The 72,089-nt window shown below is 42.5% G+C and overlaps 1 protein-coding gene across 2 annotated transcripts; it reads right to left on the bottom strand.

The window, feature by feature from the left end:
- Positions 1–31,609: 31,609 nt before the first annotated feature.
- Positions 31,610–64,203, bottom strand: PDGFRA (platelet derived growth factor receptor alpha). Of its 2 annotated transcripts, none has more exons than XM_075859759.1 (23): positions 64,087–64,203; positions 50,979–51,042; positions 49,372–49,689; positions 49,010–49,276; positions 47,111–47,241; positions 45,689–45,857; positions 44,870–45,059; positions 44,244–44,359; positions 44,022–44,148; positions 43,741–43,934; positions 43,240–43,334; positions 42,760–42,892; positions 42,539–42,643; positions 41,679–41,789; positions 41,075–41,228; positions 40,661–40,827; positions 40,345–40,454; positions 40,134–40,256; positions 39,734–39,845; positions 39,395–39,494; positions 39,194–39,299; positions 36,287–36,522; positions 31,610–34,330 (listed from the first exon to the last, which is right to left on the bottom strand). In XM_075859759.1, the coding sequence occupies exons 2-23, from the start codon at positions 51,028–51,030 to the stop codon at positions 34,183–34,185; spliced, it is 3,264 nt and encodes a 1,087-aa protein (XP_075715874.1). In that variant the 5' UTR covers positions 51,031–51,042; positions 64,087–64,203; the 3' UTR covers positions 31,610–34,182. The 2 variants fall into 2 exon arrangements, with proteins under 2 accessions (XP_075715874.1, XP_075715866.1); XM_075859751.1 differs by lacking the exon at positions 64,087–64,203 and adding an exon at positions 63,300–63,588.
- Positions 64,204–72,089: the final 7,886 nt, after the last annotated feature.

The following is a 72,089-nucleotide window of genomic DNA, read 5'->3' as shown; positions in this document are numbered from 1 at the left end:
TTAAAGCGGTGTCTTCTTACAAGAGGAGCACCTGCGTGATCATCACATGACTATAGAAAGTCGTATTACTTCATTTTAAAAAAAAAATATTTTTTTGCTGAAACGAGAATATCCCCTTAAATGCATTAAGGAGGGTTGATAGTAAAATCATATCGTCATTTTCTAACTATGAACATTTTGTTCCGTTAATAATTTTGAGTTCTTTTTTTTCTAAAATCTAAATCTTGAGTCTAAAGAGAGTGCTTCCTATGGTTTAACATTGATGGGATAACCCTTGCATATGTGCAATTGCTTGGTCCAAGCGGTCGGATCCCAACTGTCCACCAATTACACATTGTAAATAAGAATAAAGGCATCAAGTGCAGCTCAGTCCCATGCAAGGTCGCCTTACGGTAGAAAAAAAAATTGTGTGTGCTCTTTGAATGGGGGGTATATTGTCCTGTACGGCGAATTCCACACGTAGCTGCCTTTTTCCACTGCGGATGTTCAAGCAAATCTTTGTCAAATTCACAGCAAAACCTGAATATTAAGGGTAGGAACACACACAGCGTAAACCCCGCAGATTTGTTTGCAACGGATTTCATTGCAGAAAATCCGCAGTGGAGTACAGTAGCAGCAGTGTGGGTGAGATATGAACAAATCTCATCCACACACTACGGAAAAAATCAGCCGAAAATTATACTGTGGAATCAATTTATGCTGCGGAATCACTGCTCTTCCGTTGGGGTTTTTCCCCCATTGAATTCAATGGGGAGGTAAAACTCGTAACAAAGAGCTATGTGTTGTGACTTTTGCGTTGTAAACGCTATGATTCCGCCACAAAAAAATGCAAATGAGAGAAGAAAAAAACATTTTTTTATGAGAAATTAATTTAAAAAAAAATTATACTTAACACCCGCCCGTAGTCCTAGCGATGCGATCCTCTTTCCTGAGCGCAGCCCGGCCTCCTAGGATGACGTTTCATCTTATGTGACTGCTGCAGCTAATCAAAGGCTGCAGCCATCACATGAACTATATCGTCATCCCAGGGGTCCGGGCTGCGCTCGGAACAGAGGGATCTGTCGCCATGACTACGGTCGGGATTTCCGCAGCGGACAGAATTCTCTGCAGCAACCAGGGCGGATATGCTGTGTAGTTTTATACAGCGTATCCGCCTAGTGTGTTCCTACCCTAAAGGGGTATTTCAGTTTCAGCAAATAAATGTTATTCTTTGTGTAATAAAAAGTTATAGAATTTTCCAATATGCTTTCTGTATCAAATCCTCAGAAGTTTTAAGATCTCTGCTTGCTATCATTCAATAGAAACCTATATTGTTTATTTCCAGAAAATGAAACTCTGTTCTGGTCATGTGTTGATCTGCTTGTTAGATTTACAGTCCAGTTATCAGAGCTCTATCCTGTAAAGGGCTATGCACCCGCTATCACATGACCGGAAAAGATTTTTATCCTCTGGAAAATGCCATAATTTTTCATTACACAAAGTATATCTGTAATTCTCAGTTTTTTCTAAACTAATGCGTGGAGCCTAACTGCTATCATGTTTTCTATCCACAGCACACATAGAAGAGGAGAATCCTCTATCTATCTCTGTCCACTTCATATAGAGAAACTGCAGCAGCTTAGAACAGATTATACAGCAGTGTAGCTGGGAATACAGAACTGAGGTGACATATAAATCTTACCAGGAAGCCCCCCTCTCCCTTAACTTCTACGGGCAGTGTGTCTGTGTTTGTCTCTCTCTTCTCCTGCTTGCTCCTCCTGCTACCCTCTCCACTCTTAGTCTTCTTTGTGCAGCGTGTTTGTGTCTCTCTCTTACTTCCCCTCCCCTCTGCATAGACCTTTATGGGCAGAGTCCGTGTATTCCTCGCCCTGCTTCTTCCTGCTTCACCCTCCCCTCTCCATAGACTTATATGGGCAGCGTGTCTGTGTCGGTCTCTCTCTCTCTGCTCATTCCTCCTGTTTCCCCTCTCCCCTTCCCATAGACTTCTATAGGCAGGCAGTGAGGAGACACACCCCGCTTCCTGTAGTCTGTCTCCTTTGCTCTGTAACTAGGGATTGGTTTTGTTTGACAACAGAGGGTGGGCAGCAGATTGCTGAAAAGGAAACACCTAGTGGCAGTAACTTCACACAGAATTTGCATTAATAAAATGTTAACAGTAGGTAAATTACAAAGTTGAGATATCGTATATCAGGTATTCTATTAGATTAGCATGAGTTGATTTAAAAGTTATTGTCCATTAAAGTCATAGAAATTTAAAATATATATACAGGACTGATGTTACTAATGTGTGATCCTTGTGTGATATGCTGGAGCTTATATAAGTATTGGAAAGATTCCCAGCACAACACCCAATGACAGTTTAGTGTACACAGTCTAATTATAGATACATTTATACTCAACTTAATGACGGGAAAGACAAATAATAGGGCATGAGGTGCTGGTAAGCTCCTGCCACAAATATGTCTTAGTAAACTACAGTCATCAATTGAATCATGTGACCCGCTAATTGTCAGCTTTGTGACTATTTTGGTTTTTTCAATGAGCTGGGTTTGTTTAGCGGACCATGTCAAGCAGCAATCTATGGTAGCTACATGCCAGGAATTATTACAGACAGCGATCACGCAGCTCTGTAAACACTTCTGGGTCTCAAGTGACAATAGAAACTATGCTGTACTACTGGAATGAAGCACAATAATGCATAATTGCAGTAGCACAGAGGACACTGGAGTAAATCTGATCACGTCACCACTTTGCCTCAAGGTTTATCTGTATTTAATCATTACAGACTTGGACAATGCAGTCACATTATTAAGATTCTGCACTTGCTTTATGCATATTTTCCATTTTTCATATCCTGCTGATGTGTTGTTTTGATATGCCACCTCTCATTTTCAGAGGAAAAAGTGCCAGACAAGGCGGGTTTGTTTATACAGACTATACACCTTTTAAACTAAGATAACAGATATGGCCTACAGTACTTTAAAGGGGAAATATAATTTCCGCTGCTTGTAATTTTGCTACATTTCCACTAGAAAATGAAAAAACTTGTAAACCCTTCATTGAAAATTAAGGGTCTATGTACACGGTACCGCCATGGTGTCCCTACAGGTTTGTACTATGAACCTGTAGGCATTCCTTGTACCACTGTATGGAGGCACCATATTCTACCCTAGGAGGAATATGACATGACACACAGGCCCAGGGATCATTAGATGACAGAGTTCTGATGCACATACTGTAACGAACTGTGCACCTGCCTGATCATCACATGACCATGGACAGAATTTTATCCTCTGGAAGTAAGCAATGGATGTTTCTACTGAATAACAACAAGCAAAGATCTTGAAAATCGTTAGGAATGAATACATAAAGTATATTGGAAAATTGTGTAACTTTTGATTATACAAAAATAAAATTGTTGAAGCGGACAACTCCTTCAAAGTTTTGGAGTCGTGCCACAGAGAGATGGTAGGTTCTTTCCATTGGTACTGCAGAAATCAAATTGTTACATTAGCAAGACACATTCAGAACATTTGATAGCCAGCCCTAAGAATGAGAACTTGCATTAAGCAAAGGCAAAGATCATGGGTCTAGTTCCCAAGTTATAGCATCTACTCATAATGGGGTTTCCCTTCCAATCACCATTTTTTTTACAATCCTAACAATAATAACAACAACAGTGATTGAAAAAACCTTCATCCACGTCTGATAGATCTGATCAGTTTGAAAACATGCACAAATAATTTTTATGACTATGGTCTATGCTCGAACGGTGCAGGGGGCTGGGTACAGAAACACCTGTGCCTATCTATTTTATCTGGGTTTTTATACTAGATCCCCTTCTCTTGATTTGTGACCTGACCTAGTGACCTATTTTGCCTGAATTTTCTCTGCTGACTGGTTCCATGTTGTCCTCTTGTCTCCCACTCTGTGATCTCCTGTAGCTGCTGAGATGTCCTACCGCTCCTTTAAAAGATCCAGATTTTACAACTTCACCTTCAGACTCATTACTATAGGCAACAATCTGTTTGTGATGGCTGAAATAATTTCTCTGTTCCATTGCTTTAGTGTGTCTAGGGGAGGCAGCCGGAGAATACCATCTCATGCTCCAGTCCTGGCGACAGCAGAGTACCTGCAACCAGGGCCGGCGTCAGCACCCGGCAAACCCGGGCAAGTGCCGGGGCCCACTCCACTTGGGGGGGCCCACTCGGCCACCGGGTGCTGATGCTGCCGTCGTTAAGGCATCACTGTCCATATGGACAGTGATTTAAGAAGGGGAGGAGTCCCAGGCAGAGCACTAGCGGCTCTGCTCCAGGGGCTACGTCTCTGGGAAAGCCCCTGACATCGCTGTCCATATATGGACCGTGAATATGGACAGCGATGCCAGGGCCATAGCAGTGTCCCTGCCTCGCTCCAGCATTCACTGTGCCGTGAGCAGCTCGACACAGGCAGGCGCGATGTAGTGACGTCAGTACATCGCACCTGTCTGCAACGAGTCACTCACAGGATAGTGCAGAGGAGGAGAAGGATCCTCCACACATTGGTAGGCAAGTAATTATGTTGTTGTTTTTCTATGAGGTACATATGGGGGCATTATACTAGGTATGAGAGGGGGGGTCCTATTGTAGCTGCTGAGGGGGAATTATACTGTATGTGGCAGCTATGGGGGGCATTATACTGTATGGGGCAGCTATGGGGGCATTATACTGTATGTGGTAGCTATGGGGGGCATTATACTGTATGTGGCAGCTATGGGGGCATTATACTGTATGGTGTAGCTATGGGGGCATTATACTGTATGTGGCAGCTATGGGGCATTATACTGTATGGGGCAGCTATGGGGGGCATTATACTGTATGGTGCAGCTATGGGGGCATTATACTGTATGGTGCAGCTATGGGGGGCATTATACTGTATGGTGCAGCTATGGGGGGCATTATACTGTATGGGGCAGCTATGGGGGGCATTATACTGTATGGTGCAGCTATGGGGGCATTATACGGTATGTGGCAGTATGGGGGCATTATACTGTATGGGGCAGCTATGGGGGCATTATACTGTATGGGGCAGCTATGGAGGACATTATTCTGTATGGTGCAGCTATGGGGGGCATTATACTGTATGTGGCAGCTATGGGGCATTATACTGTATGGGGCAGCTATGGGGGGCATTATACTGTATGGTGCAGCTATGGGGGGCATTATACTGTATGGTGCAGCTATGGGGGGCATTATACTGTATGGGGCAGCTATGGGGGGCATTATACTGTATGGTGCAGCTATGGGGGCATTATACGGTATGTGGCAGTATGGGGGCATTATACTGTATGGGGCAGCTATGGGGGCATTATACTGTATGGGGCAGCTATGGAGGACATTATTCTGTATGGTGCAGCTATGGGGGGGCATTATACTGTATGGTGCAGCTATGGGGGGCATTATACTGTATGGGGCAGCTATGGGGGGCATTATACTGTATGGTGCAGCTATGGGGGGCATTATACTGTATGGTGCAGCCATGGGGGCATTATACTGTATGGGGCAGCTATGGGGGGCATTATACTGTATGGTGCAGCTATGGGGGCATTATACGGTATGTGGCAGTATGGGGGCATTATACTGTATGGGGCAGCTATGGGGGCATTATACTGTATGGGGCAGCTATGGAGGACATTATTCTGTATGGTGCAGCTATGGGGGGCATTAAACTGTATGGTGCAGCTATGGGGGCATTATACTGTATGGTGCAGCTATGGGGGGCATTATACTGTATGGGACAGCTATGGGGGGCATTATACTGTATGGTGCATCTATGGGGGGCATTATACTGTATGGTGCAGCTATGGGGGGCATTATACAGTGTGGGGGCAGCTATGGGGGTCATTATACTGTGGGGCACTCATGGGGTCTGTCGGGAGAGACAGCTGGGCATAGGCGTGCGCAGGGGTCTGGTGGTGTTGGGTAGGGGGCCTAAGCTGAATTCTTGCACCATGGTCCATGAGCCTTTAGCTACGCCACTCCCAGGCATAGTGCTAGTAGTGCTCTGCCCGGGACTATAAATCTGGAGTTGCCCCTGACAACACTGTCCATATATAGACAGTGACGTCAGGAGCTGTGTGGCACTACCTGGGAGGGGGGCTGTGTGGCACTATCTACCGAGGGCACTAAATCTATTGGGGTACAAACTGGGGACCTAACTTTTATATGGGGGCATAAACAGGGCCTAACGTTTATGTGGGGGCACAAAGTGACGATTTTTGGCATTTTACTGCCACCGTGAGTTTCCCCGCAAAGGGGTGCACTAAGTCTGTGTCGCCCAAGGGCCCACATAAACCCAAACCCATGTCCCTAGGAAAGCAGATAATAGAAGTGAAATGACGCTCCCTTTGAGCTTTTACCTTGGACTCAAATACGACTGAAATTCATAACAGGATTGAAGTAAAAAGTGCAAATTCAGCCTAACCCGCTGGAATATCATTTTTTACTAGCCATCACATTCCTATTTCCTGTCTGTGACAGGCTGATCCAGACAGGCAGTTTGAGAACTGACGTATCTGTGAACCTTTCCCAGGTTCCTCCGGAACAAGCAGTGTCAATTATACAGAACAGTCCCTAAAGCTCTATGAGACCTAATGTCGAACCTAGCGTATACTTTCCACAATCAGCATTTCTTCGCCACATCTACCGTACATGCATAGTTGGGATGTTTGCTTTCCTTTGCAGTAATTAGACGGTTTAATATCCGATATATGTCTGCACTGTGTACATTTTAGAAGTCTATCCTTGATCTTCAACAGACCTTTTACTTCCTTCCTGGACATGCGGCAGATTCATGCAAACAACGAATGACATGGAAATGTTTGTTCTAATAATTTCTTATTTAAAGATGTTCTAAATAGTGTGATAAATCTAGAATAATGCCTCCATTAAAATAAATCAATGACTTCAAAAATACATATTTCCTGACTAAAATGTGTTCCTGGCATAATGCTTGTACCGTAGTTATCAAGGCTGGATTTACACATTCCGTTTTGATGCAGTTTTCTTAGCAGGAGTAGAGACAAAAGGAAGGAAAAGTATAAAGGAAAGAGGTATACTTCTCCTCTCTATTGTACGCATTACTGTCTTTGGCTTAAAAACTGCATCAGAAACTGCACCAAAACTGAATGTGTGAATCCAGCTCAACTTGTCGGTAACAATAATCTTCAGTCTAAGAACATTTTCATTACAGGCAAGTGATAAACTATTGAAATTAATAAAAGTACACCATATGGACAAAAGTATTGGGACACACCTCTCTACGCATGACGAGCAGAATGTTGCCGCATGATGATGAGCATGCTTGCAGTGCCTGTACGATCAGAAGCGAGGCTACAGCTGTAATAAACAGCCACCAATCAGAAACCGCTGATCTTCGCCGTTAACCCCTTGAATGCCACTATCAAAGCTGATTGTGACATTCTAAGGGAAAGAGTGAGAGGAGGACCCCTGTGACGCGATCAAGAAATATACCTTCTATAGACAGTCAGTGCCAACCCAGGATCCATTGAAGGACCCCAGGGCTGTCTGACTATTATTTCCTGTTAGGGCATATTTATGTACCCTAACAACTGCCCGTGTATTAACAGTACACAGGCTAATGTACTGGTATAACGACATATGCCAGTACATTAAAGTTAAAAAACTAAAAATCTAAATGAAAAATTCTATGAGACTAAAAAAAAAGTTAAATCAATGAAAAAAAAAAAAGGAATGTTAAACAAAAAAATCTGTAAAAAAAACAAAACACGCAAGGCGGAAATTTAATGGCTGTTCTACATCACTAGCAGCCTCACATAAAAATCATACCACCTATTATTATGCAGATCATACAGTGACTACATTACTGAATAGATGCAGAAGAAACATTTACATTAAGTGACTCACAGGTGACGTCTTCATCCGGTCCAGACATCTATGATGACTTCTCCTGGCCATGGCCCATTTTTGCAGTTTTCTGCTCAGGTGTCTTCAGCTTCTCACTTTTCAAACATTTCTGTACCTATAAACAGAGATACAATTCTCATGGTGCCACACACAATGCATCTTCATATAATAGCGCCATACACTGCCTCTCTAATATAATAGAACCATACACTGTGTCCCTGATTATAATAGCACCATACACTGTGTCCCTGATTATATTAGCACCATACACTGTATCCCTGATTATAATAGCACCATACACTGTGTCCCTGATTATAATAGCACCATACACTCTGTCCCTGATTATAATACCACCATACACTGTGGTCCTGATTATAATAGCACCATACATGGTGTCCCTGATTATAACAGCACCATACACTGTGTCCCCGATTATAATAGCACCATACACTGTGTCCCTGATTATAATAGCACCATACACTGTGTCCCTGATTATAATAGCACCATACACCGTGTCTCTGATTAAAGTAGCGCAATACACTGTATTCCTGATTATAATAGCACCATAACTGTGTCCCTGATTATAATAGTACCATACACTGTGTCCCTGATTATAATAGCACCATACACTGTGTCCCCGATTATAATAGCACCATACACTGTGTTTCTGATTATAATAAAACCATACACTGTGTCCCTGATTATAATAGCCCCATACACTGTGTCCCTGATTATAATAGCACCATACATTGTGTCCGATTATAATAACACCATACACTGTGTCACTGATTATAATAGCACTGTACACTGTGTCCCTGATTATAATAGCACCATATACTGTGTCCCTGATTATAATAGCAACATACACTGTGTCCCTGATTATAGTAGCACAATACACTGTGTCCCTGATTATAGTAGCACAATACACTATGTCCCTGATTACAATAGCACAATACACTGTGTCCCCAATTATAATAGCACCATACACTGTGTCTCTGATTATAAGAGCACCATAAACTGTGTCCCTGATCATAATAGCACCATAAACTGTGTCACTGATTATAATAGAACCATACACTGTGTCCCTGATTATAATAGTACCATACACTGTGTCCCTGATTATAATAGCACCATACACTGTGTTACTGATTATAATAGCACCATACACTGTGTCCCCGATTATAATACCACCATACACTGTGTCCCTGATTATAATAGCACCATACATTGTGTCCGATTATAATAACACCATACACTGTGTCACTGATTATAATAGCACTGTACACTGTGTCCCTGATTATAATAGCACCATACACTGTGTCCCTGATTGTAATAGCACCATACACTGTGTCCCTGATTATAATAGCAACATACACGGTGTCCCTGATTACAGTAGCACAATATACCGTGTCCCTGATTATAGTAGCACAATACACTGTGTCCCTGATTACAATAGCACAATACACTTTGTCCCCAATTATAATAGCACCATACACTGTGTCTCTAATTATAATAGCACCATAAACTGTGTCCCTGATTATAATAGCACCATACACTGTGTCTCTGATTATAATAGCACCATACACTGTTTCTCTGATTATAATAGCACCATACACTGTGTCCCTGATTATAATAGCAACATACACGGTGTCCCTGATTACAGTAGCACAATATACCGTGTCCCTGATTATAGTAGCACAATACACTGTGTCCCTCATTACAATAGCACAATACACTTTGTCCCCAATTATAATAGCACCATACACTGTGTCTCTGATTATAATAGCACCATACACTGTGTCTCTGATTATAATAGCACCATACACTGTGTCCCTGATTATAATAGCACCATACACTGTGTCCCACACAAACACACACAAACAGTGCCCCCTGTAGATAGTGGCCCACATATAGCCCACCTGTAGATAGTGGCTCACACATAGCCCCCGTGTAGATAGTGCTCCACATATAGCCTTCCCTGTAGATAGTGCTCCACGTCGTATAGACGCAGGTACAATTATATTGCATGAGGGGGTGGTGGCAGCTGGTTTAAGCGGTGCTGCTGCCCCTTTAGTGAGGCAGCCGGCCGCCGCCCAAGGCGAGATGCTCATCTCGCCTCATGGACGGTGTGTTCCAGGTTTCTAAATCTGCAGCGTATCAATTAAAGTTGAAAAATGGTCTGTATTACAACTACAATGCCTGTATCTGGTTGTGCCAACCTAAAATGCAGCATGTATTAAGGATATCTGAAACCGGCTAAAAGTTTAAGATCTCCTGCTGACATAGAACACAATGATGCTGTAGGTCTCGTTCAATAAAACCACAAGGCGTCTCGGTGTTCCTACAGTACTATGGGCAGTTAGACATGAGCTCAATACACCCATCTGAATGAGGCCTAAAAAATCCTCAGTAAACTGAACACAGCAACAGCAGCACAATTCACTCTCCTGTTGTGGACTCCTTGTAACGAGACCATCAGCTGTGAGCACGAAAGTAGAGGCTACGAAAAAAAAGGCTTTTTGCCGCTGAATAACAGGGAGTTAGGCCTCATGCACACGACCGTATTTTTTCACACCCGTAAATACTGGCGTAAATACGGGTCCGGTGTCACACGTATTCCACCCGTTTTGCACCAGTATTTACGAACCCGTGCTCGTAAATATGGGTCCGGTGTCACACGTATTCCACCCGTATTTACGAGCACGTTTTTGGCAGCAAAATAGCACTGCACTAATCGGCAGCCCCTTCTCTCTATCAGTGCAGGATAGAGAGAAGGGACAGCCTTTTCTGTAATAAAAGTTAAAGAAATTCATACTTACCCGGCCGTTGTCTTGGTGACGCGTCCCTCTCTTCACATCCAGCCCGACATCCCTGGATGACGCGGCAGTCCATGTGACCGCTGCAGCCTGTGATTGACCTGTGATTGGCTGCAGCGGTCACATGGCCTGAAACGTCATCCAGGACGTCGGCCCGGATGTCGAGAGGGACGCGTCACCAAGGCAACGGGCGGGAGACCGGACTGGAGGAAGCAGGAAGTTGTCGGTAAGTATGAACGTCTTTTATTTTTATTTTTTACAGGATAGGGGATACATGTCTTGTTTATGGCAGAGCGGGGAGATACCTCCCCGCTCTGCCATAGTTTTCATTGTAGTCCCGGCGGTAGTTACGCCACTGGGCTGTGGCCTGCAGACCGGGTAGTCCCCTGACCTCGCCTCACCTCGCAACGCTCCCGTAATCACGGGTGAACACACGCAGCCACCCATGATTACGGGAGCCCCATAGACTTCTATGGGATGCCCGTGCCGTTATTACGGCATGAAATAGGGCATGTTCTATCTTTTTTAACGGCACGGGTACCTTCCCGTGAGCAAACGGGAAGGTACCCGTGGCTAACAGAAGCCTATGAGCCCGTTATTGCGGGTCGTAATAACGACCCGCAATAACGGGTGTTTTTACGGTCGTGTGCATGAGGCCTAAAGATCATGAAAATGGCATCTGAATACAACGTTTAATAGAAAGTTGCATAACTTTTTTATTATATGATTGAGCTTTATTTGCATAGAATGGACAACTCCTTTAATGACTACATTGCAGTTTTGCAAAACAAAAAGTATTTGCAAAGAAATTAGGGAAACAAAGACATGGATAAAAAATAGAACCGACACTCTGCAAAGAACTAGGAAGATTTGTTTTCTTACTGCACTACGTTCACATGGTTTTCATTGGTGCAAAATGCATGAAAGTCAATGCATGTGAACAGTTTCCGCCTCCAGCATATTTTTAATCCACAAATTTTGGTTAATAAAATACAGTAGAATGCTGCTATCTAGTGGTATATGTAAGAATTGCATGGTGATATAGGAATTCAGTTGGTCCCTATATCACAAAGCATTTTATTTGATAGTCTCAAGGCTGCTTGCATCTTTCTACAATTCTGTACTTTTGTTTACTGGGTGCAATGTGGTCACAGATTTTAAATGTAGCGTATAGTGTGTTAACTAAAGAGCTAATTGATTTTTACAGATGTAGCAGATGTCTAGGTTTTTAAGATTTAGCAGAGCTGGGTTTTGTATCTGGTCCAATTCGTCATGATATTGTGTTATTTCTTGGTCTATATGAGACAGCACCTGATTTGAGCAACATCTGTTATTTGTTGCGTGTTTTACCTCCCAATTGAATTTAATGGGGAAAACCCGCAACACAACAGCAGCGATTAATCAAATACAATTGACATTCTGCTAATTAATAAACCGCACAACAGGTCAATTTCTGAACGTTTTTTCCACTCAGCATTTATGCAGTGGGTGGATGAAATTTGTTCAACTTGTATCCACGTTGCAGCTACTGTGTTTTGCTGCGGATTTTCCACAACGAAAAACGTTGCGGAAAACACACAGTATTTACGCAACGTGTGAACTCAGCCTTCAAGGTTTATTCCCAACTTAGATATTTATGGCAGATCCACAGAATGGATGCGGTTCACAGCTATGGGATCTGCACCTACATCTAGAGCGGTATCATCTCGTCCAGTGAGGCAGCGGCTGGCTGCAGATTACAGGCCGGGATTAGTGGAGAGTATAGGAGTTGCAAGAACAGCGCTGCTTGCCATAAATGTCTAAATTGGGAACAACCCTTTACCTGAGGGGTTTTTTTTGATGCTCAAGTGATACAGTGTTATAAAGTGTCAGAGAGTTAAATAAGAATTTCAGCTCTTCTACATCTCTACATAGTAAAAAGAGCTTAAAGAGAACTTTTCACCTGCCCAGTGAGTGCATCATGTAATAGACAGTGATGCACAAACCCTGTCTCACTTTAAAAAATGTTTCTATCCTTCTCCGTTATTTAGATATCGGTGCCGTTATATTTGGCGACATATAACTGCATATAACGTGCGCGCACGCCCTCTGCAGAATGACAAGACTGCGTGATCTCGCAAAGAGAGATCACACAGCACAAGCCGCTCTCACACTGTCCGTAGCTGATTGGACAGTGTCAGAGCGCTAAGTATCACGCCCCCCTGCCATTTTGAAATAAAGAAACGCCCCATTGACAGTTCAGGGGGTTATTTATCGGGCGCCAAATATAACGGCATCGATATCTAACTAACGGAGGAGGATAGAATTTTTTTTTGAGACAAGGTTTGTGAAGCCTTGCCTATTACATGCTGCCCTCAGTTGCGCATGTATGGGCAGGTGAAAGGTTCTCTTTAAATTAGAATTAAAATTAGATTTTTGTTTTTAGTTTTTATATTGCAATTAAGTTTTCCACATAATGTTGCAAACAAATCTAGAAAAATTATCATTCCAAACTCGACTTAATACTTGACTCTGAAGCAGATGTCAAAGTAACTTAAAAACGTGAAACATTTCTAAGGCCCCCTTATTCACGGTGCTATTTGTCAGTGATGTCTGAAAATATCCCCACTCTACTATGGAGCAAATACGGTGTCGTGGAAATCCATCGCTCAAAATATATTAGACTGAAATTTATACGAGTCCCAACAGACTCTCAAGGCCAGACTCCATTAGTCAGTATCCTAATTAGGATATTTCACCGATATATATCGAGAGAGGAGAGGAAAACACACAGACACGCTGAAATGTTCAAAATGCTCCTCTGAAGGATTTATTACCAAACTCAAACTGTTAAACTAAAATTCAGAAGGGGTGTAGGCTTGAGGTAAACCAATCAGAGACAATGTAACAATATTTGTTACTCAGTAAAAAGGATACAATAAAATACATCCCAGATACATCATTATAATTCTTCACACATCAGGTTTTGCAGGTGTCTAATCTCTCTTGGACAGAATATTCTCGTGGAGATGGGGAGACCTTCCCTCATGCATACTTGCCATCCTCCCATCTCCCTCCCTGTCCAACTTCACATGGGAACCAAGGTCAAAGATAAAACATACGAAATCAACATTACTTGTATTAAAGGAACAATGACTTTTCTATTCACTACAAAAGAACCAAGATGGGAACTCCAGACAAGATGGCTGCTGCACGAAACTAAATCATTTAAACATTATCATCACTTTCACATATTACATATCTTAGTAATTCGGCATCCTGCTTGATAATTCACAATGTAATTTCATACAGAGAATATAAGCAAATAAACCATCCTTCACAACGGGAAGGAGCTCAGGTCTGCCTGCTGATAACATGTTTATCAAAACGTTAACTAGGTGCTTTTGCAAAAACGTGTTCTAGATTCCTAAATATTTTATAGCAAATTACTTTAAACGCTGGAGATGTATGGGAAAAAAAAGGTAAATGTTGCAATAAGAACTCTGTCAGAAATGTTGATAACAGATAACAATAGCGTTATTCTCAAACATTTTTACGTTTATTCACAATTAAAAACATTTCATGAAAAATGTAAACAGGTATTTCTTTATCCAGTACATGGGTTGTCAGGTGTTTTGCTTGAACGTGAACATGTTCCTCTATTTTTTAGTCAATGGCCCTTTAAGTTGAAAGTTCTACACGTGGTGCTGATGTCACATAAGCGTCATGGTGACAATATTGTATTAGAACTTTGCTCGCTCAGTATGTTGTACATTGCTTGACTTTTCTTATAGAGAGCAGCAGTGATATTGGTGAGCGCATCAAGTGTTTTAGAGAATTTTTTGGAAGATGAGGGAGGCAGACTCAGCTCGGTAACATCCAGCTGAGATTCTGACCTCTCAGACTTATCTTCCATCTTGTATGGCATGGAGCAGAACTACAGACTAGTTGACAAGTTTGCTGACAACAGGGACATGGCTGGCTCAGGGAGTGCTGGCCAGGCTGACCAGAAATCCCCAACTGAGAAACCCTGAAAAACATCCGGCATCTGGTGACTGTGGAACAAATGTGGGTTGGAATATCCCTATCACCCCGGAACCAGCTAAATGGCCAAAAAATGCCATAGCAAAAGAGGTTACCAGGGGCATTAGCCAAAGAGATAAGTGTGTGGCGGATGCGGCAAAGACAATGGACAACCTCAGGAACAAGACCTATGAGGAGAATTCCCTCCAGGCAGGGCCAGCCTTAGGGGTGTGCGACCTGTGACTTCGCACAGGGCGCATCACTCCAGCAGGTGGAAGGGGGCGCTGCGCTGGCTCCCTTCCCCTGCTTGTTTCAGAAGTGCCTGGGCCCGGCGACTCAGCATTCGCCTTTCCGCCCGGGCGCTTCTTCACTTAGTGGCCGTCGCTACCGGTGTAACAGCCATAGCGGCTGCTAGCGGCAACACCGGGCATTAAGGCGGTAGCGCCACTAGCAGCCGCTGCGGCTGCTACAGCGGTAGCGACGGCACTATAGCAGAGCAGGGAGGTATCTCACTGCTCTGCTATCTACTAGCGCCACTGTAGCTCCCTGAAGGAGCAAAACCCCCGTGTGGCCAGGGATTTTGCTCCTGGAGAGCTCCTTGATGTCTCTGTCCATATATGGACAGTGACATCAGGGGAAACTCCTGCAGCGGAATCCCCGTCCACAGTGTTGCAGACGCTGTGACCTGGGATTCCACTCCAGGGGAAGCCAATGACGTCGCTGTCCATAAATGGACACAGACGACAGGAGTTTCTCCTGGAGTGGAATCCCCCCCGGTCACAGAGTCGGCATTGCTGTGGATGGGGATTCCGCTTCAGGAGTTTCCCCTGATGTCACTGTCCATATATGGACAGAGAAATCCAGGAGCGGAATCCCCGGCCACACGGGGATTCCGCTCCTTCAGTGTGCTACAGTGGCGTTATCTATAGGAAGGGGGGGTTTGCTATCTACAAGGGGCCTGTGGGCTTTGTGGAGTGGAGTGATAGCCTTCCTTATTCAAAATCCCTTTTACCTTGTATAAATCTCCCACTTTGCCAGCACCAAAGCAACCCCAGACCATCACATTACCTCCACCATGCTTGACAGATGGCGTCAGGCACTCTTCCAGCATCTTTTCAGTTGTTCTGGGTCTCACAAATGTTCTTCTGTGTGATCCAAACACCTCAAACTACCTACAAGGGGGCTGTGGGCTTTGTGGCACTACCTACAAGGGGGCTGTGGGCTGTGTGGCACTACCAACCAGGGGGCTATGGGCTGTGTGGCACTCCCTACAAGGGGGCTGTGTGGCACTCCCTACCAGGGGGCTGTGTGGCGCTCCCTACCAGGGGGCTGTGTAGCGCTCCCTACCAGGGGACTGTGTGGCGCTCCCTACCAGGGGGCTGTGTGGCGCTCCCTACCAGGGGGCTGTGTGGTGCTCTCTACCGGGGGCTGTGTGGCGCCCTCTACAGGGGGTTGTGTGGCACTACCAAGCAGAGGCCTGTGGGAGATGTGGCACTCCCTATCAGGGGGCTGTGTGGCACTACCTACCAGGAGGCTGTGTGGCACTCCCTACCAGGGGGCTGTGTGGCACTCCCTAGCAGGGGGCTGTGTGGCACTCCCTATCAGGGGGCTGTGTGGCACTACCTACCAGGAGGCTGTGTGGCACTCCCTACCAGGGGGCTGTGTGGCACTCCCTACCAGGGGGCTGTGTGGCACTCCCTACTAGGGGACTCTGTGGCGCTCTCTATTGGGGGCTGTGTGGTGCTCTCTACAGAGGGCTGTGTGGCGCTATCTAAAAGGAGGCTGTGTGGCGCTACCTACAAGGGGGCTGTCTAGCGCTACCTACAAGGAGGCTGTGTGGCGCTACCTACAAGGGGACTGTTTGGCGTTACCTACAAGGGGGCTGTGTGGCGTTACCTACAAGGGGGCTCTGTGGCGCTACCTACAAGGGGCTGTGTGGCGATTCATACAAGGGGCTGTGTGGCGCTACCTACAAGGGGCTGTGTGGCACTACCTACAAGGAGCTGTGTGGCACTACCTACATGGGGAATCTGTGAGTGGTGGGCTGATGGTCATTTTACTGCGAGTGGGGGGCTGATGGTCATTTTACTGTGAGTGGCGGGCTAATGGTCAATTTACTGCGAGTGGGGGGCTGATGGTCTTCAAGTGGTTTCCGCCTCTGACCTCTAATTGAAATTAAAAGGAGGCAGAAAATACCTGTGTCGCCCGTTTGGAGCTTTTTTTGCCTGCGTCTTTTGCATTAGCTTCAACGGCTTAAGAAAAAACACAAAAAAAAAGGTCAAACAACTATGTCAATTCCTGAAGGAATTTTGAGGCAGATTTTTTTTTGTCTTTCAAAAACCATGTGTAAACATACCCTACGAGTGTAGTACTTTTTTTTTTTAGCCGTTTTCTGTCTTTCTCGAAACAAATTTTGGTAGGGGTGCCCCGAGGAAATTTTATTTTTCCAGTGCTGCCTCGAGTCCGAAAAGGTTGGGAAACTCTGTACTAGGCTACAGAGCAGCTCAGTTCGTCATGGGAATGGGGCCTAGGTGAGTACAATTTTTGTTTTTGTTTGGGGGTACTGTCTACAAGGGGGAGGTGGGGGGCTGTATGGCACGATCTACAAGGAGGAGGTGGGAGATTATTGCACTGTCTACAGGAAAGCTGTATGGCAAAATCTACAGTGGGGCACTATACTGTGTGGGGGCCACTAAGCGGACATTATACTGTGTAGGGGTACTACAGGTGGCATAATACTGTGGGCACAATTAGAGGACAAAATACTGTGTCCTTGAAGGGGTTGTAATAGATTATATTATTAAATATTATTATTATACTGTATGGGGGCACTAAAGGGGCATTATATTTTTTTTATGGGGCACTTATTTTTAATGATGGGGGTGGGGCGCCAAAAGATCATTTCGCACGGGGCGCCATCTATCCTAAGGCCAGCCCTGGCTCCAGGCATAACCATCAAAACCTTTTTCAAAAATAACGCCTGTGAGTACGGTGCAGTATAAAAATTATAGGATTAGATACACAGCTCAGCAGACAGTATTACACATGATAGGATTAGATACTGTGGCTCAGCAGACAGTATCACACATGATAGGGTTAGATACAGTGGCTTAGCAGACTGTATCACACATGATAGGGTTAGATACAGTGGCTCAGCAGACAGTATCACACATGATAGGATTAGATAAAGGGCCCAGCTTGCTGACATTGCGGCTTCAGCGCTGGACCCAGGAAATGTAAGAATAATAATTGTTTTGCTTTTTTAATTATTTTTGTGTGTTTTTGTTTTTTTACAAGTTTGGTTGTTGGACTGCTTCGGATTCGAGGACTACTTCAATGACGGTGTTTTTTTTAATCTCAATAAAATGATTAATGAGGGTTGTGTGTGGGATTTTTATTTCAATAAAATATTTTTCCTGTGTCTTTGTACTTTTCTAAACTTTATTACTACCACCTTAGTAATGGTCGCTGGCTGATTTACAACGTCCATTACTAAGGCAGGGCTTAGGGTCAGTTCACAAAGAGTTTTTTGACACGGAAACCGCATCGGAAAACATGCCAAAAAACGGCCGAAAATGCCTCCCATTGATTTCAATGGGAGGCGGAGGCGTTTTTTCCCGCGTCTCGTGGGAAAAAGAAGCGACATGCCTTATCTTTGTGTGTTTATGTCTCTGACCTCTCATTGACCTAAACGGGAGGCAGAGAAAGCGTATTTCGCTGTGTTTTTGCCCATTGGCGCTCAATGGCCGTGGGCGAAAAACGCGGCAAATGGCAAAAGAAACTTAGTGTGAACATACCCTTAATGTTACACATAAAGAGGCTAACACTAACCCCCATTATTACCCCTGTACCCACCGCCACTAGGGGTACCGGGAAGAGCCAGGTACGATCCAGTACCCGACCATAAGTAGTGAAGGTTGGGCACTGACGCGGCTGCAGGCTCGTATTATTAGGCTGGGAAAGCAAAAAAACAGCGGCCCTTCCCACCCTGTTAATGCTAGCCTGCTGGTACTGTGTTGTATCTGGCTGGTTATAAATATGGGGGAACCCCACACCGTTCCTTCCAATTATTAATATTAATATTATTTATTTATTTTTTGAAATGATGTGGGGTCCCCCCCATTTTTCATAACCAGCCAGATACAACACAACAGCAGCAGCCTAGCATTACCATACCATACTGTATAAGATTACTGTCTGCTGGGGCCCTGTATCTAAGCCTACCACGTGGTAGGCATAAAAAGGGTTGTCCAGTCCCTAAACATTGATGGCCTATCCTCAGGATAGGCCATCAATAGCTGATGGATTGGGATCCAACTCGCGGGACCCCCAACAATCATCTATTTTGAAGAGGGTGCAGCGCTCGTACGAGTGCTGTTTCCACTTCATTTCCCTTACTTGCTCACACTGTGAATCGCTGACATGTCCTTGTCGGCGATTCAGTGTGAGAAAGTGACCAGAATGAGGGGGAAGTAGAGCTCGTACGAGCGCTGCATCCCCTTCAAAACAGCTGATTGGCGGGGGTCCCGGGAGTCGGACCCTGACCCATCAGCTCCAGCAGACAGTGGTATTAAACTTACCCTCCTCTTCGGCCGCAGCAGAGGTCCTGACTCCATCCAGGGTCAGGATGTTGTGCGCAGCGCATAGCGTTGTGACGTCATGCGCTGCGCACAGCGCTGTGATGTCAGGACCGCCACTGCGCTCCGGAAGAAGGAATGTAAGTACTGTCAGTTACTATAGTAACTGGGGCCCGTGTAGTTAATTACATAGGCCCCAGTTACTATAGTAACTTTTAATTGTTCTGGTGCGGGGGGCGCGGGCCCCCCTGGCTTTGGGGCTCAGTCGCAATTGCGACCGCTGCGACCCCTATAGTTACGCCACTGATTACCACCTATAGGACCATCATTGAGTTATCATGCAATACAAAACCAAAAGGCAACCCACAAACAACTGAAGAAACGGTCACAGCCCAAGATAACCCTTTCTGACACCATGAGCCTACTGGAACATGAGGAGTGGGGAAAAAAGATTCGAGGAATTGACACCATTTTTCTCTGATATCCTTTCATCCTGAAGCTACTCTACTAATAATGCGAGAACTGAGGACTGCACTAGTGAACAAGGTGACCAACCTGAGATCTGCAGTGTCCCTAGCAGCTATCAATTGCCTGGTCATAATGTTCTCAACATTGCGAGCACACATGGACAGCGATCTCCATCAGAGTGTCACGGTGCTGTTACACAAGGCCGGAGTGCCCAACACCTTTATCCGAGCAGCATTGGACAGGGCTCTGTCATCAATGGTGGATAATGTCAGCCCAGGTCACACTCTAACAGTCCCAATAGAGGTAGCTGGAGAAGAAAGCAAAAAACGCATGGTATCATTAGACCACTGCAGCCAGGTCCCATCCGGTACTGGAGGTGGTTACCGCTGTAAAGTGTTTGCAGGAAGAAAATATTGGTGGACCCTAAACGCGTGCTGCTGGTAATAAAGGTAGAAGCAGTTCCAGTGTTTTGAAATACAAAAATAAATAATTTATTGTAAAAAACTACGCATTTCAACACTGAACCAGGGTCTTCATCAGGCCTGATGAGGTGCAACAGGGAGGGGTGTCTAATCCCTCTAGAGAATTGCCGTTTCAAGAAGCCCCCTAGATTCTACAACCTCCCTCCCAAAACAAGCACATTAAACTAATGGTGTGGTTCGCACCTTTCACAAACCCTGGTCCCTACTTTTAAAGGGGGTAGGGGAAGAAAATGCAGTCATGTTACCTTCAGAAGCGTCCAAAAGCCCCTTATCCTAGAGAGTGGTGTACACAGATCAGGTTAACCTCAGTATGATGGGGTTCACGCAAGCATAACTCCATATGTCCATTACACACAATGATGGTAGCCTCATGTTCAGTATACACAGTAATAGCGTTCACTTTACTCACATCCATTTATTCCACCCATAAAAAGGTCTGCAAATTTAGAGCCCTTCACACCTCTAAATCCAGCCTCAGTATATTGGGGTTCACATGTTAATCCACAAACTGGAGAGCTCCCCCAGTCAGAGCCATAAATCCTTACCATTGAGGGTCCCACCAGATGCATCCAGCATGGCAACAAGACCCCTGTACAGTCCTCTACCCATCAAATGGGGAGCCCCATGCACCCCCCTAAGAACCAGCCTTTCACCTTGTTGAACGCAAACAGCTCAATCTCCCTCTGGGGAAAGAGCACATGTGACATACCAGCGTTGCGGTCATGTAAACCTAAAAATCGTCGCCATCGCAAGTGGCCTACCAGTAGCCACAGCCATCATCACCCACACCATCTTTATGCCCCATGTCGATTATTACTAACGTGGGGCATAGAGATGTCATCAGCAGCTGCATTGAAAGGCCACAGGTGCCGACAGGCCTGTTATTAAAGTTTACCTGTTATTAAAGTTTAAAACAACATCCTTTTTAGAACACCCTGTTGCACCCATGCTGCCAAAAAATGTGCCAGGTCGGGGCCCAGGCTTCACTAAATCACTTGCTATATCATAAGTTACCAATTTGACAATACTTGTAGGTGAGAGCACTAATACATGCTGCAATCTAAAACCAGCAAACTATAAACCCATTGTCCTCAAATGTCTCTATGAAGCTTTGTCCATTATGGATCGTAATAATCTGTCAACTAGCAATGAAGTTAACACTGGACACTGATGATGGAGAGCACAGGAGCGCAATGCACAGCGGGACAATGAGTACATGGCCAGTCAGGGCCGGCCTTAGGTTGGATGGCGCCCTGTGGGGGACTCTCTATTGCCGCTCCCTACACAAACCAAAAATTAACCACATATATAGACATGCACATACTAGAACATATATACTGTACATACATAAAGACAGATATTTAGTGTCACGGACACAGGGTATGTGGACCCACTAGGCCGCTCCGCCGTAGCGGGGAGGCAGCTGACAAGGTCACAGTCTATGCGAAAGACAATGGCAGACAGTAACGCTTAGGTACCTGAAATAGTCCGGACGGTGGCTGTGGCTTCAGCATGGATGGAGGCTGGTGCGGCAGGTGGCGCCAGACGTGGCGGGCAGTATCCGATGAAGCAGAAGACACAGGACGTGGCAGAAGACACTGGACGTGGCAAACGACACTGGACGTGGCAGAAGACACTGGACGTGGCAGAAGACACTGGACGTGGCAGAAGACACTGGACGTGGCAGAAGACAGTGGACGTGGCAGACGACACTGGACGTGGCAGACGACACTGGATGTGGCAGACGACACCGGACGTGGCAGAAGACACGACTCCAATGCTGGTAGGCACAGGAACTGGAACAATACGGAATACAGGAACGGGTAATAGGGCACGGGTAACAGCTGGTACGGGGAAACACTAAGGGACCATTTGCGAGACAGACTGGGATAGACTAACAACGCTCAGGCAAGGATCAGAAGGCCTGGGGCCTTCTTATAGACCAGGAAATCAGGGCAGTTGATGATGATGACGATTTCCTATTTGCGCGCGCTGGCCCTTTAAGCCTGGGCACGAGCGTGCCGCGCACCCTACGGGACACAGCCAAACGGAGCGGAAGTGAGCGCTGGAGGGAGACTGGGACCAGCGCTCACGGATCCATGGCTGCGGGCGTCGGGAGGTGAGTGAACCCGACGGCCCGCGGCCATGAACGCTAAAGTATCCCCCCTCTTACGCCCCCTCTTCTTGCGGCCAGAGCGAGAGAGGAATTTTTTAATAAGTGCAGGAGCGCTGAGATTCTCTTCTGGCTCCCAGGACCTCTGCTCAGGACCAAACCATCTCCAGTCCACCAAATAGAAAGTCCTTCCTCCTACCCTTTTGCAGTCCAGGATCTCTTTTACCTCGAATACATCAGAAGTACCGCTGGGGGCAACTGTGGAACTAGAAGTCTTGCTGTAGCAGTTCAGGACCACTGGTTTCAGGAGGGACACATGGAAGGAGTTAGGGATTCTGAGGGTAGGGGGCAGCCGCAGCTTATAGGAGACAGGGTTGATCTGTTGCAGGATCTCGAAAGGACCAAGGAACCTGGGAGAAAACTTGTATGAAGGCACCCTCAAACGAATGTTCCGAGAGGACAGCCAAACTTTAGTCCCCGGAAGATACTCTTCTCTTAGTATCTGCCTTTCGCTTCATGCGATCTACTGCCAGCAAAATAGAGGACCGGGTCTGTTGCCAGATTTGCAGGAAGTCCCCATATGCAGAGTCAGCAGCGGGTACCTGAGATGAAGTCGACACAGGAAGAGGGACTCTGGGATGTTGACTGTACACGATGTGAAACGGAGTGGAAGTGGTGGACTCACTTGTGTGGTTGTTGTATGAAAACTCGGCCCATGGAAGAAGCTGTAACCAGTTATCGTGCTGTGAAGAGATGAAGTGGTGGAGATAATTTTCCATGATCTGGTTGATCCTCTCAACTTGCCCATTGGATTGGGGGTGATAGGCAGAGGAAAAGTCCAAACTTACATGCAGGAGTTTACAGAGGGCTCTCCAGAACTTAGAGGTAAACTGAACCTCCCGGTCGGACACAATGTGAAGAGGCAAGCCATGCAAGCGAAAGATGTGCTGAATGAAGAGACTCGCCAGTCGGGGAGCAGAAGGTCGGTCGGTCAGCGGAATAAAATGTGCCATCTTAGAGAACCGGTCCACCACCACCCAGATGGTGTTGCATCCTGCTGAGGGAGGAAGGTCTGTGACGAAGTCCATTGCGATGTGCTGCCAGGGGGCACTGGTTACAGGCAGAGATTGAAGCAGGCCGGCAGGCTTGGAGTGAGTCACTTTGTTAGAGGCACACACCATGCAAGCAGAGACAAAGTCCAGAACATCTTTAGGTAGCGTGGGCCACCAAAAGTGACGAGCAATCAGGTCTTGGGTTTTACAGACACCAGCGTGCCCAGCTAGTATAGAACTGTGTGCCCAGCGGAGAATTATTTTTCTGTCTGCCAACCGAACAAAAGTTCTCCCCGGAGAAATCAATGGTGATGCAAACGGTAACCTAAGATTTCCGTTTGTTTCAGTTTGGATTCCGTTCTTGGGTTCCCCTGATGGAAAGGTCCTGTAGCAGGAAAAACACTCCTAAATGTGACAATAAGAGAACACATATCCTCTTTGATTGGTAAGAGGGGTGATACCATGAAGAAAAGTTCCTGATCCCCTGGGGTCACTGGAGGCTGTACAGGTGGAGATGACAGTAAAAGACTGTGATCTTTCTTCCTGCTCTCACTTGCAACTCCCTCTCCCTTACACAGACACAGAACCGGGACGTTAAACTTTTCATCCTGCTCCCCATCTTTTCTTGAGTTCTAGCTTTATTTTATTCCTAAACACTTTAGGGACTTTTTTAGTCCCACTAGGGGACTTTACAGTGCAATTGTTTACTGCTAATACAATGCTTTGATATATCAAAGCATTATTGCCTGTCAGTGATAAATTGACAAGCAATCTATTAGGCCTTGCCTTTGGCATGAACTTATAAGAAAATACCCATGGCAGGCCTGGGGGTTCCCTGCGATCGTATTGTGGGATGCCGATGAGTTGACAGAAGGATCCACCTCCCTCTCTAGCCACTTGGATGCAGCAAATGCTATTGAGGGGTTAAACAGGTTGAGTTACCTCCGATCCCGATCATTGCATTGGGATGTCAGCTGTATATTACAAACAGGGGTGTAACTAGGAAACACTGGGCCCCATAGCAAAGTTTTGACTGGGCCCTCCTCCCCTGGGTGCCACACACAGCCCGCCCTTGTATATAGTGACCCCTGTAGATAGTGCCATGCAGCCCCTCCTGTAGATTGTGCCATACAGCCCCCTCCTGTAGATTGTGCCATACAGCCTCCCCTGTAGGCAGTGCCATACAGCCCCCCTTGTAGTGAGTGCTATACAGCCCCCTCTGTAGACAGTACTATACAGCGCCCCCTGTAGACAGGGCTATACAGTCTCCCCATACAGTGCTATACAGCCACCCCTGTAGACAGTGCTATACAGCCCCCCTGTAGACAGTGCTATACAGCCTCCCTGTAGACAGGGCTATACAGTCTCCCGATACAGTGCTATACGACTATCCCTGTAGACAATGCTATACTTTCAAGTACCACAAAGAGAGAAAACCGATGTGGCGCACAGCGTGGCAATTTTTTTTTCTTTTAAGTCACACCTCTAATCCCACCCAATCCCTGTCCATACACACCCGGTTCATCCCACACAGTATGATGCTCCCATAGTGCCTCCCACACAGTATAATACCAAATAGCTGACCGCACACAGTATTATACCCCCACACAGTGGCGTAACTACCGCCGTAGCAGCCGTAGCGGCTGCTACGGGGCCCGCAGCATGAGGGGGCCCGTGTTGCCCGCCGGCACGGGCCCCCACCATGGCCGGAGGCTCCGCTAGCAGCCGCTATGGCTGCTACAGCGCGACGCCACTGAACACTACGGCAAAGCAGGGAGGTATCTCCCCGCTCTGCCATTAAACAAAAGACATGTATCCCCTATCCACAGGATAGGGGATACATGTGTGATCGTTGGCAGCGATAGGGAGAACGGGGGACTGAAAGTCCCCTGAAGTTCTCCATCACAAACCTCGGACTTCCGGGGTCTGTGTCGGCAGCTCCGTAGAAATGAATGGAGCGCCGGTCGCGCTTGTGCGCATGCGTGACCAGCGCTCCTTTCATTTTTATTGAGCTGCGCAGACTCCGGAAGTCAGAGGTTAGTCATGGAGAACTTCGGGGGACTTTCATTCCCCCATTCTCCCTATCGCTGCCAGCGGTCACACATGTATCCCTTATCCTGTGGATAGGGGATACATGTCTTTTGTAGGACACACTGTAGGTCGCATTTTTTGGGGAGGGGGATGCTGTATGGCGTTCCCTACAGGGGGGGCTGTATGGCGTTCCCTACAGGGGGGGCTGTATGGTGTTCTCTACAGGGGGGGCTGTATGGCGTTCTCTACAGGGGGGCTGTATGGCGTTCTCTACAGGGGGGGCTGTATGGCTTTCTCTACAGGGGGCTGTATGGCGTTCTCTACAGGGGGGGCTGTATGGCGTTCTCTACAGGGGGGCTGTATGGCGTTCTCTACAGGGGGGGCTGTATGGAGTTCTCTACGTGGGGGCTGAATGGCGTTCTCTACAGGGGGGCTGTATGGCGTTCTCTACAGGGGGGCTGTATGGCATTAGCGCCATACAGCCCCCTCTGTAGAGAACGCCATACAGCCCCCCTATAGAAAACGCCATACAGCCCCCTCTGTAGATAATGCAATACTGCCCCCTCTGTAGATAACGCCATCCAGAACTCCTGTTGATAACGCCATACAGCCCCCTCTGTAGATAATGCCATACTGCCCCCTCTGTAGATAACGCCATACAGCCCCCACTGTAGATAACGCCATACAGCCCCCCCCTGTAGATAACACCATACAGCCCCCCCTGTAGAGAACGCCATACAGAGTCCCCCCTGTAGATAACGCCATACAGTCCCCTTTGTAGATATCTACAAAGGGGGCTGTATGGCGTTATCTACAGGGGGGCTGTAAGGCATTATCTACAGGGGGATGTATGGCGCTATCTACAGAGGGGGCTGTATGGCGTTATCTACAGGGGGGCTGTATGGCGTTATCTACAGGGGGATGTATGGCGATATCTACAGAGGGGGCTGTATGGCGTTATCTACAGGGGGGCTGTATGGCGTTATCTACAGGGGGGCTGTATGGCGTTATCTACAGGGGGGCTTTATGGCGATATCTACAGGGAGGTCTGTATGGCGGTATCTGCAGCGGGGGCTGTATGGCGCTATCTACAGGGGGATGTATGGTGCTATCTACAGAGGGGGCTGTATGGCGTTATCTACAGGGGGGCTGTAAAAAAGGCACTACCTACAAGGGGGGGGTTGTGTGACACCCAGGTGTGGGGGCCCCAGTCAAAAGTTTGCTATGGGGCCCAGTCTTTCCTAGTTACGCCCCTGCCCCCACAGCTGCCACCATACAGTGTAAAGCCAACACAGATGCCCCCATAAAGTATAAAGCCCACACAGATGTCCCCATACAGTATAATGCCCACACAGATGCCCCCATAGGGTATAATGCCCCCTTAGCTACCCCCAGTGCCCTTGTAGATAGTGACACAGTGCCCATGTAGATGGTGAACCATGTAGATAGTGCCCAAATATAGTGCCACAGTGTCTATGTAGATAATGACACACCACCCTTGAAGATAGCGTCACCCCCCCCCCCCCCCCCCCCGTAGATAGCGCCATTGGGACTCCCTCTAGGAGCAGAATTCCCAGCCAGAGCATAGGCTGGGGATTCTGCTCCCAGAGGGAAGCCCTGATGTCACTGTCCATATATGGACAGGGGCATCAGTGGCTACTCCTTGAGTGGAATCCCTGTTGCCGACTCTGGCCTAGGATTCCACTGTAGGAGGAGCCCCTGACATCAATGTCCATATATGGACAGTGACCTCAGGACTTTCCTCTAGGAGCGGAATCCCAGATCATTGGCAACGGGGATTCCGCTTAAGGAGTAGCCACTGACATCCCTGTCCATATATGGACAGTGACATCAGGGCTTCCCCGAGCACAGATCTTAAAGTAGTGCTGTGCCCGGGTAGTCCTTAAGAGCGGAGGAACTCCTTCTGCTCTCCGCTCTGAACTAATTCTGAAGCAGGTAGCTGATTGTTCCCTGCTTCAGAATTAGTGGCTACTCCTTAAACGGAATCCCCGTTGCCGATGATCTGATAGTTCCCTGCTTCAGAATTGGGTTCAACTGTATCTGCGTTCTGAGGACGCAGATACAGTTGACAGCGGGACATACCCCCGGACGCCCGGGACAGTGGGACACCGCCCGGAATCCGGGACTGTCCCGCTGAATCCGGGACAGTTGGGAGGTATGGTTAGCCTATGGCAGAGCAGGGAGATACATCCCTGCTCTGTTATAGCATTCAATAGTATCTGCGTCCAAAGGTTGCAGATACTATTGAATGTGGCGTCGCTACCACTATAGCAGCCATAGCGGCATGGGCTACCTCATGCCGTGGGCCCCGTATCAGCCGCTATGGCTGCTACGACGGTAGTTACGCCACTGATTATAAACAGTACCCACTGCTGATGGCGCAGGTACAGCTCCTGTGCCCATGGCCTCTGCTGGTCATACTATTGCAGTAAGAAAACTGCAATTAGGACGTAATAGTACATCCAAATGTGGGAAGGGGTTAAAGTAATAACTTATTACATATGTCCTTGAGAGTCTCAGAAATCTGTGAATACACAGATGTAGCAATCTTTAATAACTTGACTTTAAACGAATTAAATACAAAGTGGTAAGAAACTTTTACTTGACTTTTTCAATGGCTTAAAGAGGCTCTGTCACCACATTATAAGTGCCCTATCTCCTATGTAAGGAGATCGGCGCTATAATGTAGGTGACAGCAGTGCTTTTTATTTTAAAAAAAACGATCTGTTTTCACCACTTTATTAGCGATTTTAGATTTATGCTAATGAGTTGCTTAATGCCCAAGTGGGCGTGTTTTTACTTTAGACCAAGTGGGCGGTGTACAGAGGAGTGTATGACGCTGACCAATCAGCATCATGCACTCCTCTCCATTCATTTAGGCAGCGCATAGGGATCATTTTAGATCGCTATGTGCTGTCTTATACTAACACATTAACGATACTGAAGTGTTTAGACAGTGAATAGACATTCCACGGGATGTCTATTCACAATCTCTGCACTTCGTTACTCTGTCTGTGGTAGTTACAGCAGAGGAAGCGTGATCTCGTTGTAACCTGTCATTTACCACGTAATCTCGCGAGATTACGCTTCCTCTGCTGTAACTACCACAGACAGAGTAACGAAGTGCAGAGATTGTGAATAGACATCCCATGGAATATATATATATATATATATATATATATATATATATATTTAGTGCCAAACATCCGCCTTGTATATAGTGCTACATAGCCCCCTCTTCCCTTGTATATAGTGCTACACAGCTCCCTCTCCCTTTTTATATAGAGCTGCACAGCCCCCCTCTTCCATTGTATATTGTGCTACACAGCCCCCTTCTCCCTTTGTGTATATAGTGCTACACAGCCCCCCTCCCCTTGTATATAGTGCTGCACAGCCCCCCTCCTCCCCTTGGGTATATAGTGCTACACAGCCCCACTCCACGCCTTGTGTACCTATTGTTACACTGCCCCCCTCCCCCATGTGTATATAGTGCTACACAGCAATTCCCCCCTGTATATAGTGCTACACAGCCCCACTCCTCCCCTTGTATATAGCGCTACACAACCCCCCACCGCTACTGCTCCTTTAAAAAAAAAAAAAAGATTGTACTTAACTTGCCCTGACACCCACGACAGACGAGCGCTACACTGCCTTTTCGGCGGGACACATGTCCAGACCGGTGTGATATGATGACATCACGCCAGCCTGCGTGACTCCCAGCGCCTTATAGGCTGCAGGCTTAATGTGACCTTCAGCCTATAGTATTCATTTGTATGTGCGTCCTGAGGAGTGCTAGCGACGCCACTGCATCCGCCCGCCGCCCGTGACAGTACGCAGGTTTGAAATTTTAGTGAGCGGGCGGACTGTGGAAAGTGCGTGACCGTGCAACTGCGCACCATATAGGGAACACTGATGCTGGACACATGCTGCGCATGCACCACTCTCACACTGGACACATGCTGCACTCACACTACTCATACTGGATACATGCTGCACATTCATCACTCGCACACTGGACATATACTGCACTCACACACTGGACACATGCTGCACTCACACTACTCATACTGGATACATGTTGCACATGCATCGCTCACACATTGGACACATGCTGCACATGCACCACTCATACACTGGACATATACTGCACTCACACTGGATACATGCTGCACTCACACTACTCATACTGGATACATGTTGCACATGCATCACTCACACACTGGATATGTACTGCACTCACACACTGGACACATGCTGCACTCACACTACTCGTACTGGATACATGCTGAACATGTATCACTCACACACTGGACACATGCTGCACTCACATTGGACACATGCTGCATTTACACTGGACACATGCTGCACTCATACTACTCATACTGGATACATGCTGCACATGCATCACTCACACACTGGACATATACTGCACTCACACACTGGACACATGCTGCACTCACACTACTCACACTTAATACATGCTGCACATGCATCACTCACACACTGGGCATATACTGCACTCACACTGGATACATGCTGCACTCACACTACTCACACTGAATACATGCTGCACTCACACTACTTACACTAGACATACTGCACTCACACTGGATAAATGTTGCAATCACAATACTCACACTAGATACATGCTGCACTCACACTACTCACACTGGACATATACTGCACTCATACTGGATAAATGTTGCAATCACAATACTCACACTAGATACATGCTGCACATGCACCACTAACACGCAAAAGACCAGGGCTGGGACAAGGGGCAGGTAGAGTAGACTGAGCATTACCACTGCACTAAACAGAAGTGCTCATTGATGTGGGAATGGCACATTTCACATAACAAAAATATTCCTGTGTGACAGGAGCCACGCCCACACCAAGGAGCGCTGCCATTTAGTGCAGGGGAAACACTCCGTTTACTCCACCTACCCCTCACCTGTACCCACTGTAAACAATTAGCACTTCCCTGTAAAGGAAATTGGCGAGTAGAAGAGGCCGAGCAAAGAAATTCGGAAGGAGCATTCTGAAAACCCCGCCTTGGGCACGAAGAAAGTTTGTCCAGAACCTGTGCAAGAGGCATGCCACAAATACACCATTACCGCTGGACAAATGCCATACACCCACACCACACGCTGGAAATATGCCACATATGCAACCCTGACATGCTGGATACATGCCACAAACATATGTCACACATGTTATAACACAAACTGTTGTGATTATTTAGCAGATTTCTTTCGAGCAGTGGGAAGGAGAGAGTCATTTCCTACTGAAACAAAGACGTGTCTTCAGTATGGTTACATTTTGTCCACTCACCCCATGTAGCTGGACCCTTTTCAATCGCCACAAAATCTACAACTACAGTAGATATAACAGTCTTGGAACCTAATTGTTCCTACTGCCAGTTCCTGCTCACTAGGCCTGAACATCATGGCAGAAAGAGTTCCCCTCTACTCCGGCTGCCCTGTCGGTATGTCCGCCCCTTGATAATGTACTCCCTCTATAAGAATATTAGAAGTCGCTGAGGAGTACCATGACCATATAAAACCATGAAACTGCAGACTTAATACATTTGTACTGATCACTGAACTGCGAGGTACCTTCCAATAATATTTATAGTAGAGGATACATTATTCCTTATAATACACACCTCTACTGCTGTAGAACCTCTTTGTCAATAGTAAGGGGGAAATTCCTGTCCACCATTGATTGATATGAAACTCCCTCATCTTTTTCAAAACGAAGGTGTGCAATGTGATCTTAGTGGTGTGTTATAATTTTATGCAGCACAGTACTTTATAATACACATTGCAGCTACTGCAGAACCTCTTTTTTAAAACGACTGGGAGCAAAGTACTGCATGTCATTTAACCAGTAGTTGGCACAGCAGAAAGCACTTCCTGCAAGAGCGATCTGTGATTGACTACTTAATAAGTAGTGTCTATGTAGCTCCACTTACTCATCTCTGTATAACCATCAGTGGGTTCCTACATCCAAATTTGATCTTTATACAAATATTATTTACAGACATGTAAGTGAAAATTTCCAATTGACGGGTGTTAAAATTAATTGACTTCCCTTTACTTAATGTCCATTGTTCCATCTTAGAAACACGTAGGTTTTTATTATTCTAAAATATAATTTTGGACATTTAAAAGTGCAACAGTTAACGCATCTGTGGAGTACATCACAGTCAAAACACATATAACAAAGGCAGTGATACAGCTTAACATAGTTGTTTTGGCAGTATTTAAGGACTATATAGTAATAAAATATACAGATTGATGTATAACATCACATTAGCTTACGTCCTTCATAACAAAGTAGGACTTTTTGACACAAAATTCATTTGAAAAAAAATATCTATTCGTTTCCTGGAGAATATGGTATTGCATTTTAAACATGATAAAAGAATATGGCAGTATTTCTTCCATTACTACAACAAATAACGTTATAATAGCTGCTGGAATGTACTACGAAGTCACAATCCAAACACTGATAAACAAAAATACATTTGGTCCCTTTTCTTGGTTCCTTGAACCATTTTCCAGTTTATATTGTATCAGCTGAATTGGGTTAAAACTACATGTATTCATTTCTGGTTAATTGTTAGAAGAACAATATAATAGGTAATAAACAGCAAACCTTTATATATACGACATTCCCACGTGTGCAAGGTGTGTATCGTTGTTCCTCTATGGACATTTTAAGGTAGCACAAAATCTTTCTCAGATATAGTAAAATTCCTTTATTCTGGCATCCAATGGCCCTGAAATTCTGATATTTTGGCACAGAACTTCAAAAACATTTAGGAACCTGACAAGATCAGGAGCAGTAGTATTGGGATAAGGCCCTGTTCACATCTGCGTTGGATGCTCCGTTGCAGATCTGGCAGAGATTATTCAAAACAATAGCTCAGCATGCCGCGCTATTATTTCCGGTAAAATCACGGACACCCCCCGACAGAAAGACGATGGATACCATTAAAGTCAATAGGTTCCGCCGGTGGCTTCTTGTTCTGCTCCTCTGACAGACCACAACAATGGAACACATCGACACAGGTGTGAACATCGCCTTACTCCTCCAAATCCAAAACAATAGTAGTTTATTTTATGTTAGAATTTCATTATAGTCAGATCAATACTTTTCTAGAACTATCCCAATGATCAAAAACTTTTTTTATTCTGGCAACTATCAGGTCCTATTAATGCAAGACAAAAAGGAATTTTAGTGAAGGTTGCTTTTAGCTTTTTTACGTCATGAACTGTATAAAAATACTCATAGCCGTAATATATTAGATGAGTATATTTAAGAACTGAAAAAAATAGCAAAATGTTTAAATATTTGAAACTACAAATTTGAAATTCTGGGTATTTTTTTTTCTTTAATAACCCCTTGCTTAATGGAACTATGGAGTCTGATATGACAAGTTCATCATGGTTATTTATCAACACAGGACGTTTTTTTAAAATGCCCTTGTGGAGGTCAGACTATTTTTATTTTTTTTACCTCTTGAACCAAATTTTGCATATTTACTGAGGAAGCCTGGTGGGTTGGGGCTTTTATTTTGTCTTTCTCCTGGCCAAGAAGCTACAAGTTAAACTTGATAGAGATTTTCAACCTATGTAGCTATGTAACTAAACATTCCTGTGTATCGATATACCAGTATGTGTTACAGATTCTACTAGTATAGATGATGAAGATTAATCCAGTCCTCCTTAAAAAAAAAAAAATACGAAGTAAAGGCTTATTATGACATATATCTATGTAGTTACCGATACTAGGCTAGGACAAATCACAATCTATTTTAGCACTATCCTTTCTATGGAAACTCTAGTGGTCAATACTTTTCTGCTAAATTAAAAGTCAGTTATGTCACATATTATTCAGCTTAAATTATTATTAAATCTGTAAGAAGTACCATATTAATCCACAGAAAAATACCCTCAGCTTCCTGTTAGTTAATGTAGTCCTTAAAGTCAGTCGGATTAGAAATAACAATTTTGAGGATTTCCAAAATTCATTTAGTATTAATACGAATATTTGTGTTACTTGCACAAAACAACATTAATGATGGCGCCAATGTCTATTGGGGCATAAACCCCCCATTATGTTGACATTTGCATCTTTGAAAAAACTGCATATATTCTGAGATGTCTTCAGTCCATTTAAGTGGTTTGAAAAGTCTTGACAATTGTATAACAGCAGCTCCTGGTACAAAATATAGCACATAGAATTCTCAAGTGGTCTCTTGAAGTTAGTCCAAATAATATGTCCATTTCTTTCATATTTACATAAATACATTGGAGAAATTCAGCTGCAAATTGATGTCTGTTGGAGTCAAGAATGCCCTTGAAGTACAAAGCTACTGTTTTCATGCCCATCCACAAATGTAAAAAATATAGAGATATAGGAAAATATACTGAGATGCTACGATGTACCGTTTGATAAAATGCACTGGGAAGAGTTTAGAATTGTGGCCTCTGTAACAGGCAATAATTCCTTGCTGGTACCTGTGCTCTTGGTCTATGGTTGGCAAGGCACGATGCCCAATCTCATGTTGTCCATTGCAACAAAGTGGTTTTTCTGAGTAAAAAAAATAGAATCCCTGGACTTCACAGCCTTTCCTCTATTATTTCATGATGTGGTTAGTAAAATGAAGTAAGATACATGTATCTTAAAGGAAACTGTCTTCAACTAGATCTGATGAATCTATGCCAATGTCATCCATCATCTCAATGTCTTCAATGGTCTCATCCTCTCTCTTCACAAATGTAGAGCTGCTGGATCCTGTCTCAATTGCACTTTCATCAGATGTTTGGGAACTGGAAATGAGAAATGAATATATTAATGTTTGATAAATGAACCTGAAAAGTAGGCATGTTGTTACATGGAACTCTATGAATTTGGATGAGTACCTCATATTTATCTTAAAGATTGAAATGTTTGCATGCTGATTTTTATAGGGTATGTGCTAGGCACGTGATACTCAGAGATGGATTAAACCTAGAGACAAAGTAGACCTATGCCTTTAGCTGGCTCTGGAGGAAGAGCGCCTTCTGAAGGGAGAACTTACATATGAAAACACTGACAATCTGTGCCTACTGGCTCTTGAGATGTAAATCCAGTACAGTTGATACTGAAAAATGTATCACATTTATCCTATACTGCAATATGCACAGTATCATCTTAAAGGGGTTAATTCGGGCAACTTTTTATTAATGGCCTAACCTTAACCTTGGGCCATCAATATCAGTTCAGTGTGAGTTTGACTCCTGGCACCCCCCACCGATCAGGTGATGCCATCGATGCGACCTCTACCGTGTTAACCAGGCACAGTGCCGTACATATCCATAGCGGCTGTGCCTGGGATTGCAGCTCATTCCCATTTGAATGGGACTGAAACTGCAATTCCAGGCACAGCCTCTACGGAAGCGTGCGGCACCATACCTCTAAACTGGTATAAGGCAACGAACGCCGCGGCCCCTTCAATCAGCTGATCGGCGGGGGTTCCGGGAGTCAGACTGCCACTGATCTCACATTGATGGCCTATCCTAAGGATAAGCCATCAATAAAAAATGCCCGTAGAACCCCTTTAAGTGCTCTGAGGTGCTCTGATTTTTAGCACTAAAGATAATTGTACTGTATGTCACTTGCTACATATCTTGTCATATCAACTAATGCCCCAACAAGACATAACACCTACTGATAACCCATTCTTGACGTATTATGTAAGACAATAGTTTTAGTTCTGTTTTGAAATATAATATCAGTGACCTTACAAGAACTATAGATTTTTATTTAAATGTATTTTTATTAAAATATTTTTTTAGGGTAACAACATAGGTCAGGACATAAATAAAAAATAAAAAATGGCTAAGAGTGAAAAGTAATACTACCTAAATATATAGCGGTGAATTTAAGAACAGCTGGGTATTATGGTGTTAAAAGTCGCAAACTATGGCTGAAATTATGGTGCTATAATTTGCAACAGCACTCACAAAAAAGTGGACGGTCTAAGGCCTCATGCACACGACTGTAGATTTAATTCGTAATTACGGTCTGTAATTATGGACCCATTAATTTCTGTGGCCAAAGGACACCTTCCTGTATATTTACGGGAAGGTGCCCATGCCATAAAAAGGCTCCTCAAAAGACAGGACATGTCCTATTTTTTGCTTTTTACGGCCGTGCTCCCATACTTTATATTTGCGGGTGGCTGTCAACCGCTGGCCGTGCCCGTAATCACGGACTGTGATTACAGGAACAGTCGTGTGCAGGGGGCTAAGTAAATCTGCCCCAAAGAGTGCAAAGTATCGATACACATGACATAAAGCTGGATTGTAAACAAAACAAAAATACTATTTCTCTGGGTACTGATGTATTTAAAATTTGTAGAGAACAATACTCTGGAATACAGCTCTGCAGTTGAATATTAGTAGCCATTGACTTAGAAATAAGAAGTACGATTCACATCATCGAATGAGCCATTATACATATAAGTAGAGAAGACTGTTGACTCCTATTGGCATTGCTGAAGTCTGTCAATTTCCCCATGATATTTATTTTTTACATTTTGCATATGTTCCACAGTTTCCATAGCAAATTGGTTGCTTTTTTACAAATTTGTAATTGTCTCTGGTAACAATAGATTCTGGTTGTCACCATAGCAAGCTGGGAGGTGAACATTTATTCTAAGTGCAACAGGTACAAGACTTGTATTACATCCAAACGTCTATATTTTCATAAAAACCCATAACTTTAAAATTTAAGTAAATTACCTGTGCCTGTTTCTCTTGCCAGACTCATCCTCTGAAACTGGGTCGATGTCTGGCAGGGGAATGATGTAGCCACTGTCAGCACTAAGTCTCTGCTCATCAAAGCCGCTTTCTCTGTCCTTCATTTTGTGCTCATTCTTGTAGGTCACCCCAATGTATGAATTGTCACTGTCACTTCTCATGCGAGTGACGGCAGGATGGTCACTTTTCAAAAAGTCATGAAGAACTTTCTCATAACACTACAAAGGGTGAAAAATACATAGATTTTAGTACATGTGTTTCCATATGAGCCAGCATTTTCAATACATACAGGATCAACTCCTAACACCAAAGGCCTGCAGCCATGTCAACCATCCAACAATGTATTGGAATATTTTTCTGTCAATTAGAACAAAGTCAAGGACAGAACAATCAGTTGTATTTGGCAGGTCCCATAGTTTCCAGCCATGATCTATTGACATTATAATGTATATAGGTGCCAGCATAAAACAATAGTTGTGCATTTTCTGGGATGAAAATATTTATTAGCCATGTTGTCTTCCTTTGGATAAGCTTGTCCAGCAGCCAGTTGCTCTTCAATAGAAGTAACATACGACTGCATCTACATGCTAACATGGTCAGTAGCAGCATACAATGCTGTTATATAGCAAGGACATCCCAACTTTTGATTTGGGTTAATCAGGTCAAGTCATTGTGGTTGAGTGGCACCTTGACTGTGATGCCACACAATACTTTTCTATGGCTTAAGAAATTGCAGAAAGGCTGATGTTGCACTAAAACCTGCAGCTGCAGTCATTATGTAGCCCAGGGGTCAGCAGCAGCTGGCACATGGGGAATGGTTTCTTGGCACACTATGTGAGAACGGCACTGCATTGTGTGTTTGTCAATTTTGAACACTGGGCGGCGCTGTGTTGTGTGCATGGCCAGCACACATTGCACCACCGCACTCTCCAGGTGTTCAGCGCCACCAAGACAAAGTTCAGTAGCCGCTCTAGCCCCTGGTGTTCAGTTCCGTCAAGAAGGAGTTTAGTAGCCACTCTCTCCTGGTGTTCTGTGCCGTCAAGACAAAATTCAGTAGCAGCTCTCTCTCCTGTTTGAGCCCCCCCAAGCTGGCCAGAAAGTTTGCTGAAAATGCTGAAATAGTGCTTCTCTCCTCTCAGATATACAGGTGTATCTAGAAAAGAGATGTGCTTCACATGCACAAAATGTTACCATTGACATCAATGCCACTGTGTCAAAGATTTCAAGCTTCTGGGTTAAGGAATTTTTAGGCAGCTCTCTCTCCTGTGTGCAGCCCCCCAAGCTGGTGTTCAGTAGCCACTCTCTCTCCTGTGTGCAGCCCCCCAAGCTGGTGTTCAGTAACCACTCTCTGTCCTGTGTGCAGCCCCCGAAGCTAGTGTTCAGTAGCCGCTCTCTCTCCTGTGTGCAGCCCCCCAAGTTGGTGTTCAGTAGCCACTCTCTCTCCTGTGTGCAGCCCACCAAGCTGGTGTTCAGTAACCACTCTCTCTCCTGTGTGCAGCCCCCCAAGCTTGTGTTCAGTAACCACTCTCTCTCCTGTGTGCAGCCCCCCAAGCTGGTGTTCAGTAACCACTCTCTTTCCTGTGTGCAGCCCACCAAGCTGGTGTTCAGTAACCACTCTCTCTCCTGTGTGCAGCCCCCCAAGCTGGTGTTCAGTAACCACTCTCCTGTGTGCAGCCCCCCAAGCTGGTGTTCAGTAACCACTCTCTGTCCTCTGTGCAGCCCCCCCCCCCCCCCCAAGCTGGTGTTCAGTAACCACTCTGTCCTGTGTGCAGCCCCCCAAGCTAGTGTTCAGTAGCCACTCTCTGTCCTGTGTGCAGCCCCCCAAGCTGGTGTTCAGTAGCCACTCTCTTTCCTGTGTGCAGCCCCCCAAGCTGGTGTTCAGTAGCCACTCTCTCTCCTGTGTGCAGCCCCCCAAGCTGTTGTTCAGTAACCACTCTCTTTCCTGTGTGCAGCCCTCCAAGCTGGTGTTCAGTAACCACTCTCTCCTGTGTGCAGCCCACCAAGCTGGTGTTCAGTAGCCACTCTCTTTCCTGTGTGCAGCCCCCCAAGCTGGTGTTCAGTAGCCACTCTCTTTCCTGTGTGCAGCCCCCCAAGCTGGTGTTCAGTAGCCACTCTCTTTCCTTTGTGCAGCCCCCCAAGCTGTTGTTCAGTAACCACTCTCTCTCCTGTGTGCAGCCCCCCAAGTTGGTGTTCAATAGCCACTCTCTCTCCTGTGTGCAGCCCCCCAAGCTGGTGTTCAGTAACCACTCTCTGTCCTGTGTGCAGCCCCCGAAGCTAGTGTTCAGTAGCCGCTCTCTCCCCTGTGTGCAGCCCCCCAAGTTGGTGTTCAGTAGCCGCTCTCTCTCCTGTGTGCAGCCCCCCAAGCTGGTGTTCAGTAGCCACTCTCTTTCCTGTGTGCAGCCCCCCAAGCTGGTGTTCAGTAGCCACTCTCTGTCCTGTGTGCAGCCCCCGAAGCTAGTGTTCAGTAGCCGCGCTCTCTCCTGTGTGCAGCCCCCCCCCCCCCAGTCTATGATCAGCACTTATATGATTTTCATGTTTGCATGGCATGACGGGTACATTTTGTTTTTCGGCAGACAGTACAAAAAAGGTTGCTGACCCCCTAGCCCTAGCCTAACACAGGGATCAGGTGCCTTAACCACAGGTCAAACAACTTATGGCCGCTAGATTCTATGGCCAGATTTAGAAGCTATGTTTTTCTAGTTTGGTTAATTTGGTCTAGTACTAGGTTTCTATTATTTGTCGAGTAACACACAGCACAAGCATCAAAAGAAATGATAATGTTATAGAAAACATACACCCTCGCCTCCCATAGCTGGCAAGATAATATATTTCTCTTGGGTTGGTGTAATGCGAAATATTAAAAACACTATCCATAGGAAATATTAATACCTTTTTGTATTCCCCAGGAAGGAGGCTTTCAACTATTTCACTCAAATGTTGGAAAGAGGGTCTTTTTTCAGGCTCACTGTTCCAGCACTTCACCATAATGTCATACCTACAAAAACAAAGCAACAATATAATAGTATGTAACATTTATTATAAAGACCATCCGCTGCCAGCCTGGTGGTCAGTAGAAGACTCTATACTTACACTTCATGGGTAGCATGATCAGGTTTTACCATTCTGTAACCACTTTTTATCTTGTTATAGAATGTAGAGTCTACAACCATTCCTGGGTATGGTGTGCCACCTACAAGTACAATAATGTGTTAAAATGTGGGCTTTTCTCCCAGTGCATGATCAATTGTGAACCATATTTAAAAAAGATTGACTTTATTAAATTTTCTTGGCAAGTCATCAAGAATCTACATAGGACAATCGGGCTTCTCACGTGGGTCATTTTAAATAAATTTGCCCCAACAACTGATTGTGGTGCCATAAACAACCAAAAAGTCTATTTTCTCACATGAATTCACATTATTTACTTACCAAGAGAGAATATTTCCCAAAGCAGGATACCAAACGACCACACATCACTTAGAGTTGTGTAGAGATTATCAAAGATACTTTCTGGTGCCATCCACTTCACTGGGAGGAAAGTCTGTACAGAAGAAGACATCATAAACTTAGTGTCACACATCGAACTTCAACTGTTTTCCACACAAGTATTTCAGTTTTATGACTTGATCCAGTAAACTTTGGGAGTGGTTCTATATGAGCTTCTCAATGTAGCGAATGGTTTAGGGCTTGAAAACAAATGACATGTAATTTACTGTACTTTGAACTGCATGTACACCAGTCATTTCTGCTCTAAAATGAAGTGTGGTCATCGTAATTATAATGTTCCATCTATGTTACATTGTAAATGATGGGTAGATTTGATACATACACTGCCCTTTGATACATAATTGGAATCATGCATGATGTCTCTGGCTAGACCAAAGTCACAGATCTTCACAATTTTTCCTTGTGCCAGTAGGACATTGCGAGCTGCCAAGTCACGGTGTACACACTGCGGGGGATAAAGAAAATACTGTGTGATTAGGGTCTTTAGAAGGTATGTGGAACATAGAAGAGTTCACTCTGTGTACTGTACGTACATTCTTAGATGCTAAAAACTCCATGCCGCGGGCAACCTGGTATGTGAAACTGAGTAAATCCAGAAGAGTCAGGCCCTCAAATCCATCATCTGATAGGAGGTTTTTCACTTCTATTAAAAAGAAAGGCAAGAAAAAACATTAAGGTTATGGATACACATTTCTAAAGTAAAGCTTTTTACATATGGTTTTCAACAACTATCTATCTATCTATCTATCTATCTATCTATCTATCTATCTATCTATCTATCTATCTATCTATCTATATTCGTCATGGTTTTAAAATGTATAGTTTTGGTTAATTTATATCGGAACTTACCTGATATAGGCTTTTTCTTGTAAGATGCAGGACGGTCATACAAAGATCTCTGAATGTCTGAATATTTGGATGCCTCATTAATCTCTAACATAGGCACATATTGGGTGGTGTCCGCCTGCTTCATGTCCATATAGTCACCAGTGTTTTCAAAAGATAAAATCACATAGCTAGAATGTAAAGAGAAATTTTATTTTAATTTACTTTTAAGTTGCTAAACAGGAGTTAAAGGATTTATATGCAAAGATCCCAAAGAACAACAGTACCCTATTCCTAGTTATCAGTTCACACATTTTTCAATCTAGCTAAATGACCATCCGATGCAGTGAATACACATTGGTGCAAATCTAAAAAGTCACAATCCAGTGATGAGTTGTCATTGTCAAGTAAACATTATATTAATAGATCATATCTTACCTTCTTGTGCTCTCATCAACTGGATTCAGACCAAAGATATCAAGATCTTTCTTTGGTTTCTCTGGGTGCCGACTCTGGAAATTATCCCGATTCTTGTGCAGGTAATTCACCAGATCCCCATAAAAGCAGTACTCAGTGATAATATAAATAGGTCCTGGAAAATAAAAATCAACACATTATAGTTGTCACTTGGTTGTATTACCATACCAGCATTCAAGGAGTTCGATTTTTACTATCTTTATATCAGGTGAAATGTCAGTAAACAGTACTGGAGACTTGGGGTTGCAACCTTGACCTGGAAAAGTAATAGGGCTACACAAGAGTAGGCAGCTAGGACAATGAGAGACTGTGACCACCTGCAGTCAGGGGAAAGTAGCACTTTCCACCTGGGCAGGAAGCAGTTGAGAATGGCCTAGATCAACCCTTCCACCACTGTCTACCATTGAAAATCAGGTACCAGGTTGTATAGGCTGAGCAATAACAGTCATTTTTTCTTTCCCTTTGCAAAAAAGCAAGTGCACCACCTGCAACTTGTGTCATCGTCAAGACCATCGCTATCGCAAAAATATGTAGCGTTTGTCGTCGTAAAACAATTATTATATACCTGACTTGGTACACGCTCCCAGCAAATTCACAATGTTCAGATGAGCTCCGAGATGTGTCATTATCTTGAGTTCAGACATAAGAGCCTGCTTCTCACTTGATCTAGCAGTGGCTGTTGCGGAGGATATAAATGAATGTATTTTAGATTACTCCAGAAGTATAGCATATAGTAAAATAGATAGATGATAGATAGATAGACAGATAGATAGACAGATAGACAGACAGACAGACAGACAGACAGACAGACAGACAGACAGACAGACAGACAGATAGATAGATAGATAGATAGATAGATAGATAGATAGATAGATAGATAGATAGATAGATAGATAGATAGATAGATAGATAGATAGATAGATAGATAGATAGATAGATAGATAGATAGATTCTGCCCTGGGTGATTTTAATCAGTTCAATGCTGGATCCTACCATCCCCAGGTATATATGTAGGCTTAGTCCCAGTTCTGGGTGTATGTGCAGCGTAGGTTCCCACCTTACAGAGGTCGCCTTGTCGTGGCAGGTGGGCTAACACTTTTTGATCAAAATGTGCACTAAGAACCTCCCTATATGTAAGTAGATTTAGCTTTAGTGCATATTTATTTATATTTAGTGGTTTAGGTGGCATTAGTGTCGCAGGGTGCTGTCGCCATTCTATGTTTGCTAGATAGATAGATAGATAGATAGATAGATAGATAGATAGATAGATAGATAGATAGATAGATAGATAGATAGATAGATAGATAGATAGATAGATAGATAGATAGATAGATAGATAGACATACGACAGATAGACAACTCCAGAAGTATAACACAAATAGTAAAATAGCTAATTAGAGAGATAGAAAAAACATTTTAACATACGTTTCAGCATTTTTACAGCTACTTTCATCACAGGCTGTGAACGACTAAGTCCATATACAATGCCTTCCACTACTTTGCCAAAGGCACCAGATCCGAGGATTCGACCTGCCCAATACAAAATAAAGTACATTAACTCAATAGGAAATTTTCAAGGGACAAAATGAAAATTTGGAGAATGCAATGGATTTCCAGTATTTTTATCTACCAGTAAACGTCCTTACCGAGAACAAGTCCATCTCTTTGAAATTCCCATCGAGAATCATAGGGCAGTTGCATTGGGTCTACATAGATATATTCATGACCATCAGGGCTTATTGATTCTATCACTCGCCATCTAATTTCATACCTTGGTTTCTGAAAATCAAAGATAGATTTAATATTTCATAGTACCAACTGCTATTGTATTATATGACTATGGTGATAGATAGATAGATAGATAGATAGATAGATAGATAGATAGATAGATAGATAGATAGATAGATAGATAGATAGATAGATAGATAGATAGATAGATAGATAGATAGATAGATAGATAGATAGATATGATACATGGGCATAGCTATGGGGGGTACAAAGGTAGCAGGGCCTGGTGCTTGAGGGGGGACCAAAAGACCTTTCTGCCACTTGAGAAGACAGTAATTAAATTTACGCCACTGTTATGATACACGCAAATGTATGGATCCGAGCATCAGATCTCTTACCTGTTTCCATATGATGACAAGGACTATGAGTGAGATGATGACTATCACCAGCAATACTAGCACTGCCGCTGCTACAGTTAGTTCTGAGCGAAGAGCTTTGAAGAAAAAGAAGAAGAAATAAGAGATTAACCTACAACTCAGATCTATAAGTAAATCTCCCAAAATAGACAACTTTAATGTATCCACCATTAATGAAAATTCATCTTTGCCTACAGGGTCAGTTCAAGGTTACCCATGGCACAGAGCAGTTCTTTTATGGGACCTCCTCTTTGCCCCCTCTCCGCATTTAGCACTATTACTGTCTAAAAGCAATGCCATGCCTTCTTTTTGAGAAGGGGCACACGTATTGTAATGTAACTTTTCTGTAATTTTGGTTACATCAGTTAATGCCTAGGACAGTGAGGATTACATTTTACAGATTTAGGCAGGAATTTGTAAAAAAAATAAAAATATTCTCGCCTACTGTAGTATTTCTGAACATAGTGTTGGAAAACGACTTACAAGGTGCAACCAACTTCAGCTCCCTTGTAACAACAGCAAGATCGTTCTTTGCTATGCACCGAATTGCCACAGTCTCCTCTACTTTCTTGAAGGTCATTTGACTTTTTATTGTGTTGTCATTGTCCTGAAGAGTCTCCATGCTGATCTCTGAACCATTAGTTACCAAAATGGACCAGGAGGAATCATTATTGCACCTACAATACATAATATATCAATTGTCAAAAATGGACAGTTCTTCTTAAAGATAAAATTAATATCATTGACTTAATATTTATATTTACCTTTTTATATCTTTGCAGACCAGCCATTCAACATCAGGAACAGGCATCCCTTTAGCCAGACATTCTACAGTCTGTTGGCCCGATGAACCATGGTGGTCATCAGTCAATTGCAATATCACTGCAGGGACTAGAACATTTTGAAAAATAATATAATTTTAGCTTTTTATTTTTGATTTCTAAAAAAAAAAGGTATAATATTTTATTAATGTTTTTTATATTTACCTTTAATTTGTAATTCAAATGAGTATGTTTTATTTTCCACATCATTTTGAGCTACAAATGTGTAGAGCCCACTGTCTTCTTCCTTGGCTCGTATGAGTTGCAGCATGGTAATGTACCTGTGGAAAATAAGAATTAAATTGAATGATTTTTATTTATTTTTTTTAAATATTTAAATACATTAGGAGACAAATGTTTTATCACTAATCAAAAAATAACTTTTGTTGTGCAAATTTATAATGCTAATTTTGAGCCATGTGTTGGTTTTATTCAAAAAATATATATATTTTTTTTTATATTATTAATACCTTCTTCTATACAATAAATACATTCGTTTTTAATTGTTGTATTAGGTAAAGCAGAGTTGGGCTGTTCACATCTTCATTGTGGGCTTTCATTTATAACGAAAGCCACAAAGCAGTGCCGGAACAGTCGCATGACAGGTTCCAGCAGCACCCGACAGACCCCATTGATTTGCAATAGGATCCGTTGTATGCAGTGCTATTTTTTCTATCAAATTTTACGGAATATGCAATGGAGCCTCCAATGCATATGTGAACGTAGCCTAATTTTGTGAGTACAGGGATTTTAATTCAATATGTACATTTTTAAGTAATGTATAAAGTTACCGAGCTTCTTTTGTGGCAACCGTGCTAGTGGTGATCTCTGTCAGGCTCCTATTAAGTGTTACGTTGTCCTTTAGCCAGAACATTTTGGGGGCTGGATAAGCATGAACATCGATTGAGAAACTTTTCACTTCATGAAGGTTGGCAAATTCCAATAATCCAAAATGAGAGTTTAGTTTTATGAAACCTTTTTCTGAAATAAAATAAATAAATCATTGTTAAATGAATTACAATTTCCAATACCTAAAATGAGAGTTATAGAGATTAAAACAAAAACGTAATTTTGTAAAAACATTTCTTCAAAAAAATTCAAATAAATGCTTCATTGAGATTTTTTTTTTACGTGGGCTGTGTTATTATCAGTACAGACCATATACCCAATGTTTGAAGAGTATTAGTTTATTTCTAGTCTGCATTTTTTAATGGACTGTATTTATTTTGGTATACTAAGCACTTTTCTAAAACATTTTTATTAAAAAAAACGTAGCTTTGTTTATGTTTTGCAGCTTCTGTTTCCGCTATATAGAAGCTGCAGAACGACCTTGTCAGCTGAATCCGTCAGTGAGTTGGTCTGACGACTCGGCTGGCTGGCAACAACTCCCGTGTGCCTTACATTTTAACAATATTAGAGTTAGATGAGGTGTCAGAGCAGCATTTAAGGGTATATTATAAAACTGCTTAGCATCCTAAAAGAAATACATAACATAAAAAAAGGGACCAAAGGTTTCCATAGCTTTTCAGTATATGTAATCCAAAATATCACAGGAATGATGTGATATTTTTCAATATCAGATCCATACTTAATGTTTGTTTTATACTTACCATGAACGGTCACGTTGATCTTTCTCGTTTCTGTAGCATCATCTGTAGCACTGGTGACCACACACTCATATTCCCCAGAATCCAATACTGTTGCATTTGGTATTGTAAGTGTGTATTCCAGCTTCAGCTTAGGAAACTTGGTTTCTTCCACTTTCTTGATACCAACTCTCTGTGATAATAGAAAATATTCATCAGAATACAACAGATAGGTATTACATAAATGAATCTATATCAATCACGTTATTAAAGGGGTTTTCCTGGAACTTTAATATTGACGGCCTATCCTTAAGATATGCCATCAAAATGTGATCGGAGGGGGTCTGACTCCTGGCACTTCCACCGAGTTAATGAAGAGCCCGTGGCCCCTAAATTTTTTTCCCAGTCACAGTGCCCTGCACATAATTCTGGAAGTGCCTGGTGGGTCAGCTCAGTCCTATTCAGTTAGCTGCAGTACCAGTCACAGCCACAACCATATGTGTGACGCTGTGCAGGGGTAAACCATGAAATAATCTTGATTTCAAGTTAAATTTGTTATCTTAATGACCCAATGAGTCCTAATTTTTATTTCTTCCAGTAAATTAATAAAAAACTCCATATTTTGCAAGAGTAATTATCAAGGAATCATGTTCTAAATCCTAATTCTCTGTATAGACTATGACATTATGTGCACAGCTGAGACAGTTCATCATGAGAGTATTGGATATATGCTGGATTGTTTTGAGGCAAATTTTGCGAGGTGGTGAAAATAAATTTGATTATATAAGTAATTTCTTATGATTAGACTGTTTATCCTATATCATGAATAGATATTGTATGCACTCCTCAATCAATTGGCGTGGTGCTAGTAAGGTAGGGACGAGAATCCCACAATATTGGAAATATATAACCCCAGCACACACAGAGGTACGCAAAAGATCCTTTCTCGTACCTCTGTGTGTGCTGGGGTTATATATTTCCAAAATCCTATATCATGGGCATACACAGAAATCATGGGGCTCCATAGCCAAATTCAGAATATTCCCCACACTTAATGTACAATTTTTTTTAAATAAAAATTAATATCCAATATAATTTGTAACATATACTTATAGTGGTTGGCGCTCTGTTTTGGACTTGTAGAGCTCCAAACCACCAGCTTACCTTTATAAAGTCATAATAAATATCTGGTCGGTGGGCAAGCACCACTAGGGGGCTCCCTTCATATGTATTTATCCAGCGACTATTGAACTCAATGGGAGCTATAAATGTCTCTATGCAATAAGCACCCTCTAGTGGTGGCTGCAGGAAGACGCTATGACTGGGATGCAGGAGAAACAGAAAACTGCTGGGGCCCCTTTCACCCATAGAAATCATTTGGTCTGCCTCTATGGAAAGTACGCCACAGCTAATATCTATCCCTGGATGTGCACATCAATGACTTACATGCTGTCCTGGATAATTCCATTCCAAATTTACAACCTCATTCTCTAGGACAATACAGGTAATGGTGATGGTTTCTCCTGATCTGAAAACTTTCTTTCTTGCCTCGATCTCCAGACTTATGTTTTTGTTTGCTGCAGGAAAAATGAAAATGTTATCATCACATTATAAAACAGCAGTAAAGAGCTGAACTGTCAGCATATCTTCCCTCTTCCACTACTTACAATTGCATAGACAAACTATGAGAACTTTTTTCCATTTTATAGTATGTAATAATAAAAAGGATCATAAGCGAAGGAGTGAGAGACCTTAAAGTGGTTTTCCCATAATCAATATTTATCACCCATCCATAGGATAGGTGATAAATATCTGATCGGTGGGGGTCTGACCGCTGGGACCCCCACCGATCATGAGAATGGCCTTACTTTGACGTTTCTGGGAGCCCCATAGGAGCAGTAAGTGCGCATGCTCGGCCACCACTCCATTGATTTCTATAGGGGGTTGAAGATAACGCTTGGCAGCCCCAAAGAAATGAATGGAGCGGTGCTCGAGAATGTGCACTACTGCTCCATACCTATGGGGCTTCCCGGAATGGCAAAGTAAGCCCATGCTCGTGATCGATGGGAGCCCCAGCGGTTGGACCCCCATTGATCAGATATTTATCACCTTTCCTGTGGGTGGGTGATAAATATTGATTATGGAAAAATCCCTTTAAGGTTTGTTCTCTGGGTTAATTTTATTATGGAGATCCAGGACATCATTATTTGCATTTATTTGCATTTACATTATTAGTGCTGGAAATTTGTTTAGTAAATGTCTAATCCCTTGTTTGAAGAAAGAAATATGAATTGTCTTTCTGCTTATTTATCCATTGTCTTTCAGGATAAAGAATTAACTTTGCAACTTAGTAACTTGTAACAGAGAAAAGGATTTGTTTTTCCCGCATTCCTTTAGACATTTTTCACTTTTCGGGGATTCACATTCCAAAAGATAATCTGGACCATAAATCATGTACATAAAACTGGAAAAATTCAGAATTATAGCCCTTAGGGTGACATATTCTGCAATATAATTTTTAAAAGTAAGACAGTATGTTTTATATTTTCCACAACTTGAACTGGAGAGGAAGCCCCTTCAATAGCTTTGTACTTCTGCCCCTATAATGTAAGGCCCCTGCACGCATAGCGGATTGGTTGCAGATCTTCTGTCCGGATTTTGGGTTAAACATTGTGTGGATTGTAACAGTCCCTTGGTTGTTATGGGTAACTCATTCATCACTTTTGGTTTGCAATGATTTCAAAGATGTGCCCAGTTGTGTTCCTGTCCCTCCTTACCGACCATATAATTATAATGAGTCCATATAACTACAGTCTACTAAAAGTTCTGTTAGAGATGCTGACGGGACAGCCCTTTTAGTGGTCATCTAAGGCTATGTTCACACGGAGTATTTTGGGGGAGGAATATCTGCCTCAAAATTCAGTTTGGAACTTTGAGGCAGATTTTCCTCTCCCTGCACGCCGATTTTCGCGGCGATTTTCGCGCCGTTTTTCACCCGCGGCCATTGAGCGCCACGGGCATAAAACAGCGCGAAATACGCTTTCTCTGCCTCCCATTGAAGTCAATGGGAGGTCAGAGGCGGAAGCGCCCGAAGATAGGGCATGTCGCTTCTTTTTCCCGCGAGGCAGTTTTACTGCTCGCGGGAGAAAGACCCCGACGCCTCCCATTGAAATCAATGGGAGGCGTTCTCGGGCCGTTTTTGCCGAGTTTTGCGACGCGGTTTCCGCGTCAAAAAACTCGGCAAAATACCCCGTGTGAACATAGCCTTTATGTGATCTACTTGTACCTATTGTTTGTCATTAAACTATATGCAAGTAAAAGTTTATTTGTAGACATTGAATTTACCTATCCATGTTTGCACCATGAATTCATCGGTTTTGAAGATCACGCCACTGACCGTTGTTTCGCAGATATAGGAACCTGAGGGGAATATCCCAACAAAGCCTTGTTTGCTATCATAGAAAGCATTTACAATCCTGTTTTCATCTGTGTTCCTCAAAGTCACTTGGCTGGTGGGATCAGTGGTCCGGCATGAAATAGTGGCACCTTCATCTTCTGTTACTAGAATGATGTGGTCAAACAGGACAGATCGGGCAAAGGGCATTGCAGGATCTGAAAGAAAACAAGCCAAGTGCACATCAATAAGACAATAACTAATTTCATGGATTTCTATCTCCTTTTTTTATCAACACTAGGAATGAACCAACCTGGAACATAAAAATATATTTCTGTGCCTTTAATCTCGCCCTCATCATTTTGGATGTCACTGTAATAACAGGCATAGGTTCCAGTATGGAGGGCAGAAGCGTTGTTCACTTCTAACACAGACACAAATAAGCCACTGTTGTTTTCTTCATTGTGAATAACAACATTGTTTTCTTCATCCTCCAAGGTGGGGTAGTCCCAGCTCAGTTCGCTATCCCCAGTGCACCTTATGGTAACGGAATCATGCAACCGTATGACTTTTTCGCTACTTGCTGGTGAGATTACAGGTAAGGGAAGTTGACCACATATAAGCCACGGACCTAAAATACATCACAAGAAATTCTTAGTTTACCGTTCAATTTTCAATTCGTAGTCAAGGTTCAAAATCAGTAAACACACATGGTTGTTATATACGGCAAGTATATGCTAAAGTCATAAAATATAATTATGGCTGAATAGAGATTGGTGAATCGATTATACACAAATAGAATTTGTTACAAATTTCCCAAAAGTTCTGGATTTAAGCGAATCTAAAATTTTTGGAAATCGTCCGACACGAATCGCTAAAAATGGTGGCTGCAATTTTATACATGTGATAAAAGATAAGAAGACAGAGGAGGATAACATGACCTGCCTCTAGCACAGCCAATCATGAGGCGTATAGATGTGAGTCACTGATGACGCAGTGGATGACAGTCATTTGAGTCATTAGGCACTATAAACTGCCCAACTAGGAAATTCTGCTGCAGATAGATAGTGGATTAGTGTCAGTGCTTCATAGAGCCTTATTTACATAGTGAGGACAAGAGAATAGATAGTTATAGTTACAATAATTTGAAAGAGAGATAGATTTTAGAGAAAGATAGGAGTCAGTCAGTGTTAGTGTGTTAATAAGGCAGGCAGTCATTGCTGTGAGTCAGTGCTGCTGCAGCTATACAATTTTTACACAAATTTGTAATTCACAGATTTTTATCACATCATTCACAAATCTTCTTCAATAATAATAATAATCCTGGTGCTGATATTGTGCCGCAACCTTCTTAAACAGACGTCAGAGACGTGATGTCACTCATTGTTTTGCATATATCTAATAGTGTCACTAAAATTTGTGTATTGTTCTGTGTATTGTTCTGTGCATTTATACAGCACCATTATACTATAGTCTGTGTTCAAATGACAATTTAGATTGATTTTATTTTTAATTTAAATCCTGGTGCTGATAAGAGTGCCACTGCTACTACTAACCCTACACAGCTGCACATCTCCTGCATTGTCTATAATGTATCATACTGTTCTGTTGCTACTGGGAACCCTACCCTGCACAGGGTAAATATAACAATCCTGAAACTGCTCCCAAATTGATTGATTGCACACACACACACACACACACACACACACACACACACACACACACACACACATCATCCATTTGTGTATTGTGATGATGTTGCAGTAAGTTTTCCTGCAGTCCTATATGTCAAACCACAGACAAGGTATCATGAAGAGATGAGCCAAACAATCAACCTGGCTGTGCTACATCTGACCAACCCAATTTCAAACAGGATGTTGTATACACAGATTTCACAATACAAAAGACACATACACTTACCAATAATGAGGATACATCCCAATATGAGGGACGACCTTGTGGCTTGTGCCATTCTTTTTGGATACTGCAATTAATGAAAAAAGGAAGATGATAAATACATGTGATCACTTTGACATAAATATTCATGGCAAATTGCTATATATATATATATATATATATATATATATATATATACATATATATATACCCAATACGTACATAAAAGTAAAAACAGACCTGCCCTACAAGGCTTACAATCTATCACATAGTAATTAAAAATACATAAGACGATGTACAATACTGCCAATCATCCCCTCCTGCGGCCAGACACAACTCCATAGCAGTCTGATATAATAGAAATAATTCAAGTAGAATATTTGCTGCAGGGGCGGACACAGACAGCTGAGGGACCCTCTGCAAGATTAGTATATGGGCCCCTTGCTCTCCAAAATTTCATTACAGATCACTCCCTTATGTCTCTCTATCAATCCATCAGTAATTGTTAGCCATAAAATTCATCCTCCCAGACATTTACACGCATTCTAACAGCAATTAGATGGCTGCTTTAAGGTAACAGTGGACCCTCTTACCAACTGGGCCCCTGCGCAGCTGCACAGATTGTACCAATGGTGATTTGCTGTCTGTGGTACTATTTCCTGTGCCTGACTGTTTGTATCAGGCATCGGGAGCCTCCGCAGCTCAGCCTTCCTTGGCATCACCTGAATTTCTGGGATTTAATTTCTATGTTGAGTCTCAAACTATGTGTCTACTATTGTTATTTATTATTAGGGGGAGTTCACACTGAGTTTTTTGACAAGTTTTTTGATGCGGAAACCGCACCGCAAAACGCACCAAAAAACGGCCGAAAATTCCTCCCATTGATTTCAATGGGAGGCAGAGGCGTTTTTTTTCCCGCAAGCGGAAAAATCGGCTTGTGGGAAAAAGAAGGGACATGCCCTATCTTCGGGGAAATACGCCTCTCACCTCCCATTGACATCAATGGGAGGCAGAGAAAGCGTATTTCGCAGCGTTTTATGCCCGCGGCGCTCAATGATTGTGGGCGAAAGACGCTGCGAATATCGGCGTGCAGGCAGAGGAAAATCTGCCTCAAGATTCCAAACTGAATTTTGAGGCAGATTTTCCTCCTGCAAAAAACTCAGTGTGAACATAGCCTTATAGATATAACTGGATAACATTCAACAAAAGATTATACAAAAGAGCATTTGCACCTAATGGCCTATAAACCAACAGTAAAAATAGTACTTGACTTTGTCTTCTATCAATTCGGTAACAAATCTATTGCACTGTTTTTTAAAAGGGTTGTCTCATTAAGATATCTTATTTTCATATGGCCTATTATGGACATCATACAGGGCGGTCCCCGCTCGGAACCCCTCTTAATTAGTCAGAGAGCTGCTTACAAAGTGTATCCCTCACTCTGGCGGACTCAGCCTAGTTATTCATTTGAATAGACAGCATGTATTCTTACATTTTCGCTGCAGTAGCTACTGACAATTTTCCGCAAAAAAATAAAAATGTGGTCGTTGGGGGTCCTGAAGTCAGACCTGAGGAAATCGGCTTCACTTTCCTGCACACCATTTTTCTTTACATTTACCCTAATTAGTTCTATTTACTGGTGATTTTTTATATTTTAGGTGGATTTACTTTTTAAGGGAAACGGAACAGAAGATGTCTCGACATGACATTGGTGCTATATTCACTAGGTCATTACAGTTTTACATTAGTGCTTATAAGAGTTTACATGTTTGGGTCGTCACCCTCCATTTATTGACTGTACAATTAATTTTAACTTTCCATGGACATGATGAGTGTGACCACAGGATGTGGCTAACAAGACTGTATATATAGTACAACTAAAAGGATTAAAGGTCTCATTATTTATTAGTATATAGCCATGAATAAGCAGGGGGTCATGTACTGCGCTGTCATTCACATAAGGGTGTCACTGTCCTGGAAGAATCATTATGGCTTCCTGCTGAGAGGAAGGTTGACAGCAGAATAAACCTCACACCTAACAATTGTGGACTTAAAAAAGCAAGTTCCGGAGCTGCATATGGAGCCTGGCCCATAACCCCTGCACTGGGTAATTTTTCATTTTAATATATGTAATTATTTATTACTATATTGTTTTTAGATAGCAGCACAATAGTCTATATGTAAAGCAGTCACACACTAGAGTCTATGGTAAAAAAGGTAGTTACCCACAGAAAACCCATGTGAACATGGAGGGCATGCAAACTCCATGCCGCATTAACCAGTGAGCCCTTGTGCCACAAGGCTAGCCGGCATCACAAAAAGTAAAATCAATCTAAATCTGCCTAAAATAACATCTAAAGCAAACATAGGATTAAAATCCACAACATGAAATTGTTGGTAGTAGGACCATGAGTAATTGCTGCCATGGGGGAAAATAACCTCCTATGCTATGAGCCCTAAGGACTTTAAAGAAGCCCCACGCTAGTCTGTCTCTTTTTATCACATTTTGCGCTTTTAATGGTTCTATATGAGTCACGCATGCACTGGTCTCTATCAACAAAGCAAAATCCTTTATCTATAAAAGGTCTGAACATCGCTGACCTGATAAAAAACAATTACGACTATAGAATAACATGAAAATACAAGATATAAACCATCACTTTCCAATAGTTTGTATTCATTGTTTATGTATTGCCAGTTGTATTGCCTTTACCCAGGACACATTCTCCCAGGGCAGCAGCCGCAGTTCCCCACACTTTGGGACAATTATATTGCAGCAATATCTAGAGTCATTTTGAATACACATTCCCCCATGACAAACGCTGCCACACAAGTCACATTTTGATATTGTAAATTGTAAGATTTGATTATTTTCTGTAGGTGTGAAATAAACATACACATCAGTGATATTACCATGGAGAAATAGGATGCTGACCACAATAGGAAGTAATACAATTGTCTGGGATCATTGAGTCGCATGAAGCTTTATACCATTTCATACTGAAACACACGGATGACTCTGTTCTTGTGACAAAGTGGCATGCAGGTGCATCGGTGATACATACCGCCACATATCACCCTTCTCCTCCCCCATTCCTCCTAGTCTATCAGGTGTTAATGTTATCAGGCATTCACTTGTATTGGAATATACAAGACAAGACAGCAAAAATAAACTCTGATGATTGAAATATCTGCAAGATAAGACGTCTAGTAATGTCAGGCTTAAGGGGGTTTTGCACAGGACGATTATCGGGCAGACGATTGTTAATATAACGCTCGTTCATCTGCTGGTCGTATCGTTTTAAAAAGGTAAAAGATTATCGTAAAAGAAATCTGTAAAAATGTAATAAAATTAGCAAAAATACAAAATGAAAGGCAGGTGGCCAAGGATAGTAAAACAAATCCCCCAAAAATTCTTCAAGTATATAAATGCAAAAAAGCCAAGGTCTGAACATGTAGGACCCCTAGATAGGGGTAATGGGGAGTTGGGGTCACAGGGGATCAAGAGAAGGCAGAGTTACTAAATGGGTTCTTTAGCTCTGTATATACAACAGAAGAAGGAGCAGCTGATGTAGCCGGTGCCAGTGCTGTTAATATATCAGTTGATATACTGAATTGGATGAATGTTGATATGGTCCAAGCTAAATTAAATAAAATAAATGTGCACAAGGCCCCGGGACCAGATGGGTTACACCCTAGAATTCTTAAAGAGCTTAGTTCAGTTATTTCTGTCCCCCTTTCATAATATTCAGAGAATCTCTAGTGACTGGCATAGTGCCAAGGGACTGGCGCAGGGCAAATGTGGTGCCTATTTTCAAAAAGGGCTCTAGGTCTTCCTCGGGTAATTATAGACCAGTAAGCTTAACATCCATCGTGGGGAAAATGTTTGAGGGGCTATTGAGGGACTATATACAGGAATATGTGACAATAAATAGCATTATAAGTGACAGCCAGCACGGTTTTACAAAGGACAGAAGTTGTCAAACTAACCTAATCTGTTTTTATGAAGAGGTGAGCAGAAGCCTAGACAGAGGGGCCGCTGTGGATTTAGTGTTTTTGGACTTTGCAAAGGCATTTGACACTGTTCCCCATAGACGTCTAATGCGTAAATTAAGGACTATAGGTTTAGAAAGTATAGTTTGTAATTGGATTGAGAATTGGCTCAAGGACCGTATCCAGAGAGTTGTGGTCAATGATTCCTACTCTGAATGGTCCCCGGTTATAAGTGGTGTACCCCAGGGTTCAGTGCTGGGACCACTATTATTCAACTTATTTATTAATGATATAGAGGATGGGATTAATAGCACTATTTCTATTTTTGCAGATGACACCAAGCTATGTAATATAGTTCAGTCTATGGAAGATGTTTGTGAAATGCAAGCGGATTTAAACAAACTAAGTGTTTGGGCGTCCACTTGGCAAATTAAGTGGGTTTTACACAGGACGATTATCAGGCAGACGATTGTTAATAACGATCGTTGACGATAATTGCCCTGTGTAAAAAGGGCAGCGACCAGCAGATGAACGAGCAAACGCTCGTTCATCTTCTGGTCGTATCGTTTTAAAAAGGTAAAAGATTATCGTTGTCGGCGGCACATCTCCCTGTGTAAACAGGGAGACGCGCTGCCGACATGATAATAATGGATGGGGACAAGCGATCAGAGTAACGACCGCTCGTCCCCATCCATAACTCCGTGTGACAGGAGGAAACGAGCGCCGATCAACGATATCTCGTTGATCGGCGCTCGCTGCATCGGCCGCTTATCGGTCGGAGTAAAAGGGCCTTAAGTTGACACTGCGTTTGGACACTGTGTTCGGTGTATATATTGAGAAATCCTTCTCGTGTATACTGTAACGTGCCCATGGACTTCATACTACGTTTTCCCTACATGCAGCACGTAGATCATGAAATCTCCCGACGTATAGGCTTAACGCCTCCATAGGGTTCCATTCCATTAGTTAGATGCAAGCCAAAAAATGTCTTTTTAGCCCCCATCTGGCTGGTATACATCAGTTTACTGCAGAATATTAAGTATAGAATAGTGCAGTAGTCTGCGCTATTCCATCCTGCCATGTCCTGTAAAAAAACGTATCCATTTAAAGGACACCATATTAGCCTATGAGCAGGGTCCGACTGGCCTACCAGAGTACCAGAGGATCCTTCGGTGGGCCCAGACTCTGACCTAATAATGGGTCCCAAAGAGTCTAACAGAAGTCAACTGCATTTGGTGCTAACTTAAGAACCAAGCACTTGCCACTAGGGTCTATTTCTTATGAGTGATTCACAAATAACCTATGAGACCTTATGATAACAACAAGTGGATGTGCCCACCCACCAACATTCCTTCTGATGGGCTCAGGGAACCCCAATCCGACGCTGCCTATGAGTGATGGATGCCAACATACGGCATCCATCACATGCATCTGTTTAGCGGATACGTAATGATCTTTTCAATAACTTTTCATGACATATTTGTTAAACGGACACTGTTATAGCCTACGGGTGACGGTTGCATTAAATGGAAGGGTTAGGCTGGGTTCACAATGCGTTTTTGTCCTATGTTTAACGTATACATCGGGAAAAGCTCCAAACATATACAATAAACAGAGGCCGTGACAGATACCCAAAGGTGGCATCCATCACCCATGGACTAATATAGGATCCATTTAACGGATACATTGTGAGTTTTTTCATGACTTATCAGTTAAACGGATGCCATTATCACCTATGGGTGACGGATGCCAATGTTAGGCTAGGATCACATAATGTGCAAGGATTACATTAGGGTTGCACATTTGAAAGCTCTGCTGAATGTATGCCCCAGACAACCGTTTGGCATAATGTCCGGCTTACAGTAAAAGTGTCACACCGACGTAAAGAGGAGACAATTTTAACTCTCCAACACAACGAGTAGAGATGTCAACTGAAAAGTAGAAGAAAACAGAAACGGTATGTAGATGAAGCCTATTTTCTATAAACCTATTAACCGTTATGAGCCCTATTTCCACATAATAATCAAGAAACTCTTGCTTTAAAAATCAACTATCCTCCAAATTATTATTATTTTTTTATATCTGAAAATATATTGAATGCATAATAAGCTAAAGTAATACATACACTCCACTGTGATGTTCAGCAATATACAAGCCTCTGTAAGAACTGGCATTGAAGGAAATGACCACATTGTTTTTTTGTAGAAATAACAGTAACACTTGGGTATTTAAAACATTTTCCTCGTCTTATTAAAATTCCTAGAATAAGCAACAATGACAAGATCACGCTGTACAATGTATTCTGAAAGCTTTTAAAACCTGGGCACAGGCCTTGTTAAAGTAAAAATCTCATGGGAATTGTGCAACGCACTGATGTGAGCCACCCTCTTCTAAACTGGGTGGCTTTGTAAAGCCAATTGTGAGTGCAGCTGTACTCACAGTAACCACTAGAGGTCACTGTTACACTCTACTTTTTAATACAGATGTTCTAAAAGGTTGGTAACCAGTCTCTCCAGGGTGGCACAGCTACAAGCATCAGGATGCAGTGCCAGCTGTGGCTACTGGTTCATTAAATCTATTGTTCATCCTGTAGCTATTAAATTGTACAACTTTTCAACTGAATAAAAGGAATTCATTAAAAAAAACTTTTCTAACAAAATTATTTCATTATGAAACAAATATAACAGGATGAACGATTAGTACAGAGATTTTAAAAATACATTTCCATGGTATTGCTATAATATAGACACCTCTTGGATGTTGTTGACATGTAAGGCCATGTTCAGACGTGGCAGAATTTTTCCGCTGAAAATGTTGCTGCAGACTCTTTGCGAATCTGCAACAACATTTTCACATTTGACAGGTAATTCAGATGTTGTGGATATCACAGCAGACTTGCTGCAGATCTCAGCCTTTAGGGCGGGTTCACACATAGCGGAATTTCACTTAAATTCCGCTGCGGACACTCCGCAGCGTTAATCCGCAGCGGAGCCGTTTCTCCATTGACTTTCACTTTAATTTAGCAGTGTTCGTTTACACGATGCGTACAATTCCGCTGCGGAGCATAGGCTGCGGAGCGGAATTTGTTGTCCGCAGCATGCTCTGTCTGTTGCGGAGCAGTGGCGGACTGGTTGCGGACTCATGGCGGAATTTCTCCATTGACTTCAATGGAGAGTCAAAATTCCGCAATGAAGTCCGCAGATCTTATGTGTGCTGCGGAGCGTATTGTTTTTACTACCATGACATTTCTTCATTCTGGCTGGACCTATGTATTTCTAGGTCTACAGCCAGACTGAGGAAGTCAATGGGGCTCCCGTAATGACGGGAGCGTTGCTAGGAGACGTCTGTAAATAGTCACTGTCCAGGGTGCTGAAAGAGTTACGCGATCGGCAGTAACTGTTTCTGCACCCGGGACAGTGACTACCGATCTCAATATACATGTATCTGTAAAAAAACATATAAGTTCATACTTACCGAGAACTCCCTGCGTCTGTCTCCAGTCCGGCCTCCCAGGATGACGTTTCAGTGTAAGTGACGGCTGCAGCCAATCACAGGCCAAGCACAGGCTGCAGCGGTCACATGGACTGGAGCGTCATCCAGGGAGGTCGGGCCGGATGCCGAAAGAAGGACGCGTCACCAAGACAACGGGCGGTAAGTATGAAATTCTTTGACTTTCACTAGGGAAAGTGCTGTCCCTTCTCTCTATCCTGCACTGAATAGGGAGAAGAGAAGCACTTTTCCTGCAGTCCGCAGCGGCCAGTCCGCATCAATTTTCTGCACATTTTGTGCAGATCCGCTGCAGAATCTGCAACGCAGATTCTGTGCGGCATTGATGCGGACAGTTGCGGAGGAATTCCGCCATGTGTGGTCATGCCCTAACAATGCAAAGGCTGAAATCCACAGTGAAATTCCGCCGCTTCTCCGAAACATATTGAGCATTCAGCGGAGGGAAAATTCTGTACCGCAGCCTAAATTCCGCAGTTATTTTCCGCAACGTCTGAATTAAGTTTCCTAAAAATGTATAGAAACAAATGTAAAAAACGGCTGCTGCAGAATTCCACTGCGGACTGTCCACAGCAGAATTCAACAGCAAATCCCCCACATGTGAATGTGCCCTAAATGTGGGAAGGAATTATTTGCTGAACAGATCACACTATGCCTGGCATACTACATATTATATACCCTAGAGCACCCTTTTTCTTTTCTCTACTTTTATATCTGTAATACAGGTAAAAAAGTATAAAGTAAAATAATAGCTACACTTTTTATATTTTATTTTAAAATATCAGGAATCAATGCAACAAAGCTCTGTCCACACTGGCATTGTTGTCTCCATTATTGGACCGATGCGTTTTGTAGTTAGTTTAGGGGAATATTCTTAACTGAAAAATGTAAGATACATTAATTAACATCCCTGTCTGTTTTTCATTCCTCCATTGACATCAGTTATAAAAAAAAAAGAACACTGGGGATAAAATGTATGACTGGCTGATGGAGACTGACGCTTTTTTGCATCAGTTTGAGTCTTATAGAAATAAAAAAAGATCTGTTAACTGATCCATCGTGGCCCATGTTTTTAGAACAAAAAATACTGCAAAAATAATTCAAGTGTAACTCACATAGAAATGAATACAAAACTTTGTTTAATATATGTTTTTTTCTTTTTATTGTTTTTACAAAAGAACATTTTTGTACAACCGAACAAAATGTTTGAATCTATTTTTCAACCCCTTTTTGGTACGTATCCAAGGACCCAAAGATGTTTCTGTCCAAGTTGATTTTATTTTTCTCTAAAAAAAACGGATCTGTGAACAGATCCAATCATTTCTATGGAAAATGTAAAAAAATAAACAAATACAAATCAGTGTGGATAGAGAATTGTGTTCTGGAACATAAAATTATGGGCTGGAAATCCCCATACTATCATAGTGTAGGTTCACCCTTGTCTACATGTGTTTAGTCATAGCAAAAACGGAGTCCAAAAGTGCAGCGATATAACACACACATAAAATCCTGATCAAACAATACCTATAGCAACATTATAAATGACCTTTAAATACAAAGGATCCAAGCAAATGATTGAAGAATTTATGCAAACTGATACTTTGTGTACATTTTTTTTAAAATCAGTTCGATCAGTTGATCAGAAAAAAAACAGTGTAGCAAACAAAGTCACAAGTGTGAACCCAACTTTACACGTGTTGGTTGTACTCAGTTTATTTATGAACACCATGGAAAAAGTCTTTGACCCCCAAATCAGAATCTTAACCAGTCACCTGGGACCTGTCAAGTCTCAAGACACGACAAAAATAATGGATTGAGCAGAGGCAGTGAAGAACTGGACATTGTTCTGCTTGAAGTTTCTCCCAGCTGAGAAAACAGGGGGAGCGGGATTTATTTTCCAGGTGCCTTTTTACCGCCAGCCTGGTATAAACTAGACTTAGAATACTCCTAATATATTCACTGAAATCATCTATGATGTAGATCTTAACTTGAAGCAAAATAGATTTGTCATTGTAATTGTCATGCTTTTTGCGTAGTAAATAATGACTCACTCAGCAATACCATAAAATACTGTAAAAAAAAAATAAACAACAAAAACAACGGCTTAGAAAGAGCCAATGTCCACTAAAAGGACTAATAACAATTAAACAAAGTCATTACAACTTTGCAAAGTGTTGTGAATAAATTGGAGCCTATGAACAAATAATTACATTAAAAAAAATAACATAAAAATGTATATAAAATATGTGTAAAGTAAAAAAACAATATAAATAAAATATTAATAAATGCTAGAAATAAATAAAATATTATATGATGATGCTTAAAAACAAAACAACGAAAAGACAAATATTACATGGGTATGTAGTAAAGTGAACAATTCAGCGCTATCTCCACTAGGTGGCAGCATAAACCTGTGGAAGTTACTTACTGCAGGGTGTTAAAGTTTGCGCACAGTTCTCTCGAGGGAACTTTTGTGCTCTGGCTCCAATGTTATCCAGCACATCCGCCAGGCACCACCCTGACTTATAACTGTGCCTCTCTTTATCATTGTGTCAAGCTGCCCACACAACTGTTGGGTCATTTGTTTTTCTTGTTTTTCCTCTATCAAGAACTACTGTATATCTCAACTGAAGCCAAAATGTCCATCATTATCCATTTCACTCAGTTGTTCTTATCATCCAACAAGGTAAAAACTAAAATCTTTAGCTTGATAAATTAAGAAAATGCAATAAAATAAGTTAGAGACTTGACACTCTATTCTGTAAAATAGGCGATTTCCTGGCAAAAAAAAAAAAAATGCCACCAACACCTTGTAATGTAAACAAGAGCAATTCCCAACCCCCTTTTTTGGAGTCCCCATATTTAACCAGAGCCAGTACTAGTGAATACAGCCTCCACCCCCTCCCCAGTGTGGCACATCTGGAAGAAGGGGGAGTAAATTGTACCCTCTCATAATGTTTTCCATACTACAGATCTGGCGTCTCCAGTTATATCAGTCTGTTGCAATCTCCAGAGCCAACTTTGATGCCATCAATTTGTTTACACAGAGAAGACAAAGTTCCCATCTGCGCCTTCACGTACCCCCAAAAAAAAGTTTACTGTCTTTAAATCCTATTGATTATTAATGAAATCAAACACTAACACATAAATCTCCTAAAAATGTATTATTGTGATTGACCAAAGGAATCTTATATGTAGAAGAAATGCAGCCATATTCAACAGATACTATCAAATACATGTATAGTATTGTCCCTAGCAGATATATTCCTAATAAAGGGATCTTCCAAGTATTTCGCAATCATCCTACAACATAACCACCTTGACTCCATTTTCCTCCAGTTTAGGCACCTCATACAAAACCTACTCCAGTCTCCCCCCTCCCTGCCAATGAGGTTACCCAGTCAGTTCTAGAACTGGTTGCTCCAGTATCTTGCATTAATCCCATCTTCTTCACTGACAGGCATTCACTGTTATCCCTATGCTACCCAGGGTCCCATATCAGCCAAATATTGTGGTTGAATAAAATCCCTTACACCAGAGTCATTAATATCATAATCCAATTTGGTTCACATATTATCCCACCCCCAATGTCTGGCCGCAATACACATATCCAGATGTAGCAGAGCTTAATTTGTTGTTTACCATTGTTTGAGATATAGGCTTAATCTCTCACTTATAATTATGCAGCAGCGTTACCTAGTGTCCTGTATACAACCACAGCTAACATATGGTGATATTACAATGTGCTGTACCGTATGGAAAAGTTAGCTCTGCTACATCTGTATAAAGAGCGCAATATATTTTTGGGCAAAACAATTTCAAGAGCAGAGCACAGCTAGAGATCTGGAGTGAGAGGTGTGAATGGATGCAATGTTCTGCTGCTCGCATATTCCTATAACACGTCTGCAGACAGATGTTCTGTGTCTTTATATAGAACTCAGCAAGGCTCCTAAAGTGTCCTTATCTTATCTATCCTCTTCTCTGTGAGTAATGCAATAGACAGGATAGCTCTAGATTAGCCTGGGAGTAGATACAGGTAATAGGAGTCACCACAGTGATGACAACACGACATCTAAGGACTTTTCTTCCAGGGAAAGTTTTGGGAATAACTTAGAGCCTCCACCCCTGCAGAATCATCTTATACTATGATGATCTCAATCATCAAAGACTAGTTATTGACAGAACATTGTCACCTCTCTTTTACCTTTAAGAACAATACTCTTGATGGTTTCTCCAACTTTCCAGGATGTTCCTAGCTCTAGGGACTTCACATAAAATATCACAGTCAGTTTAGCGATGTTACTTGGATGACAATCTACAGAAGGAGCATCCAACAATGTTCTACAATGAGCACAACAGCCAACTAACCTGGCCCATTTCTATAGGATTCCTGCCAAAACGAACACAATTGTGGAAGCCTGATCCATTGGTAGAACTTTCCTATATCAGCCACCTCTTTACTTTAGTCATTCCCACCATCTATTATCATCGATGTTCTCCAGGGCAAGAGAAGATGGCAAACAAGGGTGCCCTAACAAAGTATAGTGGTGGGGATGTAAAAAATGGGGGCTGTAGTTATTTAACACAGTAGCTCTGATGTGATCTGAGGATGCCATGTAAAGACCAACTCATTCCTTTCAAGTCTAGTCATTTTTAGAAAGCAATAGACATGGCAAGAAGATGCAAACATCTGGTGGTGGGAAACCTCATAGACACAACACAATGTTCATGGTCATAGACACCAAGTTACAAAAGCCAAAGAGGGAAAGTCATAAAATAACGGGAAACCGGAGTGGATACATTATAACAATTATTACTCCACAGTGTAACATAATAGAACAGTCTTACCTTAGGTCTAAGGTGGAGTTTTTCATTGCACACCCATGAACCCCACATTGCTGATTTATCCCCTAATAGTTGGTGCTTTTCCTGGTGTATGATTTATATAAGAGCATACAAATTGGAAAAGAAGTTGCGAAACAATCCTCAAAACTTGGGGGGAAAAAAACTCCAATCCAGCTCTGGATTCCAGAAATCCACGTTCCAAAAACTATGAAAGAACCTTCCCTTTACAATGTGGTTGTCATTAGCCGCAAATCGCTTATGCCCCAAAGTAGAATGTGCATGCAAGCCTTAAAAAAGAACCATCCATAGGACCCTCAGGCAGCTGTAGTCCTTCCTGAGACCTTCACCAGCATGAAATCATCTTCTTAGCTCCAGCAAAGCAACTGCTCTTTGTACATCCAGATGATACACGTAGGAAAGTTGTTCTTCTTGAGGAGCCTTGCACAATAGACCTTCAGTAGACATCTCTTCAGCATCAGCCATCATCCATCCCAAGTAGTAGATCCAAAGTTTTACTGACAACATCTTGTTGGACCCTCTATCTTATTATGTTACACTTAATACAGGATTACATAGTGAGACATAAGGTTAAACCATTGTCCTACCTAATGTTTCCAGTAACCTCAGAAACTTCTATATGAGCCTCTAGCTTTACTATAAGGGTCCATATAAACAGCCCCTGATCTTGTTATATACTTATGTCTAGCAACTGTATTACTGCATATGAAAAATAGCTTTCATGCAAACTTTAAAATAATATGTGTGCACATTTATAAAAGTGCTGCCTTACCTTCTCAGTCTATGTTATCTGTCAATATCAAATCTACTGTGTATGAAATAAGTATAATCCAGAGTATCCTGTGGATCACCCTCCTTCTAGATTGCACTGTAATAGACTGAAGCTCAGAGTCTTGTAATTGATCCAGTGCTATAGCCCATCCTTCCAAAAAAAAAATCTAATCATCCTGAGAGATGTCAGAAAAGCAAGTCCTTCTTTTTACACAAAAGGCTACTCCCCCTGCAGACTAGCTGACTTTCTTATACACAAACACATCCCCTAACAAGAGTCTGTCTATAAACAAGCTGCTCTTAGCACTATGTGAATTGAGGGGCTTTACCATAAACAATGGTGGCTGCATTCACAGGTCACACAAAGCGATAAACTAATTATCTTGTTACTTTTGTAGTCTGTGATGATAATATAAAGTAAAAAAATAAATACATGTGAATAAAAAAATACCTACATCATATATATATATTAGCTATATTGATTATAATTAAACATTCATATTTACCAATTATACAAGAAAAGCAGAAGTTATTTTAAAAAGTCCAATTACTAAAAGAATGGCTGTAATTGCTGCTGGAGCGCAGTGAGCGCTTGAATCCAGATCTAACGTTCCTGTTTTGATAGGCAGGGGGCGCTGTTGCTCCAAAATTCTAAAATAAAGCACAAGGAGAAGGGGGATAATTGTAACCATGTGTTTGAAAAATCACTTGAATTTGGACAACAGTATTTCGATGCCTGCATTTAGATATAACCTGTAACTAAATTGTTTTAGACTCATAGTTGTGCTCTTTGTATAATATTATACGTGGATCTTGTTGTTGCATGCATATTGTTTTGGCGTCTTTGATTTATTTTTGCATTATGCAAACTTTTGGAATCATGGAGAATAAGTTTAGTGTTTAGATATAGCCTGAGACTCATGGCTGTGCTGAAAAGTTATATATATAGTGTGTGTGAGTGTGTCTGTATAAAGACTATATATGCACACACACACACACATATATATATATATATATATATGTGTGTATATATATATATATATATATATGTATATATATGTATATATATATATATATATATATATATATATAGTGTGTGTGTATATATGTACACATATATATATATATATATATATATATATATATATATATATATGTAGATATATTTTATATATATATATATGTGGTTTTTTTCTATTAGTTTTCTAGATGGCTAGTATATCGCCTGCAGCATTCTTGCTTGCTCTCCACTAATATATCTTCAGCTTGGGTGACTGCAGAGACACACTATTGCTTCCATATGCTTTTTCAGGAAATCATTGGAGGCTAATGTATGAGTAGATTTCACTTTGGAATGCTAACAGGATACCGTACTGTTTCTAAACAATGTGCATGAACGTGGCATTGCTGGTTGTGTAAATGGCGCGTTACTATATACAGATGTAGAAGTGCTGATTTTGTCATATAACAGTTTTTTAGTGTGTTTTATTAAGTTATCATGATAACTCTTAAGTTTAACAGCATAAAATCACACAAATAGTACATTATGATTCACCAAGAGTTGTGCCAAATTACAAACTCATCTCTGACATGTGGGTACTTTTCAAGCTTAGAAAGTGGTGTGCCCTCATCATGACATACATCATGTAAATGTTGGGATGGCATGGTCCATGTGCTAATGCCAGTATCATGACTGGGGAGCGCCACTCTGTACTTATATCCCATGATGAAGCTGTTTGAGGCATGGGGACTTGGTACAGTGTTCAGAGGTTTTTGTTCTCCTTATCCATGGTCTATCACTTATGAGAGGCTTTGTCAGGGATGGGTTTCAGTGCAGTGATGTCCATTGCAATTTACTATATGTATTGTTGGCTTATTATAGTGCGGCAGGGGTGGACACAGACAGCCGAGGGCCCTGTGGATGAACAGTATATGGTCCCCTTTCTCTCCAATGTATAGAGCAACCACCTTATGTCTCTCCAGCAATCTACTAGTTACTGTGAGCCATGAAATCTATTAGCTCAGTCCCTTACGGTATATTCACACAGTGCAGTAAAATACTGTTTTTTGCTGCATTTGACCGCACCGTGCTAGTTGCTTTTAAGGTGGCAGCTGCACAGGTTGCACATATAGTATGTCCTGCCCTGCACTCACTTTTATTTGACTCCCTGCACCTTTGAACAACACTTATTAAGCCTGTACAACAGAAACACCATACAGTGCATATAATGGAGATGGATCAAACACTTGAATAATTATCTTATATGATATTACATATGTTGTTGTAGACAAGGCCGGCTCCGGGGGCACATGGGCAAATCAGATTGGGCTCATATCTCCAACACTCCCTGCTTGACAAGTATAGAGCATACTTACCCAGATTGCCATGCGTGCCCATGCCCCTGTGGTCCCTGGTATCTGCATAGGGTTGTCTGATGTGGCAGTCCCTATTTGTATATTTTTTCTTGATATTTAAATGAGGGGTCTTGCATTATTACGTTTGCAGTACCGTCTTTCACTACTGTGAGCAAGCTCTTTCCGTAGTCACCAACTTAAAAATTCCCCCTTCTCTGGGATATAAAGATGTTCATACAGGGTACCCTGTTAAAGTTGTATATAAGAAAGTTTATTACAATATATCAGTCAATCATCTGTGAGCTAAACGCAGCAACAGCACAAACCCCTCCTGTGCTGGACTCCAGGCAGATGGCTCTTATCTACACTGATACATTGTAACAAGACCATCAGCTGTGAAAGTAATAAGCCAGGACTGGTTTTAATGTTCTCATTCACAGACAGCAGGCAGAGATCTTGAAAATCATGAGGAACTGAAGCAGGAAGACATAAAGCTGCAGAATGTCATTATACAGTAGGATGGGGTGCTGCACCACTCGCAGGGAATTTATACGTGTTACGTAGGTTTTCTAGGGAGACTTGTCCTGAAGGCAATGAACACACCGGCCGTACTCACCCCACCCAATGCACAGGTAGAAGCTGAAGAGCTGCTGCTCGGAGAACACAGACAGCACCAGCAGGGTGTTTTTTTCTACCAAAGGCAAGTCGTGGCAGTTGCCGGGCCCCCCTTTCAATTAGGTTTGGCCGGGCCCCTTACAGAAGTACCCCTAATACCCCCCTGATGGCGGCCCTGTATACAGACATATAGACAGTTATAGCAGATCTCCAGGGAAAATGTCCTGCAATAGAGCATCCTAGATCTCAGCGTCCTGGTTCCAGAGTCACACTGGTCCACCAGAGGATCCAAGTTCTGACAAAATAATGGGCTCCTAACACAACAGGTAAAGCCAAAGACAATTACATTTGGAGCTAACTTTAAAGCAAATTACTTGTCACTGAGGTATATTTCTAATACATAAATAACTTATGAGACCATATTACAACTTATTGATAAGACTTCTGTGTGCCAAGACAACAACTTATGATGCAATTAAAAGTGGACATGAAACTGTTTAAAGAGGCTTTGTCACCGGATTATAAGTGCCCTATCTCCTACATAATCTGATCGGCGCTGTAATGTAGATAACAACAGTGGTTTTTATTTCGAAAAAATATACATTTTGACGGAGTTATGACCTGTTTTAGATTTATGCTAATGACTTTCTTAATAGACAACTGGGCGTGTTTTTTACTTTTTGACCAAGTGAGCGTTGTGGAGAAAGTGTATGACGCTGACCAATCAGTGACCAATCAGCGTCATACACTTCTCTCCATTCATGTACTAAGCACATAGTGATCTTGCGAGATCACGATATGCTGTCAGCTACTCACACATTAACGTTACTGAAGTGTCTTGAGAGTGAATAGACATCACTACCAGCGAGGACGCGATGTCTACTCACAATCCCAACACTTCGGTAATGTTTGTGTGGGACTTACAGCACAGCACATCGAGATCACTCTGTGCTGTCATTTACAGCATGACCACGTGGGATTACGCTTGCTGTCATTAAGTCCCACACAAACGTTACTGAAGTGTCGGGATTGTGAATAGACATCGCGTCCTGGCTGGAGGTGATGTCTATTCACTCCCAAGACACTTCAGTAACGTTAATGTGTGAGTAACTGACAGCATATCGTGATCTCGCAAGATCACTATGTGCTTAGTACATGAATGGAGAGAAGTGTATGACGCTGATTGGTCACTGATTGGTCAGCGTCATACACTTCTCTACACAACGCCCACTTGGTCAAAAAGTAAAACACGCGCAGTTGTCTATTAAGAAAGTCATTAGCATAAATCTAAAATAGGTCATAACTTGGTCAAAATTGATCGTTTTTCTAAATAAAAACCACTGCTGTTATCTAAATTACAGCGCCGATCACATTATGTAGGAGATAGAGCATTTATAATCTGGTGACAGCCTCTTTAATTTAGATGGAGGGTGGGCCCACAGAATAATTTCCTCTGGTGGGTCCAAAGTACCACAGATCAATGCTGCCTGGACCTCTTGAGTATGACTTAAGCTGGCCATACACATGTGATGAAAGTTGTCCGAACCCAGTGATTTCTGCAGAAATATCAACAATCTTAAGGCCTCCTAACTCAACCCGACAGCAAATGTCAGGGTAAAGAGAGATCGGGTATGTTGAAATGTTAACACAGTTTACTCCTCTCTCTCCACTGAAATAAACATTTATGAATATGGTGGAGTCAGGAGAAATGTCATGTGTGGTCAGCTGTAGGAGGGAAGTGGAAGATTGTGCATAACTGCAGTCAAATCTATATTTTCAGGTTTTGGGGTACAGTTAAAGGGGTTTTCCCATAATAAATATTTATCACTTTTCCACAGAATAGGGATAAATATCCAATCAGCAGGGTCCCGACCGCAGGGACCTCCAGCAATCACGAGAACGGGCTTACCTTACCATTTCTGTGAGCCCCAATATGAATGGAGCAGTACTGTGCATGCTCGGCCACAGCTCCACTCATTTCTCTGGGGCTGCCGAGCGTTATGTGCATACAATTGAATTTGCAGACCTAAGATCTTGTCCACTATTAAAGGAGCATGAAACTAAATTAAAACAGCACCATACGATAAAGACAATGTCTTCATTATAACGTAAACAGCACCAGTATAAGGGTATATGCACACGACAACGCCAAATACGTCTGAAATTACGGAGCTGTTTTCAGGAGAAAACAGCTCCTGAATTTCAGACGTTTTTACAAGTGCACGCATTTTTTGCAGCATCTTTTATGGACGTAATTGGAGCTGGTTTTCATTGGAGTCAATGAAAAACGGCTCCAATTACGTCCCAAGAAGTGTCCTGCACTTCTTTGCCGCGGGCGTAATTTTACACGCTGTGTTTTGACAGTGACGCGTAAAATTACATCTCGTCTGCACAGAACATCGTAAGACCCATTGCAAGCAATGGGCAGATGTTTGCTGACGTATTGGAGCCGTCTTTTCAGGCGTAATTCGAGGAGTAAAACTCCTCCATTACGTCTGAAAAGAGGTCGTGTGCACATACCCTTAGGGTTTCTTTTTTAGGGGATAGGAGTTTTTTTAAAAAAAAGTCACTTGTCGCTGCAACTGGCCTTGATATTCTAAGATGCTCAGTTTTCCTATAAAGCAATGAGGCTTTAAATTCCGCCAAACCACATATCATCCACAAATCATCTTCTTCTCAATGCTATGATTTGCTATTTTGACCCTGTCATAAATCACATCACCACAGTCATCCAACAACCAACATATTTCATAAAAACATTAAAACTCCTTTCATTTTCCACTGTCAAGATATGAAGTGGATTATAGTTTAATAAAGACTGGTGCTGTGAATGGAAAACTGGAGGAGACACTTGATTATCAGATAACTGTCAGTGTTAACATTGAGCTGTGCTTTCATATATTTTCATTTCTTCCTGTCTTCTGGATAATGATTTTGTGGATAATAAATTCCATACATTTACAAAGCTACAAAAAAAATCTTTAAAACATTTAAATTCTCACAGTAGTTCCTATATCAAAGTAGACATGGAGTAGTGGGCATTTATTTTAGGTAACCATTTACCACCAGCTCCTGGCATGAACAGAAGGATTAAAGTATTCTCTATTGGGGGGCAATTGTATTAAGACGTTGAAAGAACGATAATACATTTTGAGTCCCACGCATGTTTCGGATTTCGATGCGCAAATCCGGACGGAAAATCTGTAGAATTTCCTTTGTGTGTGCAGGGGGCCTTAAGATTCACGCGTTCCAATTTTTATCCCCTAATGGCCTTAATTGCGCATTTGATATTTTCTTATATCCTTTTATACCTTTTGACAAGCTGGGTATTAATTAACATTATTTTCCATTTACAGACTCACTAAACAAAGTAGAGATGAAGTAAGAGAATTTGTGTTTTTAAAAAAAAAAGTTTATTTGGTGTTTGTAATAATTTTTTACTAATTTTCCCTGAATATACACATTTTGTTGGGGTATAAATGATGTAACCAAATATTAGATATTCGCGTAAATACATAACTTGAATATTATAGATTTGAGTTTATGTTTTACTAATACCGTTTAATACTGTTTAGAAAACCATAAATAAGGTCGATTGGAATAAGCACATTCTTGGTAATAAATTGACACTTTCTGCAGATTATTTATGGTTTACTTTTTCAATTGAATTGGTAAAGGAACCCCACCACTAAGCACCAGAACCAATATCCAGTGTGCCAACCATAATTGATGCCTATGTTATAGCAGACATGGCATAGCAGCATTAATTCTAAGTAGCCATTCACCACCAGCTTCTGGCAGGACCAGAAGGATTTAAAGTACTCTTTATTGCATGCAGTATATGTTGGATCTGTTTCTATGTATTGACATTTTTTTTTACAGAAAAGCACAAGATACTGATATCCACTGGTCATGTTGAAGTCTCAATAGTGTTGCAAAATCAAAGATGTTAGTGGCCCTCCTAAAGTTAAACACAGGTTCATATGATTCTATAATCCTATATCCCCCCCCCCCCCCCAAACCTTCAGTACAGTTGCCTCTAATGTCTTTATATCTACTTAGCCTGGGTACAGAAGTGGGAAGCAACTAGTTGTTGGTGGCTCTCTTATAGCTAGCCAGTTTAATATACATTCTATAGAAGGTATACAATGCCCCTCTAAAGTATCAAAACCTTACCATTGGCCAAACCGTACTTTTTAACCATTAATTCACATCTGTTACTGTATGCATTGGTCATACCCGCAATATTCTGCATTGTTATGATGCTGCTTACACCAAATAATATTAAATGTTCAGGAACCATTATCCTAAACATTTCGGGTTGGTTCACCTTTATGAACTCAAAATAGGGTAATACAGAGTTAGGCCCCATGCACACGACCGTAAAAACGCCAGTAATTATGGCCCGTAATTACAGGCCCATAGACTTCTATTGGCCACGGGTACTTTCCCGTTTGCTTATGGGAAGGTGTCCAGGCCGTTAAAAAATATAGAACATGTCCTATTTCAGGCCGTAATTACGGTACGGGCAGGCCCATAGAAGTCTATAGGGCTCCCGTAATTACGGGTGGCTACGTGTGTGCACCCGTAATTACGGGAGCATTGCTACGCATGGTACACACTGTCCACGGTGCTGAAATAGTTAAATGATCAGTGCTGGATAAAGAGAAGGGGCTGTACTGATCAGCAGTAACTCTTTCAGCACCCTGGACAGTGACTACCGCTGGACAGTGAGTACCATGCACGGCGCTCACAATATAGATTTCGAATGTTTCCTTCAAAAACCTGCAACAAAAAAAGTTCGTACTTACCCAGAACTCCCTGTTTCTTCCTCCAGTCCGACCGCCTGAGATGATGTTTCATCTCATGTGACCGCTGCAGCCAATCACAGGCTGCAGCGGTCACATGGACTGCCGCGTCATCCAGGGAGGTCGGACTGGATGTCAAAAGAGGGACGCTTCACCAAGACAACGGCCGGGTTAAGTATGAACTTATTTTTCTTTCTATCGCTGCGTTCCGCTGCGGAAACTCTGC

Source organism: Rhinoderma darwinii, chromosome 1 (assembly GCF_050947455.1).
Source record: "Rhinoderma darwinii isolate aRhiDar2 chromosome 1, aRhiDar2.hap1, whole genome shotgun sequence".
Classification (NCBI taxonomy): domain Eukaryota; kingdom Metazoa; phylum Chordata; class Amphibia; order Anura; family Rhinodermatidae; genus Rhinoderma; species Rhinoderma darwinii.
The sequence above is the reverse complement of the archived record's forward strand: the minus strand, read 5'-3'. Positions and strand labels throughout refer to the sequence as shown.

What these genes read in the sequence shown, in the direction of transcription:
- PDGFRA (XM_075859751.1), bottom strand. Translation starts at nt 63,347, where the DNA reads ATGTGGGGTTCATGGGTGTGCAATGAAAAACTCCACCTTAGACCTAAG. An exon ending in AGCTGTAAAAATGCTGAAAC is followed by an intron (nt 41,790 to 42,538) that starts GTATGTTAAAAT and finishes CCTCCGCAACAG; the next exon opens with CCACTGCTAGATCAAGTGAG. An exon ending in AGTTTTTAGCATCTAAGAAT is followed by an intron (nt 40,257 to 40,344) that starts GTACGTACAGTA and finishes TATCCCCCGCAG; the next exon opens with TGTGTACACCGTGACTTGGC.